Source organism: Phocoena sinus, chromosome X, assembly GCF_008692025.1.
Source record: "Phocoena sinus isolate mPhoSin1 chromosome X, mPhoSin1.pri, whole genome shotgun sequence".
In the NCBI taxonomy this organism is placed as follows: domain Eukaryota; kingdom Metazoa; phylum Chordata; class Mammalia; order Artiodactyla; family Phocoenidae; genus Phocoena; species Phocoena sinus.
This window is the reverse complement of record NC_045784.1, coordinates 45489943-45562031: the sequence shown is the minus strand read 5'-3', so window position 1 is coordinate 45562031 and position 72089 is coordinate 45489943.

Below are 72089 nucleotides of genomic sequence, written 5' to 3'. Positions count from 1 at the left end.
CTATACCCCTGGCCCACCTTTGTCATGAGTTCCTCTATTAAACTCTCCTCAAATTACTCAATTTGGGTGTCATCTGTTTTCTGGTGTGACCCAGACTGGTACATGCTCATAATGCTAACTATGATTTCCTCCTTCCTCCTAGCTCAGTCTAACTCTGGAGACTCAGTAACTTAGATGCACAAGATGGAAAATGTTTTGGGCTACCTTAAATTAACAGTTTGGGATATCTAAGAGGGAGCACATGGTGCGCAGTGAGATTTTGGTCTAAACCTTCCTTCTAAACCAAGACTGTAAGGCTATAAGTCTACCCAGGATAATTCTATTGTCTAAACTGTACAGGACACTCTGCCCAGGCTCCATCACTTCCTTTATCCACAGTCCCAACTCCATCTTCTCTAACAGACTTGAATGCACTCACAAGACTGGGTAAGATCCAGCTTTGCTTCCTTATGCTTGCTACATTGCAAAAAGCAAATACTCTTGCTTTATTGCCCCTCTCTCTCTCTTTAAAATTCCCTCACAAGTTTCACATTTCTATTGCAATTTTCCAAGTTTTATAGGTATAGGAGGAAATTTTCTTTTTCAAACTTGAATGCAAATTTGGTCTGTTGTGAAAAAAAATAACAGTTATCAGATATGGAATCTACTCCAAAAATTGTCACTGCCAGTCATTGTGAGTATATGACATTTATCCTCTTTTAGTCTCTGTTTCCTGATTTAGGAAATGGAATCTTTCTTCCCTGCACACTTTACAACATATGATAGTATATGGGAAATTTTAAAATAACATACAATTTGTGTGTGTGTGTGTGTGTGTGTGTGTGTGTGTGTGTGTGTAGGGTGGTGGCAGGGGCAGAATCCTGTATTTTAGCTTGCTTATCTGGTCCTTTACCATGATGGCAAATGGGCATTTCTTTAAATTAGGCAAACCCTTTCCCATGATTTCAGACCAGCTGTTGATCTGTTCTCAGTATAGGAAACAGTTGATATTTTGAATTTTATTTTTATCATTTCAGTTGACAACCCTCCAATGGACACTATAGAATCTCTTTTTAATCACAAAGTACTTGAACAGATTAAAGCAAACTGGATTTTGCTGAAAGGAATCCCACAAGCCCTTTGTCAGCACCCAGCCTTGATGAAGGCAGTTCAGAGACATCCCTGGGAAACTCAGCATGGGAAAGACAAAGACACATCCCTTGTAGAGATTGTAGTGATTGCCTATGCACTAATCCCCACAAAGGAGCTCTGATGTGAGGGCAAACTGGTATCATCAGAGGAAGATCCTATGTGTGATCAAGTCCCAGATTATGGTTCACATCATCCAAGTTTTAGCCCAATTCAGAGTATCTAAGATGCATAAGAGGTCTGAATATACAGAAACCTTAAGAATGCAATGAATGTGGTCAAACTTTCAGCAGACGTTCACATCTTACTAGGCATCACAGCATTCATACTAGGGAAACACCTCATAAATGTAATGACTATGGGAAAGCTTTCAGTCAGAAGGCATCTCTTATAGGGCATCAGAAAATCTGTAGTCGGGGAAAGCCTTATAAGTGCAATGGAGGTGGAAAAGTATTTATTAGGAGCTCGCATCTTATTCAGCATCAGAAAAGTGGAGAAATAACACCTGACTGTAATAAATGTGGAAAAGCTTTTGGTTGGAGTTCATCCTTTTCTGGACATCAGAGAATTCATAGTGGTGAGAAAACGTATTTGTGTAACCCATGCGGAAAAAAATGTCAGGTAGAGTTCTGCTCTTAATGACCATTAACATATGCATAATGGGAAAGGACCCTACGAGTGCAACACGTGTGGTAAAGGCTTTGTGAGGAGATCTCCTCTTCTTCGCCATCATCAGTGGAGGAAACCCCTGTGAATGCAGAGTGTGAAAGGGTCTTCAGCTGGAAATCTCATCTTGTTTGACATCAGAAAATCCATAATGGAAAAACCTCTTTGACATGGAATAGGTTCCAATCAGAACCCAGGTTTTGTGGGTTAAGCAATTCTTCCCTACACCTGAAATGATCTTCACTGCTCTCACTTTTATTTCTCTTTCCAGACAGTTCAGATGCCATCTGCTCAGGAAGCCTTCTCGAGTGTCCTGATGGGCTGGCAGGGTTACATGCTCCACAGCAGTGCTTTCCATGTTCTGTTGGAATAATCGATTTATTCAACCATCTCTTCCATTTTTCTGAGCTCCTTGAGGGGAGCACATTTTGAAGGTTATGAAATTCACAGTGCCTAGAACATACTAGGTACGGAACAAATGCTTAGTCATCATTTACTGTCAATACAAGTGAGACTGTTTTGTGAAGTGCAACCCTTTTAAAGAAACTTTTATCCTAAGAACGCATAATGTGAGCTCTATCTTCTTGACCAATTGTAAGTGTACTTTACTGTTGGCTCAGGTAGAATGTTGTATAGCAGATCTTTACATAACTGAAATTTTATTCTTGTTGATTGATAACTTCCTATTTCCCCCTTCCCCAGCCCCTGGTAACCATCATTCCAATTCGACTCTATGAATGTGACTATTTTAGATACCTCATAAAAGTGGAATCATGCGGTGCTTGTCCTTTTTGCTCTGGCTTATTTCATCCAGCATAACGCCCTCAAGGTTCAGGCATGTCACATATTGCAGAATCGCCTTCTTTTTTAAGGCTAAATAGTAATCCAGTGTATGCATACACAACATGGCTTACCTTCATTCCTTTGCATGTGGATTTCCAGTTTCAACAAAAGCATTTGTTGAAGGGATTGTCCTTTCCCCGTTGAATATCCTTGGCACCCTTGTTCAAAAACATCAATTGACTATATACATAAGGGCTTATTTCTGAATCTTTTTTCTATTCCATTAGTCTATATTTCTGTCTTTAGGCCAGAACCACACTGTTTTGATGACTGTACCTTCGTAGTAAATTTTGAAATCAGGAAGTGTGAATCCTCCAAATTTGCTCATCTTTTTCAGGACCGTTCTGGGTATTTGGGAGTCCTTGAAAGTCCATACGATTCTTACAATGTATTTGACTATATCTGCAAAAAAAAAAATGTCACTGGAGTTTTGACAGGTATTTGTTATATTTATAGAATGCTTTGGGCACTACTGACATCTTAACATGATTAAGTCTTCAAATCCATGAACATGGTATCTCTTTCCATTTATTTATGTCTTTTTAAACTCCTTTCAGCATTTTCTTTTGTAGGTTTCAGTGTATAAAACTTTCACCTCCTTGGTTAAGTTTATTTCTAAGTATTTTATTCTTTTCCATGTTATTTTTATTGTTGAGTTTAGAGAGTTTTTGTATATTCCACTACTAATTCTTTGTAAGATATGGGGTTTGAAAATATTTTCTCTGAGTACGTAGCTTGTCATTTTATCATTTTAACGTGGTGTTTCTTTCATTTCCAAGGTTACTTGTTCAACACTGTTTCCCTCACAACCTTCAGTGAATTTTTTCATACATTCGAAATATGGTTAGTTTCTTTTGTCACGTTCTGCATTCCATCCTGATATTCCCGACCTTGATGATGATCTCAAATTTTGGATACTTAAGCTTTACTCTGTAAGCTGTAAGTCTCCATGGATTTGGACAAATGCATAGAGTCATGTAACCACCATTAAAATATCACACAGTCTTAGTCTGCTCAGGCAGCTATAACAAAATACCATAGACTGGACGGCTTAAACAACAGACATTTATTTCTAACCATTCTGGAGGCTGGGAAAGCAAATATCAGGGTGCCACTGTGGTGGAGTTCTTGATGAATACCCTCTTTCCGGCGTGAAGGCAGCATCCTCCTAGCTATAATGTTCACTTGACAGAGTGAGAGAGAGGTCTGGACTCCTGTTCTTATAAGGACACTAATCCCATCATGAGAGCCACATATTCATCTGAAACTAATTGACTCCCAAGGGCCCCACCTCCAAATACCATCACACTGGAGGGTTAGAATTCAACATATGAATGGTGGGAGGACACAAACATTCAGTCCATAAGGCACACATAATAGTTTCAAAGCCTTAAAATATTACCTGTGTTTTTCAAGTCCTATTCAAGTCCCTATTCCCAAACTCCTGGAAGGCACTGTGATTGGTTTACTCATTTTTGTTTTTATCCTTTTGCACAGTATCTGATAATTGGATCACACAGTATACAGCCATTTTTGTCTGGATACTTTCACTTTGCAGTATGAATGTAAGATTTATCCATTTCTGTCTGTGGCTTGAAAAGCCATCCCTTTCTTTGCCAAATAATGTTCCACCGTACGGATGTACCAAGATCGTTTATTCATTCAGCTATTGATGCACATCTTTGTTGCTCCCCATTTTTGCAATTGTGAATAAAGGTGCTATAAACATTAGTGTGCAGGATTTTGTGTGGACTGACAATGTTGGAATTTACCCAAGCACTGTGATTCTGGAAAACAGTGAAAGTTAAGAGATCTGTCCAGACTTTGTGTTCCAGGAAACTGCTTACTACAAGGAGCCTTCCTGCCCCATATGACTCAGATAACATTCACTGCCCACCCCCACATCGTGTACCTGTGATAGCAACAGACAGGGTCTCTCCAAGTTTCCATTCCTCAACTCACAAATAATTAGCTGTACTTCTTATGTCCAAGTGACAACAGGACCAAAGTACTTGTTAATCAGACTGTGCTTAAGGTTCCGTCCTTCCTCTAGGCTTCTGCACTTTGACCCACCCTCAGCCTGAGCCAGCACACAACCCCTCCTGAGGGATGAAACGCTCTTTGATTCATTATCGGTTCACACCACCCCTTCATTCCATTCCCGGACACTGGTTCTTTGTATCCTCCATATAAAAGAAAGTACCTTTTTTGCCTAACTCTTGAGATGCTTGCTGATCCTGTGGTCTCAGTGTTCTCCCTGTTACATAGTCCCTTCTCCCCACCATTTACCTTAAAATAATCTTTGGAATAAAGTTTCTCCTTACCAATTCTGAATTTGTATTTTATTTGACAGGGTATAAGTTTTTTAATCCGTTAGGCAAATACTTAATATCACAATTACTGTACCATATTACTGTAAAACTCTGTAAAGTTGGTAAGAACCTGTCAGACTGTCTTCTGAAGTCTGTGTGCGACTTAGAATTCCAGCCTTAAATGAATGGCTGTTGGTGTTGCTCTGCATGCGCCCCAGCAGTTGGTTTTGTCAGCTTTTCAGATATTAGCCATTCTAATAATGTGTAGTGTTATCTCATTATGATTTTAATTTGCAATTCCCAAGTGCCAAATTATATTGAGCATCCTGTCGTATGCTCATTTGCCATTAGTATATCTTAATTGGTGAGGTGTCTGTTCAGACCTTTTGCCCATTTATAATTGAGTTATCTATTAATTGTTGAGTTGTATCAGTTCTTCGTATATTTAGATACAATCCTATTATCAGACATGTGTTTTGCAAAAATTTTCTTCCAGTCTCTGGTTTGTCTTTCATTTCTTAACATTCTCTTTTGTAGAACACACATTTTATTTTTAATAAAGTCCAACTAATCCTTTTTTTCTGATATGGATTCCTCTTTTGGTGTTCTGTCTAAAAGCTCATCAGAAAACACAAAGACATGTTGATTTCCTCCTATGTTTTTTTCCAGACGTTTTATATTTTGAATTTTACATGTAGGACTTTGGTTCGTTTTGAGTTAAGTTTTTGTAAACGTGTAAGGTCTGTGTGTAGGTTAATTTTTTTTAATTGAACTATGGTTGATTTACAAGATTGTGTTAGTTTCAGGTGTACAGCCAAGTGATTCGGTTATATATATACATGTGTGTATATACATATAGGTTAACATTTTTTTTTAGGTTAAATTTTTTGACCTTGGTCTTTGAATTGTTCCAGCACCATTCATTGAAAAGAATGTTCTTTCTCTATCAAATTGTGCTTGTGCCTTTCTCAAGTTCAATTGAGTAATATCTGTGCAATCTATGACTAAGGCTGTTATTCTGTTGCACGGAACTCTGGGTCTCTTCTTTGCCAACAGCACCCTGTCTTGATTGCTATATCTTTATAGTAAGTCTTGAAATCAGATAATAAGAGTCCTGTAACTTTGCTTTTCTTCTCGGAATTGCTTTGTCTATTCTAAAGTCTTTGGTCTTCAATATAAATTTGAGAGTCAGTATGTCTATATCTACAAAGAGCTTGATGCAATTTTGATTGGTATTCTGTTGTTTCTATAGATAAGTCTGGGAAGAATTGAAATCTTAACAACTACGAACCTTCCAGTCCATGTATGCAAAAGAGAAATATCACTCTTTTTAGTAAGGTCTTCTTTGATTTCTTTCATCACTCTTTGTGGTTTTCCACAAACAATTCCTGGACATATTTGTTATATTTATACTTAAGTGCTTCGTATGTAGATTGCTCTTTTAAAAGGTAATTTGAAAAAATATCAAATTCTAGTTGTTCAGTGCTCATATATAGGTAAGCAATCTTTTTGTGTATGTTGACCTTGGATCCTGTGGGCCTGCTAAACTCCCTTGTTAATTCAACAGTAATTTTGTAGATTTTTTGGAGTTCTCTACATAACTAATCATGTCCTTGGCAAACAAAGATCTTTTTATTACAATATTTCCTATCTCTATTTCTTTAATTTCTTTTTCTTTTCTTATTAATCAAAGTGAGATTCCATTACGTGTTGAATAGGAGTGATGACCACAGACATATTGTAGGGGGAAAGCGTCCAGTCTCTCACCCTTAAGTATTATGTTACCTGTAGGTTTTTCATAGATCTTCTTTATCAGGTTGAAGAAGTTCCCCTCTCTTGCTAGTTTACTGAGTTTTTAACCTGAATGCTGTTGAATGATATCAAATGCTCTCTGCATCAGTTGATATGATCATATGATGTTTCTACTTTAGCCTGCTGACGTGGCAAACTGCACTGATTAATTTTCTAATGTTGAAGGGGTCTTGTATGCCTGAAAGATTTCACATTTGATGGTTTTTGATAATTCTTTTTATACATTGTCGGATTCAATTTGCTAATATGTTGCTGAGGAATTTTGTGTCAATGTTCATGAGAGATACTGGTCTGTAGTTTTCCTTCCTTGCAATGTCTTTGCCTGCCTTGCTAGTAGAGGAATGCAGACCTCAAAGAATGAGTTAGGAAGCATTCTTCTACTTCTATTTTCTTGAAGAGAAGGTGGCAAATTGGTAATATTTCTTCTTTAAATGTTTGTTTAGAATTCGCCAGGGAAAAAAGTCTGGGCCCAGTGCATAAATATACAACTATTCAGGTTATCTATTTTTCTCTGTGAGTTTTGGTAGTTCGTGTCTTCCAAGGAGTCTGGTCATTTCATCTAATGTATCAAATTTGCAGGCATAGAGTTATTAGTGGCATTCCTTTATTATATTTTTAGTGCCCATGAGATCAGTAGTGATATCCCTTCTTTCAATTCAGATATCGGTTAGTTGTGTCTTCTCTCTCTTTTTTTTTTTCCTCTCTCTTTGCTAGATAGAGGTTTACCTTTCTTAATTGATCCTTTCAAAGAACCAACTTTTGATGTCATTACTTTTTGCTATGGTTTTCCAGATTACACTTTCCTTGATTTTTGCTCTAATTTTTATTATTTATTTTCTCCTGTTTACTTTAGGTCTAAATTGGTCTCCTTTCCTGCTTTCCTATGGTGAATGCTCAAGTTACTGATTTTAGTTGTTTCTTCTTCTCCAATACATGAATTTATGCTCTATGTTTCATTTTCCTCCTCTAACAATGCTATTGCTGCATCAAAATATTTTTGATAAGTTTTGTTTTCATTTTAATTTAGTTCAAAATGTCTCTAAGTTTCTCTGGCGCCTTCTGATTTCATCCATGTGTTAATTAGAAGTGCTTTGTTTAATTTCCAAACATACATGGATTATCCATCTATTTTTCTGTTATGGATTTCCAGCTTAATGCCATTGTGGTGTGAGAACATACTTTGCGTGACTCTTTTTCCTTTATATTGGTAAAGGTGTGTTTTCTGTCCACAGATATGGCCTATGTTTGTGAATATCCCCTGTGAGTTTGAGAGGCTATGGATTCTGCTGTTGTTGCGTGGAGTATCCTATAAAAAAAAAAAAAGTCAAGTAGATCGATGATTGTGCCTTTCACACACACAGGCCTAATGATTGAATGAGTGCCTTTGGGATTGCCTTTCATTCCCTCTAAATTAGCTTTTTCTTTAAATTTAACCTTCAGTTTTGAGTCACTTAGTTGGCTGTTGCATCAAATGATTCTTCTTTGGTTTTACAGATTACCTCCCAGTGATGCCAGATGGGATTAGCACAGCCCCAGGTGCTCGTTGCTAACGCCTATAAATGAATCTCCCCAAAGGAGAATCATTTAAGAGTTCTTTGGACTTCATCTTCAAAAGTAGCCAAAGAATCCAAGTGACAGTTTATCCCAGAAAATCTCTGGCAGTTAGTGAAATTAGGATATGACATTCAGAGCACCACAGTTTAGGTGATCTTGGTATAACTCGTAGTGGTGGGAAAGCAGTGATTGTAAAATGAAAGTAATTAACATGTACATGTTCTGTTGGGGAAGACTAGGGCAAAACAGGTGTTCAGCCTAGAAAAACGTTTCTCAGTGGATTTCCTATGAAGTCAATGTGTCTTGGATTTAACTTTGAAACAGGAATAAAATTTTTTTTAATTGCAAAAGCAAGTCATGTAGACTGAATCAGTGGAGAATGCTGTTCAAGTTATCAAGTATTTTTTCTGATTGCCTGCCTGCTTGATTTACCAATTACTGAGAGAAGGGTGTTGAAATCTCCCACTACAATCGGGGATTTATGTATTTCTTCTTGAACTTCTATCAGGGTTTTCCTGATATATTTTGATGCTGTGCTGTTAGGAGCTGACATATTTAGGATCGTTACATCCTCTTGGAGAACTGACCCCTTAATTATTATGTAGCGCCCCTCTTTACCTCTGGAAAGTTTCCTGTTTCTGATGTGCGCTTTGTCTAAAATTTATCCACCTACTGCATCTTTCTTTGGGTTGGTGTTAGCATGGTAAACCTTTCTCCAAGTCTTTACTTCCAAGCTGAGCCTTTATGTTGAATGTGAGGTTCTTGTACATAGCATATAGTTGGATTTTCCTTTTGTCCACACTGAAAATTGGTGTCTTTCATGGGTATGCTTAGATCACTTTCTTTAAAGTGATTATTAATATAATTGAATTACTATCAACCATATTTGCAACTTTTATTTTCTGTTCACTCCATTTTTTCTTTGTCTCCTTTTGGTCCCTCTTTTTCTGCTTTCTCTGGATTTAATTGTGCTTTTTGCATGATTCCATTATCCCCTCTCTTAGCATATTGCTTATACTGCTTCTTAAGCTGTTTTTATGCTTGCCCTAGTGTTCCAGTATGCACTTTTACTGATCTAAGCCCACCTTCAAATAACACCATAGGGCTTCATGTGTATGTGTATTTCAGGTACCTTGTAACAAGAGTATTCCCAATTCCTCCCAAACATTCTGTCCATCATTTCACTTACCCATATGCTATAATCCCCCAATACATTGTTACAATCATGTTTTAGAAAACAGTGATCTTTTAGATGACACAAGAATAAGAAACATAAAAGGTCTTATTTTTAATACCTCCATTTTGCTTCACTGACTCTCTTCCTTTCTTTAGGTAGATCCAAGTTTCTGACCTATATTATTTCCCTTCTGCCTGAAGAACATCTCTCAACATTTTTGCAAGGCAGGTTTCCTGGAGATTAATTTGCTCAACGTTTTTTTGTTTGTTTTGTCTGAGAAAGTCTTTATTTCTTCTTCACTTTTGAATGATAAGTTTGCTGGAAATAGAATTCTGGGTAGGTGGTTTTCCTTTTCAATCAACACTTGAAATAATTCACTCTACTCTTCTTTGCATGGGTTCTGATGAGAAGCTGGCTGTTGTTCTCATCCAGATTCCTCCATGGGTATGGTGTTTTTATCCTTTAGCTTATTCTTTCAATATTTTGCTTAGTCTTAGTTTGATACAGTTTGAATGTAACATGTCTAGGAGTGTGTGTGTGTGTGTGTGTGTGTGTGTGTGTTTAGTATACCTACTGCTCGGTGTTCACTGAGAGTCTTCAATCTGTGGTTTGGTGTCTGTCATTTATTTTGGCATTTCTTGGCCCTTACTGCTTCCAATATTCCTTCTTCTCTGTTATCTTTATCTTCTTTCTCTTTTTGGTATTCGAAGTAATGTGTCAAACTTTTTCTAATTTCACATGGCAGTATGTTCAGTTACTTTTTTCTTTTTTCTGTTTTTCTCCTCTTTGCAATTCCATTTGGAAAGTTTTATTGACATATGACCCATTTTCAAGCTCATGGATTCTTTCCTTGGTTGTGCTGAGTCTACTGATGAGCCCCTCATTACTGTTAGTGTGTTTTTACTTTCTAGTATTTCCTCTTAATTCGATCTTAGAATTTCCATCTCTCTGCTTACATTACCCATCTGCTTTTGCATGTTGTCTATTTTTCCATCGGAGCCCTTAATATATTAACCATACTTATTTTAAATCCCCTGTTTGACAATTCCAACATGTGTGTCATATCAGAGTTTGGTTCTACTGTTACCTCTGTCTCTTAATTCTCTTGATTTTTGTCATGCTTTGTAATTTTTTGGTTGAAAGCCAGACAGTTTCTTTTGGGTAATAGGACCTGATGTAAATAGGCATTTGGAGTGAACATTTCTGTTAATCTGGCTCGGGGCTGGATTGTGTTTTATGCTTGCTCTAATATAAGTGCTGGAGGCTTCCAGTTCCTGTAGTGTCCTTATTTCGGTCCCCCTGCTTGAAGTTAGGCTTCCCAAAACAGTCCTGCTCAGAGAGAATCAGTGTTTTCGCAGTGGTTGCATCTAAAATCCGCAGTTATTTCTCTGCAGCCCCAACAGTGTGGTGGCAAGGGGTGGAGGAGGGAGGCAATTCTATAGCTTCATCATTAAATGTCAGTCTTTTAGAGGGACTGTGTCTTTGGGCTGCAACCTTCACAGGTGTTTCTCCAGTGGCATTACCTTCTCCTCATGCCTTCTATCCTTACCCTGGCTGTATGCAGTATTCCCAAATAATTTCCTGGAAGCCTTGACCTCTATTGACTGCTCTATTTCCCTTAGGTGAGACAAGAATGCTAGAGGGTACTAGAGGGGAAGGAATACCCTTCCTCCACTTAGGATCAGGCTCTAGCAAAATATTTTCCATGGAAAGTAGGCCTTGTCAAGGAAAAGGCTCTGGGGGTACTCTGACAGTGATTACCCTTTCTCTCACCCAGCCACAGAAACCAGGGCATCTTTCTCAGATCTTCACCATGAAAACCTGTTTCATGGTTGTAAGCATGATTTCAAGAAGATTGAATAAATGCTCTCAAATACATACAGTTCTTAAAGCATATATTATCTCTTGCTTGTTGATATCAATTGTCATTATTTGTTAATTAACATGTGTGTGTCACTCACGATCACAGCAGGTTTGCACACTAATTGGCTGAGGTAACAATGTGAAATTTGCCCTCTTGCCCTCTGCTAAGCGTTGGGGAAACAATGAAAGAGAGGGGCTATGTTCTCATTTTGTGAACGAAGAAACACGCTAAAAGAGATTAAGTAACTTGCTGAAAGTCGTGCACTAATTAATGGTGGCTCTGGGACAATCTCTCAAGTCTGTCTGATTGTCAGCATCCATGTTCTTGCCTGTATACTTCTCTGCCTGCACTCCCCAGCATGCACATTCTTGAAGAGTCACAGCTTCATCAGAAAATGGTGGGTTTTTTCCCCAACTAGGTTTGTGAACCAAATTTACTGAGGAAAGTACAAGGAGAGATGAATATAATCATCCAATTCTTTTCAGAAATCACAAATTCCTAAGCCTTGTTGAGTTGCTTTAGATGCTAGAAACAAAGACAGAAATCTTCCAAATTTATTTAATGAAGATAGGCTAAATTGATGAAATAAAATTCATATTTTAAGGCAGCACAAAAGTTTAAACATAAAATTCTCTATGTCCCTTTGGGCCTCCTCCCTCTCTCCCTAATGTGCAGTGTGCACTCTGATGTAACTTCTTAAAGGAATAGAGTTCCTTCCCAACTCTGTAGGGAGTCATTGTGACTTGCTGCTCCCTTCATCCGTGTCTATGGGACTGTGAATCTTTGGTGAACTTTCTGTAAAAGTCTTTCTGTGTCAGTATGTCATTTTCATGTATGATCCTTTGTCTCGAAAATGTATATGACTGTGCCTTCGACTTCTAATGGGCAGAACAGTTCTCAGAGTTTTTGGAGCATCCGTCTGCCATGTTATGTTCCTCAGTTTGGCTCAGAGAAGCATCCCCTTTTCTTCTTAACTTGATTGCTAATTGAATTTTCATTCACACTTTCTTGGCGTAGTCGGCAGGATATGAGAGACACCCAGCAGAGGACACCTGTAGTCGACCCTGAACCGGCACTTGGTACCAGCTTGGGCCCTTTGAGCCCCACCAGTTTCTCAGGATTCCTCAGGTGTTTTGGTGAGTTCTCCTGATATCTGAACATCATTGCTTTTAAAATGACATCCTGAAGTATCCTCAAGCTGTTTTTCATGGGACTTGGAGTCCTGAGGGGGTACCAGTACCTTTCCTAGGCAAGGATCTAGGGGGAAGGTCCTAGGCAGGGAGCTAAGGGGAACTTTGGAGTGACTTGGGTTAGCTGGCCTTTTTTAAAAAATTGTCTTAAACTAGAAAGATTATGTGTATATGGTCTGAACAAACTGTTTGTTTGCTAGTGAAATGGGAGACTTAGCCTGCTCAGCTCTGAAGAAAAGGGACATTGGCTCCTTCTGGTCACATGGTATTCTCAGGTGACTGAGAACCTAGCAGAAGTGTCTGAGGATCAATCCTTGTAAAGTGCTGCAGTCCCACAGGGGATCCCACTACAACCAATAAGTAAATTCTGCTGGCCAGGGGTGCACAATGGGCTGATCACCTAGAGCCTCAGCACCCAGGGCTGTTTTAAACTATTAGGTGGAAAAACCTAGACACATGAGAGAGTCAAACCAACCCAAGGGCAGGTAACTCCTTAGGGAGCTAGACTCAGAAGCAGCACACATTCGATCCATAACAGTGCCCTCAGACAATTGTGCAGATCATATCTGAATTAGGCTACCAAATTAGTAATGGGAAATCATGCCTCAAAGGCCAAACAGCTCCATGATGGACAGCCACCCACTGGAACTTGGCTGGCTTTGTGTACAATTGGAATGAAGCCAATATTTGCAAGTACTTATCTTAACTCTTAAATGGCCAGGATGGAGCTCTTTTGACACTCCCAAACTGTAGAGAAAGCTGACTTGAGAAAACATCCTTTCAAAATTCTGCCACTGAGAGAACCAAAAGTATTTCTAGGGAAACTTTGAAGTTATAAAGCACAGCTCACATTGCCCGACACTACAGCCTTGGCTTAATTAGTAGAACTTAAAACTGAAAAAGAAAAGAAAGGAGGGAAAAGGCCTTTTTCAACTCAAGCAGGAAAACTATGAGATCTCTGTCTTTGCCTACCTAGATCTATGTATGTCTGTTGTGTATGTTATAAATATGATATGTCTCTATTTCCGGATGCTATTATCAAAATTAATTTGTAAATGAGCTCTATTTATTTGACTTAGAAGTAAGGACTTACAAATCAAATATTTCTAGATGGAACTTAAAGTAGCCTCAATTTTAAAATATCACGTGATCTAGGATTAATTTTTAACAAATGAAACAAGTTCAAGTTGATGGTTTGATTAATACAAACATGTCTTTAGAGTCATCAGCATTAAGTATGATACTTTTATTGTACCTAGGTTTACTGCAAGTCAAGAAAGTTATGTTCTCTCTGTTATAAAATGTGTCAAAAAGAAAATTAGCTTGGCACTGTTGGCGGGAATGTAAATTGATACAGCCACTATGGAGAACAGTATGGAGGTTCCTTAAAAAACTAAAAATAGAACTACCATATGACCCAGCAGTCCCACTCCTGGGCATATACCCAGAGAAAGCCATAGTTCAAAAAGACACATACACCCCAGTGTTCATTGTAGCACTATTTACAATAGCCAGGACATGGAAGCAACCTAAATGTCCACGAATGGAAGAATGTATAAAGAAGTTGTGGTACATATATGCAATGGAATATTCCTCAGCCATAAAAAGGAACGAAATTGGGTTATTTGTAGAGACGTGGATGGACCTAGAGACTGTCATACAGAGTGAAGTTAAGCCAGAAAGAGAAAAACAAATATCATATATTAACGCATACATGTGGAATCTAGAAAAATGGTATAGATGATCTTATTTGCAAAACAGAAATAGAGACACAGACGTAGAGAACAGCCATATGGACACCAAGGGGAGAAAGGGGGCGGTGGGATGAATTGGGAGATTGGGATTGACATACGTACAGTATTGATACTATGTACAAAATAGATGACTAATGAGAACCTACTGTATAGCTCAGGGAACTCTACTCCATGCTCTGTGGTGACCTAAATGGGAAGGAAATCCAGGAAAGAGGGGATATGTGTATATGTATAGCTGATTCACTTTGCTGTACAGCAGACACTGACACAACATTGTAAAGCAACTAAACTCCAATAAAAAATAATTATCAAAAAAAAAAGAAAATTAACTTGGTCTGATGATATTTTCATAAGTAATGAAAAAGAGATAAATGGGATAAAATTTTGGGGTGAACTCTTTAAGAATAATTAGTTTTATGGTATGTCTACCTAAAGACAGTTTCTCCAGTTTTTTGGTAACTTGAAGCTTCAGAGTTCTGCTACATTAAGTTAAATGATGGAAATTCATTGAATGTCTATGTCATTCTTAATAAGATAAATTCTGAAACATTAATTGCTAAAGAAGTCTATGTTTACCTGTTTTGACCGCTTATTACAGAGAGACTAAATACATTTGAGACTGTTAATAAATATATTTGATGCTTATTGGAAGACTGAACTATGAAGTGGTGTATAGTTTTAGAAATTAGTGTTTAAAAAGGAACCCTGAGTAAAGAGTTCTATGAATGGCCAAGACTGACTAAGATTAGATTTAATTTAATTAAATGAATGAATTCTAATATGAAAGGTCAAATGGTGCAAAACTAGAATTTGGCGTTTTCTCTGTTAAGGGGACAAAGTTTTCTTGAAACATTGATCTGTTTTTGTTTTTTTTTTTGCGGTACGCGCGCATCTCACCGCCGCGGTCTCTCCCCTTGCGGAGCACAGGCTCCGGACGCGCAGGCCCAGCGGCCATGGCCCACGGGCGCAGCCGCTCCGCGGCATGTGGGGGCACGAACCCGCGTACCCCGCATCGGCAGGCGGACTCTCAACCACTGCGCCACCAGGGAAGCCGCATTGATTTGTTTTTGACAACAGCTTGTAAAGGTTCTTTATCTCTTAAGTAAGCTGTTGTAACTTTCTGTAATTGCCTTGGAAATCTTTTGCTGTCATTTTGGTTAAATGAATAAGTATTGTTTCATGGTAACTTATGATCCTACTTGGACAGATGTTTAAAACCTTCTGATGTCTTTGACAAACTTCCTCAAATCAAATGCCAAATGAAGTTCTTTTGACCTCTAGCTAACTTTGTGATGCTTCAGAGGTCCCCTGAACACGTCAAAGGCAGATATTAAATTAATTAGGCTAATTTGGTATGTTAAATTCTAAACATGGGAAACATTGTCAAATGAGTAATGATAATCATTCTTAGGTTATGTTGCATGGGTAAGTATTCTTAACATAAATGTTCGAGAAATTACATGAAGTTCTTAAAATTTGAAATGTCCTGGTGTGTTGTCAGTCATAATTCTAGTCGTTATTTTAAGATGTTGTATGTCACAGAAATAGCCAAATTTCCTTGACAGTTGCATTGTAATCAGGTCTTTAACCATGATTTTAAGTCTTTTGTTATTTATAGACAGTTATTGTCCTACTCTGATGCTTTTGCAGAAATGCTTGTAGATGACTAGCCTTTATGCTCCAAAACTAAATTAGACTCGGGAGCAAATGGACTTCCACCTTGTATGAGGTCTATTTCAGCAACAGCTCTCTTATGTAAGGTTACTGAAGAGGGTCTCCTTTAAAAAAAAAAAAAAGTTTTTCTTTTTGGGCTGCGCCGGGTCTTAGTTGCGGCACGTCAGGATCTAGTTTCCTGACCAGGGATCGAACCTGGGCCCCCTGCATTGGGTACACGGAGTTTTAACCGCTGGACCACCAGGGAAGTCCCTACTTTAGCTAATTGTGTCCCACACTCAGCTGAGTCTCTTCTAAACTCTCACCACACTCAGCACCATTCTGTAAGCCAACTAACTCCTTCTGAAGTAGTTTTGCTTTCTGCACCTAATAGTAAGTTGGTTTGATATAATAACCTTAACCCTGCAACTTTGCTTCCAGCACCACAGGAAGAAAACAACCGGGACTGCACTTTGTTAACTGATTATCTTCTTGCACCCAGGAATGATTTCCAAGAAGCTCCTATGGATAATGTTGATCTAATTTAATTTACAGATGGGTCCTAAGTAAAGGATGAGCAGGGACATTACCGAGGTGGATATGCAATAATGCCCACAGTGGACATAATTGAAAGCTCTTATTTACCAGAAACAACCTCAGCACAACAAGCCCAATTAATTGCCTTTACCTGAGCTTATCAACTAGCTAAAGCAGAGGTAACACATATTTTTACTGACAATCGCTATGCTTTTGGAGTGGCACACAACTTTGGAATGCTCTAGGGAAAAACATGAGGTTTTTGACCTCTCCAGGACAACTTATTTTAAAAAATGGAAAACAGGTTGAAGAGTTATTCATTGTTATACAGCTGCCAAAACATTCAGCAATTATTTAAACACCAAGGCATTCCAAATCTGACACTATGGAAGCTAAAGGAAATCAGCTTGCTGATGCTGCAACCAAACAGGCAGCTTTAAATACTCACCCTGTCCAGCCTCGAGGATGTCCACTGCCCTCCATAAACCCTGCTAACCCAGTGAAAGATGTCCTTCTACAGTCTCAAGAAACCGCCACTAAAGAAGAGAAACTGATATGGCAACAAAAAGGGAGAATTTTAACCCCACCACACAAATATGGTTTGGACGTGATTTAAAGAAAAAAATCCTACAGTGTCTGTTGGAGCATAATTGTGGTTGCTCCAACATGTATATTCTTTAACTCATTGGGAACCTGAGGAAATGGTCTTATGGGGAGAGCGATATTTTTGGAAACTTTCACCCATGATGGTTCAAGGGAAATTGTATTACATTATTATCAGGGTCTTATTGAGGCACTTTTTAAAAATTGGCAGTTAATTCCTTTTATATTGAGCTCTCAGGAGATGCAAACCCTAAGGCTCATGGATTACAATCTAGAAATTTTCTGAATTGGATAGGACGTCAAATAAAAGGTTCTTTGCAACCATGATGCAAAGGACCTTATCAGGCATTATTAACAAATCCATGCACATAAATTCATGGATTCACATCTCTCATTTTATTTTATTTTATTTTTTCCAACATCTCTCATTTTAAAAAGGCCCCTCCACCTGAATGGACTTCGATCCCTGCTTTTCACACCTGGCTTCAACTAACAAGCATCATCAAGATGGGTGGAGAAGAAGACAGCAACAGTAGCAGATAGCTAACCCAAGAGTCCAGACCAGGCCTGTAAGACCCATCCTACAAGTTCAATTGTACTGTTTGCCAAATGTCTGTCTCTCTATCAAAATTGAAAGTCATTGTTTTACTTCTAGCTGTACTTTTGCCTCAGTGTTTGAGATGGAAGGAAAATTCGTTAGCAAAATGTTCCCAAAGTATAGCTACTAGCCTCAATTTAACCTGTTGTTGGATCTGTCATCAAATTCCTCCACCAATACAAAACCGATAAGGCCCCTCATAATTCCTGTACTCAGATCGACCAGCCTCTGGCTTAAGGTTTCAGATTCAAATTCTTCAACATATTAAGGTGTTGATTCCTTGTCTGGCACTATCCTCGGTCCTTAGAGCCCAGACGCAATTTACCCTAGGACTCCCCATCTGCTCCAACCCTTCCTTAATTAACAAATGTCTTGCAGAGGAAAACACGAGTAACTTGTGCCAGTAACTCCCCTATGTCAAGTACCATAGAGCTGGCTTTTGGAAAGCCTGCAAGAGGAAAGATCCAGGGTTTAATACATTGTTAACAAAACTTCCAAATGATGAGTCTATCAGTGAGATCACTCTGGGAGGCATCACTTGCACTCCCCCAGGGTTTTTCTTCATCTGTGGTGTTGGACTTGACCCGCCTATGCAAGGATCGACACATAAATATCTTAAGAGCTGGCAGGTAGAAGGTTTATGTTTGTTGGGACATTATGTTACCCCGTTGTCTATACAAAGAGACAGATGAACCTCCTTTCTCTCTCCATTTCAGAGTCAAGAGATCCATGTTAGCATGATACCAAGATACCTGGTGGCAAAGTCTTTGAGGGGTCTTGATTCCTAATGCAAGAGTATGTATAAACAGGATATGCTCAGAAAACTATCAGCCATCACTGGTCAAATAGCCAAAGAGAGTGCAAAAAGCATTGCAGCACAACAGACACCCCTAAATTTACTAGCCCAAGTAGTATTCAATAACAGTGCTGCCTTAGAGGATGCATAATCTATAAAATGTTTCCCCATCAGCATATACCTCCATGTTTGTTTACTGCACTTGATTACTTTACTCAATTCCAAAGTTTATAGGATGGGAAAGAGGTGTCGCAAAACTGAACGGCTCTTGATTTTTTTTTTTTTTGCGGTACGCGGGCCTCTCACTGTTGTGGTCTCTCCCGTTGCGGAGCACGGGCTCCGGACGCGCAGGCTCAGCGGCCATGGCTCACGGGCCCAGCCGCTCCGCGGCATGTGGGATCTTCCCGGACCGAGGCACGAACCCGCATCCCCTGCATCAGCAGGCGGACTCTCAACCACTGCACCACCAGGGAAACCCGGCTCTTGATTTTTAAAACCACTTTGCAAGGAGAAACTGGTGGTATAATCCAGACTGAATGCTCTGCTTTCATACCAGATGAGTCCTCTAATATAACTCATCTAATGACTCACATATAAGATCAAATTTCTGCATTGAAGGATCCCCTTCCTAATCTAGGTGAAATCTTGTGTAAATGGTTCAGCTCTGGGGATTCATGGCTTAAATGTCTGCTTATGACTGTGTTATTTTTGTTGGCCTCTGTATCATTTATAGAGTAACAATCTCTTGTGCCTCTCAATGTATATTCAGAAATACAACTAAAATAATGTCTAAATGACTTGAAACTATTGATCATATCTGTAGTTCTACATAAGATAATGGGCATGCACAAGGCACATAAAGGGTAAAACTGTCATAAGTCCTATTGGACAACCTAGAATTGACTATCAGTGCTTGGCAAGCATTCTACTAGTATAACCCCCTAAAAAGGAGGGAAAGAACTTGGCTATTAAGACCTGGCATTGAAGGACATGATAGATCCAAGGGCAGGTAAGCAACCGCCCTAGCATGGGAAACCAAATATTTGATCATCTAATGCTTCCTATCAAAAGATTAATGCTCCAAACTGGGAAATCGATGAAACAAAATTTATATTTTAAGTCAGGACAAGAAAATGTAAGCATAAAATTCTCTCTGTGTCCTTTTGGTCATTCTCCCTTCTTCCCTAATGTGCGGTGTGCATCTGCATTACACATTACCCAGACCTCCTCAAAAATGGGAATGCCTGCTCAACCATAGTGATCAGTAATTTCCCCTTTCTTCTAACGTTAGCAATGTAACATTAAAGAATTGCTTTCTTTCCCAACTTATAGGGGGTCAAGGTGACTTGCTGCTCACTTTGTACATGCTTACCTGGACTATGTATCTTTGGTGAATGTTCTGTGAAATACCAGTATGTCATTTTGGTGTGTGATCCTTTGTCTCAAAAATGTATATGACTGTGCCTTTGACTTCTAACGGACGGAAGTATTCTCAGAGCTTTATGAAAGCCTGTCACCTGGGTTATAATCCTGAGTTTGCCTCAAATAAAATTCCCCTTTTCTTCTTAACTTGATTGTTAATTGACTTTTCATTTATAAAACACTCATTCCAAAACCTGGAAAAGGTAGTACATTCACACAAGCCCAGAAATACAGGTACACACACAAACATGTGCTCATATACTCAGTCGTGTGCACATACACACAGAAATATGGATTTAGCTTACATAGATGCATAAGTTTAATTTTTTATCCATGAAGACTGAGTTTAAAGTTCAATATAGAAAATCCCACATCCTGGGAGCTTTTCTAGTCACAAGAGGATGGTGTAATAATGAGACATATTTTAGTGTTTTAATAATAGGTCAAAGGAGAAATACCAGAAAACTCAGAAATGATGAAAAAAAAACACCTCAAGAAATTCTGTCCATCTCTGATAAACTCGCTGTGGTCTTTCTTAGTTCTTGTCTACTTGATCTGTCTTCAGCTGATAGAACTGTGTTGAAATCCTTTAGTACTACCCATCCAGAAACACTTATCTGAAATTCTTGGGACCAGATGTTTCAGAATTCGTATTCTGTTCTTTACATAAAGAGCCATAGCAGGGTCTGGAAGAGCACTGCAGAATCTAATAAAACAATATTTCTGCAGCAGAACATAAATTTTCATGCCAAGAAGGATAAATAAAGACTAAAAACAGCCTTATGTCAGTTCAGGTCATGTTTTGCTGGCAAATGAGTCAGGAAAAGTAACTTTGGTTTTCATAGCCTTTGACGTTTTAAACTTACGATAAAGGATTTTGACTCCGAAGCATGTTTCTGTCCATTCTTCTTGCGTTTTTTTAACATCTTTATTGGGGTATAATTGCTTTACAATGGTGTGTTAGTTTCTGCTTTATAACAAAGTGAATCAGTTATACATATACATATGTTCCCATATGTCTTCCCTCTTGCGTCTCCCTCCCTCCCACCCTCCCTATCCCACCCCTCCAGGCTGTCACAAAGCACCGAGCCAATATCCCTGTGCCATGCGGCTGCTTCCCACTAGCTATCTACCTTACTACGTTTGTTAGTGTGTATATGTCCATGACTCTCTCTCGCCCTGTCACAGCTCACCCTTCCCCCTCCCCATATCCTCAAGTCCGTTCTCCAGTAGGTCTGCGTCTTTATTCCTGTCTTACCCCTAGGTTCTTCATGATATCTTTTTTTCTTAAATTCCATATATATGTGTTAGCATACGGTATTTGTCTTTTTCTTTCTGACTTACTTCACTCTGTATGACAGACTCTAGGTCTATCCACCTCATTACAAATAGCTCAATTTCGTTTCTTTTTATGGCTGAGTAATATTCCATTGTATATGTGTGCCACATCTTCATTATCCATCCATCTGTCGATGGACACTTAGGTTGCTTCCAGGTCCTGGCTATTGTAAATAGTGCTGCAATGAACACTGTGGTACATGACTCTTTTTGAGCTATGGTTTTCTCAGGGTATATGCCCAGTAGTAGGATTGCTGGGTCATAAGGTAATTCTATTTTTAGTTTTTTAAGGAACCTCCATATTGTTCTCCATAGTGGCTGTATCAATTTACATTCCCACCAACAGTGCAAGAGGGTTCCCTTTTCTCCACACCCTCTCCAGCATTTATTGTTTGTAGAGGTTTTGGTGATGGCCATTCTGACCGGTGTGAGGTGATACCTCATTGTAGCTTTGATTTGCATTTCTCTAATGATTAGTGATGTTGAGCATCTTTTCCTGTGTTTGTTGGCAATCTGTATATCTCCTTTGAAGAAATGTCTATTTAGGTCTTCTGCCCATTTTTGGATTGGGTTGTTTGTTTTTTTGACGTTGAGCTGCATGAGCTGCTTGTATATTTTGGAGATTAATCCTTTGTCAGTTGCTTCGTTTCCAAATATTTTCTCCCATTCTGAGGGTTGTCTGTTCGTTTTGTTTATGGATTCCTTTGCCGTGCAAAAGCTTTTAAGTTTCATTAGGTCCCATTTGTTTACTTTTGTTTTTATTTCCATTTCTCTAGGAGGTGGATAGAATTCGCCTGTGAAGACGTCTAGTACTGGTGTTTTGTTTGATGGAAGATTTTTATCAGATATTTTATCAAACATTCAAACATAAATGATTGAATTCTATCAAACATTTAGAGAAGAGCTAACACCTATCCTTCTCAAACTCTTCCAAAATATAACATAGGGGGGAACACTCCCAAACCCATTCTATGAGGCCACCATCAGTCTGATACTAAAACCAGACAAAGATGTCACAGAGAAAGAAAACCCTAGGCCAATGTCACTGATGAACATAGGTGCAAAAATCCTCAACAAAATACTAGCAAACAGAATCCAGCAGCACATTACAAGGATCATACTCAATGATTAAGTGGGGATTATACCAAGAATGCAAGGATTCTTCAATATACAAAAATCAATCAATGTGAGACAACATATTAACAAATTGAAGGTTAAAAACCATTTGATCATCTCAATAGATGCAGAAAAAGCTTTTGACAAAATTCAACACCCATTTATGATAAAAACTCTCCAGAAAGTAGGCATAGAGGGAACTTACCTCAACATAATAAAGGCCATATATGACAAAGGCACAGCCAACATCATCCTCAATGGTGAAAAACTGAAAGCATTTCCTCTAAGGTCATGAACAAGACAAGGTTGCCCAGTATCACGACTATTATTCAACATAGTTTTGGAAGTTTTAGCCACAGCAGTCAGAGAAGAAAAAGAAATAAAAAGGAATCCAAATCGGAAAAGAAGAGTAAAGCTGTCAGCGTTTGCAGATGACATGATACTATACATAGAGAACCCCTAAAGATGCTACCAGAAAACTGCTAGAGCTAATCAATGAACTTGGTAAAGTAGCAGGATACAAAATTAATGCACAGAAATCTCTGGCATTCCTATACACTAATGATGAAAAATATGAAAGTGAAATCAAGAAAACACTTGATTTGCATTTGTAGTTTTGATTTGCATTTCTCTAATGATTAATGATGTTGAGCATTCTTTCATGTGTTTGTTGGCAGTCTGTATATCTTCTTTCGAGAAATGTCTGTTTAGGTCTTCTGCCCATTTTTGGATTGGGTTGTTTGTTTTTTTGTTATTGAGCTGCATGTGCTGCTTGTAAATTTTGGAGATTAATCCTTTGTCAGTTACTTCATTTGCAAATATTTTCTCCCATTTTGAGGGTTGTCGTTTGGTCTTGTTTATGGTTTCCTTTGTCGTGCAAAAGCTTTGAGGTTTCATTAGGTCCCATTTGTTTATTTTTGTTTCTACTTCCATTTCTCTAGGAGGTGGGTCAAAAAGAATGTTGCTGTGATTTACATCATAGAGTGATCTGCCTATGTTTTCCTCGAAGAGTTTGATAGTTTCTGGCCTTACATTCAGGTCTTCAATCCATTTTGTGCTTATTTTTGTGTATGGTGTTAGGGAGTGATCTAATCTCATAGTTTTACATGTACCTGTCCAGTTTTCCCAGCACCACTTATTGAAGAGGCTGTCCTTTCTCCACTGTACATTCCTGCCTCCTTTATCAAAGATAAGTTGACCATATGTGCGTGGGTTTATCTCTAGGCTTTCTATCCTGTTCCATTGATTTATCTTTCTGATTTTGTGCCAGTACCATAATGTTTTGATTACTGTAGCTTCGTAGTATAGTCTGAAGTCAGGGACCTTGATTCCTCCAGCTCCGTTTTTCGTTTTCAAGATTGCTTTGGCTATTCAGGGTCTTTTGTGTTTCCATACAAATTGTGAAATTTTTTGTTCTAGTTCTGTGAAAAATGCCAATGGTAGTTTGGTAGGGATTGCATTGAATCTGTAGATTGCTTTGGGTAGTAGAGTCATTTTCACAATGTTGATTCTTCCAATCTAAGAACATGGTATTTCTCTCCATCTATTTGTATCATCTGCAATTTGTTTCATCAGTGTCTTATAATTTTCTGCATTCAGTTTTTTTGTCTCCTTAGGTAGGTTTATTCCTAGATATTTTATTCTTTTTCTTGCAGTGGTAAATGGGAATATTTTCTTAATTTCAGTTTCATATTTTTCATCATTAGTGTATAGGAATGCCAGAGATTTCCGTGCATTAATTTTTTATCCTGCTACTTTACCAAATTCATTGATTAGCTCTAGTAGTTTTCTGGTAGCATCTTTAGGATTCTCTATGTATAGTATCATGTCATCTGCAAAGAGTCACAGCTTTACTTCTTTTCCAATTTGGATTCCTTTTATTTCCTTTTCTTCTCTGATTGCTGTGGTGAAAACTTCCAAACTGTGTTGAATTACAGTGGTGAGAGTGGGCCAACTTGTCCTGTTCCTGATCTTAGTGGAAATGCTTTCAGTTTTTCACCATTGAGGATGATGTTGGCTGTGGGTTTGTCATATATGGCCTTTATTATGTTGAGGAAAGTTCCCTCTATGCCTACTTTCTGCAGGGTTTTTATCATAAATGGGTGTTGAATTTTGTTGAAAGCTTTCTCTGCATCTATTGAGATGATCATATGGTTTTTCTCCTTCAATTTGTTAATATGGTGTATCACGTTGTTTGATTTGTGTATATTGAAGAATCCTTGCATTCCTGGAATAAACCCCACTTGATCATGGTGTATGATCCGGTTTATGTGCTGTTGGATTCTGTTTGCTAATGTTTTCTTGAGGATTTTTGCATCTATGTCCACCAGTGATATTGGCCTGTAGTTTTCTTTCTTTGTGACATCCTTGTCTGGTTCTGGTATCAGGGTGATCGTAGCCTCGTAGAATGAGTTTGGGAGTGTTCCTCCCTCTGCTATATTTTGGAAGAGTTTGAGAAGGATAGGTGTTAGCTCTTCTCTAAATGTTTGATAGAATTCACCTGTGAAGCCATCTGTTCCTGAACTTTTGTTTGTTGGAAGATTTTTAAACACAGTTTCAATTTCAGTGCTTGTGATTGGTCTGTTCATATTTTCTATTTCTTCCTGATTCAGTCTTAGCAAGTTGTGCATTTCTAAGAATTTGTCCATTTCTTCCAGGTTGTCCATTTTATTGGCATAGCGTTGCTTGTAGTAATCTCTCATGATCTTTTGCATTTCTGCAGTGTCAGTTGTTACTTCTCCTTTTTCAATTCTATTGATTTGAATCTTCTCCCTTTTTTTCTTCATCAGTCGGGCTAATGTTTTATCAATGTTTTATATCTTCTCAGGGAACCAGCTCTTAGTTTTATTGATCTTTGCTATCATTTCCTTCATTTCTTTTTCATTTATTTCTGATCTGATCTTTATGATTGCATTCCTTCTGCTAACTTTGGAATATTTTGTTCTTCTTTCTCTAATTGCTTTAGGTGCAAGGTTAGGTTGTTTCTTCAGGATGTTTCCTCTTTCTTAAGGTACGATTTTATTGCTATAAACTTCCCTCTTATAACTGCTTTTGCTGCATCCCATAGGTTTTGGGTCATCGTGTCACCATTGTCATTTGTTTATAGGTATTTTTTTATTTCCTCTTTGATTTCTTCAGTGATCACTTCGTTACTAAGTAGTGTATTGTTTAGCCTCCTTGTGTTCGTATTTGTTACAGATCTTTTTCTGTAATTGATATCTAGTCTCATACCATTGTGGTCGGAAAAAATACTTGATACGATTTCAATTTTCTTAAATTTACCAAGGCTTGATTTGTGACCCAAGATATGATCTATCCTGGAGAATGTTCCATGAGCACTTGAGAAAAATCTGTATTCTGTTGTTTTTGGATGAAATGTCCTATAAATATCAGTTAAGTCCATCTCGTTTATTGTATCATTCAAAGCTTGTGTTTCCTTATTTATTTTCATTTTGTATGATCTTTCCATGGGTGAAAGTGGGGTGTTAAAGTCCCCTACTATGAATGTGTTACTGTCGATTTCCCCTTTTATGCCTGTTAGTATTTGCTGTATGTGTTGAAGTGCTCCTATCTTGGCTGCATAAATATTTACAATTATTCTATTTTCTTCTTGGATCAATCCCTTGATCGTTATGTAGTGTCCTTCCTTGTCTCTTCTAATAGTCTTTATTTTAAAGTCTATTTTGTCTGATAAGAGAATTGCTACTCCCGGTTTCTTTTGGTTTCATTTGCATGGAATGTATTTCTCCATCCCCTTACTTTCAGTCTGTATTTGTCTCTAGGTCTGAAGTGGGTCTCTTGTAGACAGCATATATATGGGTCTTGTTTTTGTATCCATTCAGGTGGTCTGTGTCTTTCGGTTGGAGCATTTAATCCATTTACATTTAAGGCAGTTATTGATATGTATGTTCCTATTACCATTTTCTTAAATGTTTGGTGTTTGTTATTGTAGGTCTTTTCCTTCTCTTGTGTTTCCTTCCTAGAGACATTCATTTAGCATTTGTTGTAAAGCTGGTTTGGTGGTGCTGAACTCTTTCAGCTTTGGCTTGTCTGTAAGGTTTTTTAATTTCTCTATCAAACCTGAATTAGTTCCTTGCTGAGTAGAGTAATCTTGGTTGTAAGTTTCTCTCCATCACTTTAATATGTCCTGCCAGTCCCTTCTGGCTTGCAGAGTTTCTGCTGAAAGATCAGCTCTTAACCTTATGGGGATTCCCTTGTGTGTTTTTTGTTGTTTTTCCCTTGCTGCTTTTAATATGTTTTCTTTGTATCTAATTTTTGACAGTTTGATTATTATGTGTCTTGGCGTGTTTCTCCTTGGATTTAACCTGTATGGGACTCTCTGTGCTTCCTGGACTTGATTAACGATTTCCTTTCCCATATTAGGGAAGTTTTCAACTATAATCTCTTCAAATATTTTCTCAGGCCCTTTCTTTTTCTCTTCTTCTTCTGGAACCCCTATACTTCGAATGTTGGTGTGTTTAATGTTGTCCCAGAGGTCTCTGAGACTGTCCTCAGTTCTTTTCATTCTTTTTTCTTTATTCTGCTCTGCAGTAGTTATTTCCACTATTTTATCTTCCAGGTCACTTATCTGTTCTTCCGCCTCTGTTATTGTGCTATTGATCCCATCTAGAGTATATTTCATTTTATTTATTGTGTTGTTCATCATTGCTTGTTTCATCTTTAGTTCTTCTAGGTCCTTGTTAAATATTTCTTGCATTTTCTCTATTCTATTTCCAAGATTTTGGATCATCTTTACTATCATTATTCTGAATTCTTTTTCAGGTAGACTGCCTATTTCCTCTTCATTTGTTAGGTCTGGTGGGTTTTTATCTTGCTCCTTCATCTGCTGTGTGTTTTTCTGTCTTCTCATTTTGCTTATCTTACTGTTTTTGGGGTCTCCTTTTTGCAGGCTGCTGGTTCATAGTTCCCATTGTTTTTGGTGTATGTCCCCAGTGGCTAAAGTTGGTTCAGTGGGTTGTGTAGGCTTCCTGGTTGAGGGGACTAGTGCCTGTGTTATTGTGGTTGAGGCTGGATCTTGTCTTTCTGGTGGGAAGTTCGACGTCTGGTGGTGTGTTTTGGGGTGTCTGTGGACTTATTAAGATTTTAGGCAGCCTCTCTGCTAATGGGTGGGGTTGTGTTCCTGTCTTGCTAGTTGTTTGGCATATGGTTTCCAGCACTGTACCTTGCTGGACGTTGAGTGAAGCTAGGTGCTGGTATTGAGATGGAGATCTCTGGGAGGTTTTCGCCATTTGATATTAAGTGGAGCTGGGAGGTCTCTTGTGGACCAGTGTTCTGAAGTTGGCTCTCCCACCTCAGAGGCACAGCACTGACTCCTGGCTGCAGCACCACGAGCCTTTCATCCACATGGCTCAGAATAAAAGGGAGAAAAAGTAGAAAGAAAGAAAGAAAGAAAGAAAGAAAGAAAGAAAGAAAGAAAGAAAGAAAGAAAGAAAGAAAGAAAGAAAAGAGGATAAAATAAAATGAAGTAAGATAAAATAAAGTTATTTAAATAAAAATTAATTATTAAGAAAAAAATTTTTAAGGAAAAAAAAAAGAAAAGACGGATGGAACCCTAGGACGAATGGTGAAAGCAAAGCTATACAGACAAAATCTCACACAGAAGCATACACATACACACTCACAAAAAGAGGAAAGGGGGAAAAAAATCATAAATCTTGGTCTCAAAGTCCACTTTCTCAATTTGGGATAATTGGTAGTCTATTTAGGTATTCCAGAGATGCAGGGTACATCAAATTGATTGTGGAGATTTAATCCGCTGTTTCTGAGGCTGCTGGGAGAATTTTCCTTTTCTCTTCTTTGTTCTCACAGCTCCCAGAGGCTCAGCTTTGGATTTGGCCCCGCCTCTGCGTGTATGTCGCAGGAGGGCATCTTATCTTTGCGCAGACAGGACAGGGTTAAAGGAGCCGCTGGTTCGGGGGCTGTGGCTCACTCAGGCACGGGGGAGGGAGCGGCACGGAGTGCGGGGCGAGCCTGCGGCAGCAGAGGCCAGCGTGACGTTGCACCAGCCTGAGGCGCGCCGTGCGTTCTCCTGGGAAAGTTGTCCTTGGATCCAGGGACCCTGGCAGTGGCAGGCTGCGCATTCTCCCCGGAAAGGAGGTGTGGATAGTGATCTGTGCTCGCACACAGGCTTCTTGGTGGCGACAGCAGCAGCCTTAGTGTCTCATTCCCGTCTCTGGGGGCCACGCTGTTAGCTGCGGCTCCCTCTGGTCTCTGGAATTCCTTTAAGCAGTGCTCTTAATCCCCTCTCCTCATGCACCTGGAAACAAAGAGGGAAGAAAAAGTCTCTTGCCTCTTAGGCAGGTCCAGACTTTTCCTGGGACTCCCTCCCAGCTAGTCGTGGTGCCCTAACCCCCCAACCTTCAGCTCCTAGTCCCCGCTCTCTCCGGCGGGTGAGCAGACAAGCCTCTCATGGTGGTGAGTGCCCTTCTGCACCAATCCTCTGTGCAGGAATCTCTCCGCTTTGCCCTCCGCACCCCTGTTGCTGCGCTCTATTCCGTGGCTCCAAAGCTTCCCCCCTTCGCCACCCACAGTCTCCGCCCGCGAAGGGGCTTCCTAGTGTGTGGAAACTTTTCCTCCTTCACAGCTCCCTCCTGCTGGTGCAGGTCCTGTCCCTATTCTTTTGTCTCTGTTTATTCTTTTTTCTTTTGCCCTACGCAGGTACATGGGGAGCTTCTTGCTTTGGGGGAGGTCTGAGGTCTCCTGCCAGCGTTCAGTAGGTTTTCTTTTGGAGTTGTTCCATGTGTAGATGTATTTCTGGTGTATCTGTGGGGAGGAAGGTTGATCTCCGCATCTTACTCTTCTGCCATCTTCCCTCTCTCTCCTCGTTTCTATGTATTTTTTTATTTCATCTTTGATTTCTTCAGTGATTTCTTGCTTATTTAGTTGTGCACTGTTTAGCCTCCATGCATTTGTGTTTTTTACTGTTTTTTTCCTGTAATTGTTTTCTAATCTCATAGTGTTTTGGTCAGAAAAGTTTCTTGATACAATTGCAATTTTCTTAAATTTTCCAAGGCTTGATTTGTGACCAAAGATGTGATCTATCCTGGAGAATGTTCCATGTGCACTTGCGATGAAAGTGTGTTCTGCCACTTTTGGGTGGAATGTTCTATAAATATCAATTTGATCTAACTGGTCTATTGTGTCATTTAAAGCTTGTGTTTCCTTATTTATTTTCTGTTTGGATAATATGTCCATTGGTGTAATTGGGGTGTTAAATCCCCTGCTATTATTGTGTTACTGTCGATTTCTTCTTTTATAGCTGTTAACATTTGTCTTATGTATTGAGGTGCTCCTATCTTGAGTGCATAAATATTTATAATTGTTATATCTTCTTCTTGGATTGATCCTTTCCTCATTATGTAGTGTCTCTTGTAACAGTCTTTATTTTAAAGCCTGTTTTATCTGATAAGAGTATTGCTACTCCAGCTTTCTTGTGATTTCCATTTGCATGGACTATACTTTTCCATCCCTTCACTTTCAGTCTGTATGTGTCCCTAGGTCTGAGGTGGGTCTCTTGTAGACAGCATATATACAGGCCTTGTTTTTGTATCCATTCAGCCAGACTGTGTCTTTTGGTTGGGGCATTTAATCCATTTACATTCAAGGTTATTATAAGTATGTATGTTCCTACTACCATTTTCTTAATTGCTTTGGGTTTGTTTTTGTGGGTCTTTTTCTTCTCTTGTTTTTCCTGCTTAGAGAAATTTCTTTAGCATTTGTTGTAAAGCCGTTTTTTGGTGCTGAATTCTCTTAACTTTTGTCTGAAGAGCTTTTGATTTCTCCATCAAATCTGAATGAGATCCTTGCTGGGTAGAGTAATCTTGGTTGTGCGTTTTTCTCTTTCATCACTTTAAGTATATCCTGCCACTCCCTTCTGGCCTGCAGTGTTTTCACTGAAAAATAAGCTGATAACCTTATGGGGATTCCTTTGTATGTTATTTTTTGTTTTTCCCTTGCTGCTTTTAATATTTTTTCTTTGAATTTAATTTTTGTTAGTTTGATTAATATGTGTCTTGGTATGTTCTTCCTAGGGTTTATCCTGTATGGGACTCTCTGTTCTTCCTGGATTTGGGTGACTATTTCCTTTCCCATGTTAGGGACGTTTTCCACTATAATCTTTTCAAATATTTTCTCAGACCCTTTCTTTTTCTCTTCTTCTTCTGGGACCCCTATAATTTTAATGTTGGTGCATTTAGTGTTGTCCCAGAGGTCTCTGAGATTGTCTTCAATTCTTTTCATTCTTTATTCTGCTCCTCGGAAGTTATTTCCAACATTTTGTCTTACAGCTCACTTATTCGTTCTTCTGCCTCCGTTATTCTGTTATTGATTCTGTCTAGTGTATTTTTCGTTTTAGTTATTGTGTTGTTCATCTCTGTTTGTTTGTTCTTTAGTTCTTCTAGATCTTTGTTAAACGTTTCTTGTATTTTCTCAATCCGTGCTTCCATTCTATTTCCGAGATTCTGGATCATCTTTACTATCATTACTCAGAATTCTTTTCAGGTAGATTGCCTATTTCCTCTTCCTTTATTTTGTCTTATAGGTTTTTACCTTGCTCTTCCTCTGTGACATTTTTTTTGCCATTTCTCTTTTTTTTTTCTTTTTAGCTGGATTCTATTCCTGTTTTGCTGGTTGTTTGGCCTGAGGCTTCCAACACTGGAGTTTGTAGGCTATTGGGTAGAGCTGGGTCTTGGTGCTGAGATGAGTGACTCTGTGAGACCTCACTCCAGTGAATATTCCCTGAGCTCTGAGGTTCTCTGTTAGTCCAGTGTTTCAGACTCAGAGCTTCCACTGCAGGAGATTCTTCCAGACCCCGGGTGGTTCACTCTGGGGTTCCTCTCATCTCCTTGGGGGTCAGAGTTCCCCACAGCGGCCGGCATGCACCCTAGTTGTGGGGAGACACTAACTCCACATCTTCCCACACCGCCATCTTTATTCTAAACCTGTGTGTAGTTTTAATACATGATTTCACCAGTTTTGCCTTCTTAAGTCCAAAACTCTTAACACTTTGTAATATTACCACTAGTATATATGAATAAAGTTTTCCTCATATCCTTGCCAATAATTGAAATTATAACTCTTATTGTTTGCAAATTTCATGAATGTAAAGTAGTAGTCTCATTATTTTTTTAATTTACATTTATCTGACTAGTATAGAATTTTAGCTTCCCCCCTCCCGATATTTATTGATTTATTGGTCATTTAGATCTGTGACTTTGTGAATTCCTGATTCTTATCCTCCTCCCATTTAAAAAAAATTAGGTTGCTTGCCCTTTCTCTAGTCAATTTGTAAGAGTACTTTCTATATAGTTTAGATATTAACCCTTTGTCATCTGTATTAAATTATATTTCCTGATATATTTTTTAAATATTTATTTATTTATTTGGTTGCGGCAGGTCTTTTTTGCGGCAGGTGGCTCCTTATTTGTGGCTCCAGGGCTCCTTAGTTGTGGCTTACTGGTTCCCCGGCTCCTTAGTTGTGGCACATGAACTCTTAGTTGTGGCATGCATGTGGGATCCAGTTCCCCGACCAGGGATTGAACCTGGGCCCTCTGCATTGGGAGCATGGATTCTTATCCACTGTGCCACCAGAGAAGTCTCCCTAATTTGTTTTTGTTTGTATATTAATGATATTATTTGTCATTCAAAGGTTTAAAATTGCATAGAGTCAAATGTGTCCGTTTTTATTTATTTTTTTTAACTTTCAGAGTTTCCAGTGTAGATTTCTCTGGCTCCTATATTATTCATACAAAGCTTCCTAGATCTTCTTGCAATATTCATTTTGTTTATTTAAAACTTTTGTTTATTTAAAACTTTTCTATATTTAAACTTTAGTTCATCTCAATCCTGTGATGTATGGTATTGTACATGCTGTAAGATGACAATTCAATTTTATTAATAGTCAGTTATACCATGAATTCAAGTACCACCTTTAGTTTATGTTATTACATATATACATATAATGATATTAGCATTATAATATAATGATATCCACTAAGGCAAGTCCTCTCACTATTCTTTTTCATAATGTCCCTGCCTATTCTTGTTAACTTATTTTTACAAATGAACTTTTGATTATTTTATAAAATTCCAACATAGTATATCCCGTGTATTATAGTTACTATCGAATGTTATATTTTAATTTTGGAGGATTTGATTCTTTGTGATATTAATTAAATCTTCTCATCAAAGAACATGGCTTATCTTTTTAATACCTCAGATTTTGTTTTCTGTCTTTCAATCAGACTTTATAGTTTTCTTCCTCTCATTCTGATTTTCTTGTTAAATTGATGTCTGAATATTTTATATTGTTTCACTATAATAAATGGAATGCTATTTTCCCCTTCTGACTTCCTTTCTCCTTAACTTAACTGTTTGTATTTAAGCCTTGCTCTGAGACTCTTGTTTTAACTGTTGTCAAAGTTTCACAGAAGCAGATTATTGATCACTTTTGAAGGTGGTAAAAAAAAGCTAGAATCACAAGGTCATATAGTCCAATCCCTACCTGGACAAAACTAGGTAAATTTCTGCAAACTACCTAAACATGCTCTGCTGTTATGTCTTTATTCCCCATGCATTTGCACCCTGCTCTGTGCCCCAGGAGGGGACTTTGCCCTCTGGATTCATTTTTTGGTAATTTTAAAATTGAAGTATAGTTGATTTACAATGTTGTGTTTCAGGTTTACAGCAACGTGATTCATATATATATTTTTTTCTTTTTCATATTCTTTTCCATTATATGTTATTACCAAATATTGACTATAGTTCCCTGTGCCATACAGTAGGTCTTTGTTGTTTACCTATTTTATATATATAGTATCGTGTATCTGTTAATCCCTAACTCCTAATTTATCCCTCACTGCCCCTTTCCTCTTTGGTAACCATAAGTTTGTTTTCTATATCTGTGAGTTTATTTCTGGTTTGTAGCTAAGTTCATCTGTATCATTTTTTTAGATTCCACATATAAGTGATATCACATGATATTTGTCTTTGTCTGGCTTACTTCACTCAGTATGATAATCAGACTGGTGCTCTGTAAGAATGAGGCTCTATAACCAAGCCTACTCTTTATGCTTTCCCTAGGAAAGAATACGTGGAGATCCAAACAGACCTGCTGCAGTTCAGCAGAATGTTTAATGCTGTCCTTTGTATAAGCCATCACCAATATGGAGAAGTAGCAAGCCAAAACCCCTTGGGAGAGGAAGCAAGCTTGCCATTTTTATCGTTTTCTTTTTGTCCTCTCATCCAAGGCACAAATATGCTTTCGTTCTTAGGTGGTCTCTGCTAGGAAAGCTTATAAAAATAAGCTATAAATTATTCAAATTAGCCCTAACAATTCTTTTTGTAGTACCTAGTAACAGCGGTGACTTTGCACCCTCTGGTGGATTTTGTAGGAACAGACACAGCTCTGTGCAGTTACGGATCTTTGGTAGACATCAAAACGCACAGAAGAGAATTCTGGGAGCATCATCAGAAGTCAGCAGGCAGCTGATTCTTGTTTTCAAGGAAGACAGGAAGAAGGTCCTTGGCATCTGGTTAATACTTCAGTTATGTTAGTTTCATCTATAGTTACAGTTTCAGGCATCACATCCAGGCAAATCAGAGTCCAACAGAAAAAAGAGGAGCTTTTTCCCCTTGGGTATAGTTTTTGAAGAATGAGAAAATGTGTTCTATATCATTTGCCCCCAAATTCAGATTCTGCTTACCTTTCCCTAATTCTGATTGTGATCTTGATTCATTCAGGATAATAAATCTTATCCTCTATCATTTTCCATTCCAGGAAATCCTTTCACTATACCTTTACATACATGTTTGCACTAGACCTAGGTGAATAGGAAAAGGATGTTGGCGAATTTCTCCTATATTGCCCTAGTACTCCCATCATAACTACCTGATCTCACCTCTTGGATCTCTGGACCTCACACTTCTGTGCAGTGGATATTTGGGACTTCATGGTTGAGAAAGGCAGACATGGACCCTACTTTTAAGGAATTCACAGTCAGCTGGGAAGGCAGGCAATAAATAAATAAATAATCTTCAACTGTGATGAGTGTACTGTGTAATGGGCAGAATTCTCCTTCACCCTGGAAGGAGAATGGCACTGGCAGCATATGGCAGGGGACTATAAACCTTGTTTAGGGTGTGTCATCTCCCTGAGTGAACAATAAATTCAGATATAAAGGATGAGTAGGAGTTAGTCCAAGGAGAAGTGGGTAGAGTTGCCAAAGCAAAGGAACAGCATGCATGTGGTCCCAGGGGCCAGAAATAGCGTGGCGTATTCAAGGGACAGATTTCATCCCTGACCCCAGTAGTAGATCGTAGAAAATACTGGTTTACCCAGCTCTTAAAAACTATGAAGTTCCTGTCGAATTAATGTGAATAAGTTAAAGAACGTGAGCACAGGGTTTGAACCACCTGGGTTCAAATCCCCTCCCCACCCCTTACTAGCAGTGTAACCTTCAGCATATAACCTGAGATGTCTCAGCATGTGCTTCTTCTTCCGCTACTGTGGAATTAGGAAAACTGTATCATCTATCTCATGTCAGAGAATAATTCATAATGCTGCTATGAGAATTAAATTAGTCAATTTAAGTGCTTAAAACAGTGCCTAGTACACTGTAAGGACTCAAAATAGTGGTGTTATTATTAATATTTATGTGTAACTAGGTTGGGAGCTAATTGATTTGAAAGCTGTATTCAAAAGCTTCAGACATCATTGTTTATTTGACATACACCTCCAAGGTGGAACAGATAGTTCCAACATTAACAGTATGTAAAACTCTTTTTCTAGAGTGTGTGTGTATGGGGGTGGCTGTAAACATATGCTCCCATTTAGGCAGCCTGTGATGTAGGATTAGGAGTACATCTGATTTTTGGAACGTTTTTATGTTAGTTAATTTCAAACTTATACAAATGTTGCAAGAATAGTACAAGGAATTCTCCAGTTGTTAATATTTTACCACCTTTGGTTTATCATTCACTCTTTCTCCCTCTCTCTCTCTCTCTGTCAATAGTTACACACATACGTAACTATATTTCTTCCTGAATCATTTGAGAGTAAGTTTCAGACTTCATGCCCTTTTATGCCTATATATTTATCATGGTTCCTAAGGACAAGTATAATTATCAAAATAAGGAAATGTGCATAAATGAAAATAATATTATTAATAAATAATGAAATAAATAACGAAATAAAATATTTCATTATTGTACTTAGTCTACAGATTTTATACAAACTTTACCAATTTTCCCAATAACACCTTTTATAGAATTTTTTCCTGATCAATGATTCATTTCATGGTCATGCATTGTATTTAACTGACATGTTACTTTAGACTACTTCACTCTGGAACAGTTCATCTTCCACACCTTGACAATTTTCAAAACTTTGGGCTAATTATTTTTCACAGTGTCCATCATTTGGGGATTATCTAATTGTTTTCTCATGATTCAAATAAGGTTAGGCAAATTTGACAGGAACATCACAAAAATGATAGCATGTCTTTCTCATTATATCATAAAGGCAGGTGTGTCCCAATATAGATACCGATCACTTTGTTAAAGTGGTGTCCAATAGGTTAATCAAATATAAATGTACTACTTTCCCTTGTAACTGTTGAGTTTTATTTGGGGAGCTAATTTTAGAATATGTACATATTCCTTTGATCATAAAACTTCCATGTAGCAATTTTAGTGTTCAATGATGATTCTTGTCTTTGACAATTATTATATAATAGATACAAAATGGGGCTTTTCTAACTCCAACATTTCTTCTATATTTATTAGATGGCACTCGTCTGTAAGGAAGAGCTTTTCTTTTATTTATGTATTTATTTATATATAGTACAGATTCATAGATTCTTATTTTATTCAATTAGATATAAAACATCATTATTATTATTTATTCCCATTTTGGTTTTTGATTTCCTCCTTATTTTATTTTATTTTTTCCAGTTTTATTCAGATATAATCGACATACAACATTGTATAAGTTTAAGGTATACAATGTGATAATTTGCCACATATGTATATATTTATTTAACATCTTTATTGGAGTATAATTGTTTTACAATGGTGTGTTAGTTTCTGCTTTATAACAAAGTGAATCAGCTATACATAAACATATATCCCCATATCTCCTCCCTCTAGCATTTTGCTCCCACGCTACCTATCCCACCTTTGTCTAGGTGGTCACAAAGCTCCAAGCTGATCTCCCTATGCTATGTGGCTGATTCCCACTAGCTATCTATTTTACATTTGGTAGTGTATATATGTCCATGCCACTCTCTCACTTCATCCCCGCTGACCCTTCCCCCTCTGCATGTCCTCAAGTCCATTCTCTATGTCTGCAGCTTTATTCCTGTCCTACCCTAGGTTCTTCAGAATACTTTTTTTTTAAGATTCCATATATATGTGCTAGCATACGGTATTTGTTTTTCTCTTTCTGACTTACTTCACTCTGTATGACAGACTCTAGGTCCATCCACCTCACTACAAATAACTCAGTTTTGTTTCTTTTTATGGCTGAGTAATATTCCACTGTATATATGTGTCACATCTTCTTTATGCATTCATCTGTCGGTGGACACTTAGGTTGCATCCATGTCCTGGCTATTGTAAATACAGCTGCAATGAACATTGGGGTACATGACTCCTTTTGCATTATGGTTTTCTCAGGGTATATGCCCAGTAATGGGATTGCTGGGTCGTATGGTAGTCCTATTTTTAATTTTTTAAGGAACCTGCATACTGTTCTCGAGAGTGACTGTATCAATTTACATTCCCACAGACAGTGTAAGAGTGTTCCCTTTTCTCCACACCCTCTCCAGCATTTATTGTTTCTAGATTTCTTGATGATGGCCATTCTGACTCGTATGAGGTGATACCTCAATGTACTTTTGATTTGCATTTCTCTAATGATTAGTGATGCTGAGCATCCTTTCATGTGTTTGTTGGCAATCTGTACATCTTCTTTGGAGAAATGTCTATTTATGTCTTCTGCCCATTTTTGGATTGGGCTTTTTGGTTTTCTGATATTGAGCTTCATGTGCTGCTTGTAAATTTTGGAGATTAATCCTCTGTCAGTTTCTTGATTTGAAAATATTTTCTCCCATTCTGAGGGTTGTCTATTCATCCTGTTTATGGTTTCCTTTGCTGTGCAAAAGCTTTTAAGTTTCATTAGGTCCCATTTGTTTATTTGTTTTCATTTCTATTTCTCTAGGAGGTGGGTCAAAAAAGATCTTGCTGTGATTATGTCATAGAGTGTTCCGCCTATGTATTCCTCTAAGAGTTTTATCATGTCTGGCCTTAAATTTAGGACTTTAAAAATTTTTGAGTTTATTTTTGTGTATGGTGTTAGGGAGTGTTGTAATTTCATTCTTTTACAGGTAGCTGTCCAGTTTTCCCTCTTGCTGAAGAGGCTGCCTATTCTCCATTGTATATTCTTGCCTCCTTTATCAAACTAAGGTGACCATATGTGTGTGGCTTTATCTCTGGGCTTTCTAACCTGTTCCATTGACCTATATTTCTGGTTTTGTGCCAGTAAAATACTGTCTTGATTACTGTAGCTTTGTAGTATAGTCTGAAGTCTGGGAGCCTGATTCCTACAGCTCCGTTTTTCTCTCTCAAGATTTGTTTGGCTATTCAGGGTCTACTGTGTTTCCATACAAATTGTGAAATTTTTTGTTCTAGTTCTGTGAAAAATGACATTGGTAGTTTGATAGGAATTGCATTGAATTTGTAGATTCCTTTCGGTAGTATAGTCATTTTCACAATGTTGATTCTTCCAAGCCAAGAACATGGTATATCTCTCCATTTGTTTGTATCATCTGTAATTTCTTTCATCAGTGTCTTACAGTTTTCTGCATACAGGTCTTTTGTCTCCTTAGGTAGGTTTATTCCTAGGTATTTTATTCGTTTTATTGCAATGGTAAATGGGAGTCTTTCCTTAATTTCTCTTTCAGATTTTTCATCATTAGTGTATAGGAATGCAAGAGATTTCTGCACATTAATTTTGTATCTTGCTACTTTACCACATTGATTCATTAGCTCTAGCAGTTTTCTGGTAGAGTCTTTAGGATTCTCTATGTGTAGTATCATGTCATCTGCAAACAGTGACAGCTTTACTTCTTCTTTTCTGATTTGTTTTCCTTTTATTGCTTTTTCTACTCTGATGGTGGCTGTGGCTAAAACTTCCAAAATTATGTTAAATAATAGTGGCGAGAGTGGGCAACCTTGTCTTGTTACTGATCTTAGTGGAAATAGTTTCAGTTTTTCACCATTGAGGACTATGTTGGCTGTGGGTTTGTCATACATGGCCTTTATTATGTTGAGGTAAGTTCCCTCTATGCCTACTTTCTGGAGAGTTTTTATAATAAATGGGTCTTGAATATTGTCAAAAGCTTTTTCGGCATCTATTGAGATGATCATATGGTTTTTCTCCTTCAATTTGTTAATATGGTGTATCACATTGCTTGATTTGCCGATATTGAAGAATTCTGCATTCCTGGGATAAACCCCACTTGGTCATGGTGTATGATCCTTTTAATGCGCTGTTGGATTTTGTTTCGTTGTATTTTATTGAGGATTTTTGCATCTATATTCGTCATTGATATTGGCCTGCAGTTTTCTTTCTTTGTGACACGTGTTTCTGGCTTTCGTATCAGGGTGATGGTGGCCTTGTAGAATGAATTTAGGAGTGTTTCCCCCTCTGCTATATTTTGGAAGAGTTTGAGAAGGATAGGTGTTAGCTCCTCTCTAAATGTTTGATAGAATTCACCTGTGAAGCCATCTGATCCTGGGCTTTTGTTTGCTGGAAGATTTTTTTTTTTTTTTTTGCGGTACACGGGCCTTTCACTGTTGTGGCCTCTCCCGTTGCGGAGCACAGGCTCATGACGCGCAGGCTCAGCAGCAATGGCTCACGGGCCCAGCCACTCCATGGCATGTGGGATCCTCCCGGACCAGGGCACGAACCCATGTCCCCTGCATCGGCAGGAGGACTCTCAACCACTGCGCCACCAGGGAAGCCCTGCTAGAAGATTTTTAATCACAGTCTCAATTTCAGTGCGTCTGAATGGTCTGTCTATATTTTTTATTTCTTCCTGGTTCAGTCTCGGAAGGTTGTGCTGTTCTAGGAATTTGTCCATTTCTTCCAGGTTGTCCATTTTATTGGCATATAGTTGCTTGTAGTAATCTCTCATGATCCTTTGTATTTCTCCAGTGTCTGTTTTACTTCCCCTTTTTCATTTCTAATTCTATTGATTTGAGTCTTCTCCCTTTTTTTCTTGATTAGTCTGGCCAATAGTTTATCAATTTTGTTTATCTTCTCAAAGACCCAACTTGTAGTTTTATTGATTTTTGCTATTGTTTCCATCATTTAAAAAAAATTTTTTTTCTGATCTGAACATATGATTTCTTTCCTTCTGCTAACTTTGGGGGTATTGATTCTTCTCTCTCTAATTGCTTTAGGTGTAAGGTTAGGTTATGTATTTGACATGTTTCTTGTTTCTTGTGGTTGGATTGTATTGCTATAAACTTCCCTCTTAGAACTGCTTTTGTTGCATCCCATAGGTTAGGGGTCATCGTGTTTTCATTGTCATTTGTTTTTAGGTATTTTTTAATTTCCTCTCTGATTTCTTCAGTGATCTCTTGGTTATTTAGTAGTGTATTGTTTAGCCTCCATGTGGATTTTTTCCTGTAATTGATAGGATTGTGGTCGGAAAAGACACTTGATATGATTTCAATTTTCTTAAATTTACCAAGGCTTGATTTGTGACCCAAGATGTGATGTCTCCTGGAGAATGTTCCATGAGTGCTTGAGAAGAAAGTGTATTCTGGTTTTTTTTGAATGGAATGTCCTATAAATATCAAATAAGTCCATCTTGTCTAATGTATCATTTAAAGCTTGTGTTTCCTTATTTATTTTCATTTTTTATGATCTGTCCATTGGTGAAAGTGGGGTGTTAAAGTCCCCTACTATGATTGTGTTACTGTCGATTTCCCCTTTTCTTGCTGTTAGCATTTGTCTTATGTATTGAGGTGCTTGTATGTTGGGTGCATAAATATTTACATTTGTTATATCTTCTTCTTGGATTGGCCCTTTGATCATTATGTAGTGCCCTTCTTTGTTTCTTGTAATAGTCTTTATTTTAAAGCCTATTTTGTCTGATATGAGACTTGCTACTCCAGCTTTCTTTTGATTTCCATTTGCATGAAATATCTTTTTCCATCCCCTCACTTTCATTCTGTATGTGTCCCTAGGTCTGAAGTGGGTCTCTTGTAGACAGCATATATATGGGTCTTGTTTTTGTATCCATTCAGCCAATCTATATTTTTTGGTTGCATCATTTAATCCATTTACATTTAAGGTAGTCATCGATATGTGTGTTCCTGTTACCATTTTCTTAATTGTTTTGGGTTTGTTATTGTAGGTCTTTTCATTCTCTTATGTTTCCTGTCTAGAGAAGTTCCTTTAGCATTTGTTTTAAAGCTGGTTTGGTGGTGCTGAATTCTCTTAGCTTTTGCTTGTCTGTCAAGGTTTTAATTTCTCTAATTTTTTTTTTTTTGTTCCTGTATGCAGGCCTCTCACAGTTGTGGCCTCTCCCGTTGTGGAGCACAGGCTCCGGACGTGCAGTCTCAGCAGCCATGGCTCACGGACCTAGCTGTTCCATGGCATGTGGGATCTTCCTGGACTGGGGCATGAACCTGTGTCCCCTGCATCAGCAGGCGGACTCTCAACTACTGCACCACCAAGGAAGCCCTCTCTGTCTAATTTGAATGAGATCCTTGCTGGGTAGCATCATCTTGGTTGTAGGTTTTCCTCTTTCATCACTTTAAGTACGTCCTGCCACTCCCTTCTGGCTTGCAGAGTTTCTGCTGAAAGATCAGCTGTTAACCTTATGGGGATTCCCTTGTGTGTTATTTGTTGTTTTTCCCTTTCTGCTTTTAATATTTTTTCTTTGTATTTAATTTTTGATAATTTGATTAATATGTGTCTTGGCATGTTTCTCCTTGGATTTATCACATATGGTACTCTCTGTGTTTCCTGGACTTGATTGACTATTTCCTTTCCCATATTAGGGAAGTTTTCAACTATAATCTCTTCAAATATTTTCTCAGTCCCTTTCTTTTCTTCTTCTGGGACCCCTATAATTCGAATCTTTGTGCCTTTAATGTTGTCCCAGAGGTCTCTGAGACTGTCTTCAATTCTTTTCATTCTGTTTTCTTTATTCTGCTCTGCAGTAGCTATATCCACTATTTTATCATCCAGGTCACTTATCCATTCTTCTGCCTCAGTTATTCTGCTATTGATTCCTTCTTGTGAATTTTTAATTTCATTTATTATTATTTCATTCATTGTTTGTTTGCTGTTTAGTTCTTCTAGGTCCTTGTTAAAGGTTTCTTGTATTTTCTCTATTCTATTTCCAAGATTTTGTATCATCTTTACTATCATTACTCTGAATTCTTTTTCAGGTAGACTGCCTATTTCCTCTTCATTTGTTAGGTCTGGTGGGTTTTTACCTTGCTCCTTCATCTGCTGTGTGTTTTTCTGTCTTCTCATTTTGCTTATCTTACTGTGTTTGGGGTCTCCATTTTGCAGGCAGCTGGTTTGTAGATCCCGTTGTTTTTGGTGTCTGTCCCCAGTTGCTAAAGTTGGTTCAGTGGGTTGTGTAGCCTTCCTGGTGGAGGGGACTAGTGCCTGTGTTCTGGTGGATGAGGCTGGATCTTGTCTTTCTGGTGGGCAGGTGTACATCTGGTGGTGTGTTTTGGGGTGTCTGTGGCCTAATTATGATTTTAGGCAGCCTCTCTGCTAACGGGTGGGGTTGTGTTCCTGTTTTGCTAGTTGTTTGGCGTAGGTTGTCCAGCACTGTAGCTTGCTGGTCGTTGAGTGGAGCTGGGTTTTAGCATTGAGGTGGAGATTTCTGGGAGAAGTTTTGCTGATTCGTATTACATAGAGCTGGGAATTCTGTGGTGGACCATTGTCCTGAACTCAGCTCTCCCACCTTAGTGGCACAGGTCTTACACCAGGCCCCAGCAACAAGACCTGTCAGCCACATGGCTCAGAAGAAAAGGGAGAAAAAAAGAAAGAAAGAAAGAAAAATAAATTAAAATAAAGTTATTAAAATAAAAAATTATTAGAAATTTTTAAAATTAATAAAAAAACAAAAGAAAGAAGAGAGCAACCAAACCAAAAAACAAATCTACCAGTGATAACAAGCACTAAAAACTCTACAAAAAAAGACAGACAGAACCCTAGGAGAAATGGTAAACGCAAAGTTATATAGACAAAATCACACACAGAAGCATACACGTACATACTCACAAAAAGAGAAAAAGGATATATATATATATATATATATATATATATATATATATATATAAGGGAGAGAGTAACCAAATCAATAAACAAATCTACCAATGATAATAAACTCTAAATACTAAACTAAGATAAACATAAAACCAGAAACAAATTATATGCAGAAAGCAAACCCCAAGTATGCAGTTGCTCCCAAAGTCCACCGCCTCAATTTTGGGATGATTCATTGTCTAGTCAGGTATTCCAGAGATGCAGGGTACATCAAGTTGATTGTGGAGATTTAATCTGCTGCTCCTCAGGCTGCTGGGAGTGATTTCCCTTTCTCTTCTTTGTTCCAAAAGCTCCTGGGGTTCAGCTTCAGATTTGGCCCCGCCTCTGCATGTAGGTCGCCTGAGGGCGTCTGTTCTTCACTCAGACAAGTCGGGGTTAAAGTAGCAGCTGATTAGGGGACTCTGGCTCACTCAGGTCAGGCAGAGGGAGGGGTAGGGATTGCAGGGCAAGCCTGCAGCGGCAGAGGCTGGTGTGACATTACACCAGCCTGAGGTGAGCCATGTGTTCTCCCAGGGAAGTTGTCCCTGGATCACGGAACCCTCGCAGTGGTGGGCTGCACAGGCTCCCTGGAGGGGAGGTGTGGATAGTGACCTGTGCTTGCACACAGGCTTCTTGATGGCTGCAGCAGCAGCCTCAGCGTTTCATTCCCGTCTCTTGTGTCCGGGCTGATAGCCGCGGCTCGCACCCTTCTCTTGAGCTTGTTTAGGCAGTGCTCTGAACTCCCCCTCCTCACCCACCCTGAAACAGTGGTCTCTTGCCTCTTAGACAGGTACAGCCTTTATCCCGGACTCCCTCCTGGCTAGCTGTGGCACACTAGCCCCCTTCAGGCTGTGTTCACACAGCCAACCCCAGTTCTCTCCCTGGGATCTGACCTCCGAAGCCAGAGCCTCAGCTCCCAGCCACCACCCGCTCTGGCGGGTGAGTAGAAATGCCTCTCAGGCTGGTGAGTGCTGGTTGGCAGTGGTCCTCTGTGCAGGAATCTCTCTGCTTTGCTCTCTGCACCCCTATTTCTGTGATCTCCTCCTTGGATCCAAAGTTTCACCCCTGCCATCCCCCGTCTCTGCCAGTGAAGGGGCTTCTTAGTGTGTGGGAACTTTTCCTACTTCACAGCTCCCTCGCAGTGGTGCAGTTCCCGTCCCTAATATTTTGTCTTTTTTTTTTTCTTTCTTCTTTTGCCCTACCCAGGTATGTGGGGAGTTTCTTGCCTTTTGGGAAGTCTGAGGTCTTCTGCTAGTGTTCAGTAGGTGTTCTGTAGGAGTTGTTCCACATGTAGATGTATTTCTGATGTATTGGTGGGGAGGAAGGTGGTCTCCACGTCTTACTCCTCCACCATCTTGAAGGTCTCTTCCACATATGTATATTTTAAAATGATTACAAGGTACGGTTAATTAACACATCTATCACCTCACACAATTACATTTTGTGTGTGTGGTGAGAAAATTTCAGATCTAGTCTCTTAGCAACTTTCAAATATTTAGTACAATATTGTTAACTATAGTCACCATCATGAATATTAGATCCACAGACTTATTCATCTTATAATTGGAAGTTTGTAACCTTTGACTAACATCTACCCATTTCCCCCATCCCCTAACCCCTGGCAACCTCCATTATATACTTCATTTCTGTGAGTTTGGCTTTTTTGTAAGATTCCATATATGAATGAGATCATATGTATTTGTCTTTCTCTGTATGGCTTATTTCACTTAGCATAATGTCCTCATAGTCTTTCTATGTTAATGCAGATGACAGGAATTCCTTATTTTGTATGGTTGAGTAATATTCCATTGTGTGTGTGGGCATGTGACACATTTTCTTTATCCATTCATCTGAGGATGGACACTTAGATTGTTTCCAAATCTTGGCTATTGTGTCTAATGCTGAAATGAACAGGTGGGGGCAGATCTCTTTGAGACCTTGATTTCTTTTCTTTTAATATATACCCAGAAGTGGGATTGCTGGATCATGTGGTAGTTCTCTTTTTAATTTCTTGAGGAACCTCCATTCTGTTTTGCATAGTGGTTGTACAACTTTACATTCCCAGCAACAGTGCACTTGTGTTCCCTTTTCCCCACACCCTTGACAATGCTTCTTATCTATTGCCTTTTTTTATAATAGCCATTCTAACAGATGTGAAGTGATATCTCATTGTGGTTTTGATTTGCATTTCCTTTATGATTAGTGATATCAAGCCTCTTTTTATGTACCTGTTTGCCATTTGTTTGCCTTTGAAAAATTGCCTACTCAGTTCCTCTGCCCATTATAAATTTGATTCTTTGTTGGGTTTTTTTAATGTTTATTTATTTATTATTAGTCACCCATTTTATACACATCAGTGTATACTTGTAAGTTCCAATCTCCCAATTCATCACACCACGACCCCACCCACTGCCGCTTTCCCCCCTTGGTGTCCATACGTTTTTTTCTTTACTTCTGTGTCTCAATTTCTCCTCTGCAAACCAGTTCATCTGTACCATTTTCTAGGTTCCACATATATGCATTAATATACGATATTTGTTTTTCTCTTTGACTTACTTCACTCTGTATGACAGTCTCTAGATGCATCCACGTCTCTACAAATGACCCAATTTCATTCCTTTTTATGGCTGAGAAATATTCCATTGTATATATGTACCACATGTTCTTTATCCATTCATCTGTCAATGGGCATTTAGGTTGCTTCTATAACCTGGCTATTGTAAATAGTGCTGCAATGAACATTGGAGTGCATGTGTCTTTTTGAAATGTGGTTTTCTCTTGGTATATGCCCAGGAGTGGGATTGCTGGGTCATATGGTAATTCTATTTTTAGTTCTTTAAGGAACTTCCATACTGTTCTCCATAGTGACTGTATCCATTTACATTCCCACCAACAGTGCAAGAGGGTTCCCTTTTCTCCACACCCTCTCCAGCATTTGTTGTTTGTAGATTTTCTGATGAGGCCCATTCTAACTGGTGTGAGGTGATACCTCATTGTAGTTTTGATTTGCATTTCTCTAATAATTAGTGATGTTGAGCAGCTTTTCATGTGCTCCTTGGACATCTGTATGTCTTCTTTGGAGAAATGTCTATTTAGGCTTTCTGCCCTTTTTTGGATTGGGTTGTTTGTTTTTTTAATATTGAGCTGCATGAGCTGTTTATATATTTTGGAGATTAATCCTTTGTCTGATGATGCATTTGCAAATATTTTCTCCCATTTTGAGGGTTGTCTTTTTGTCTTGTTTATGGTTTCCTTTGCTGTGCAAAAGCTCTTAAGTTTCTTTAGGTCCCATTTGTTTATTTTTGTTTTTATTTCCATTTCTCGAGGACATGGATTAAAAAATATCTCGCTGTGATTTATGTCAAAGTGTGTTCTTCCTATGTTTTCCTCTAAGAGTTTTATAGTGCCTGGACTTACATTTAGGTCTCTAATCCATTTTGAGTTTATTTTTTTGTAGGTGTTATGGAGTGTTCTAATTTCATTCTTTTACATGTAGCTGTCCAGTTTTCCCAGCACCACTTATTGAAAAGACTGTCTTTTCTCCACTGTATAGCCTTGCATCCTTTGTCATAGATTAGTTGACCATAGGTGCGTGGGTTTATCTCTGGGCTTTCTATCCTGTTCCATTGATCTATATTTCTGTTTTTGTGCCAGTACCATATTGTCTTGATTACTGTGGCTTTGTAGTATAGGCTGAAGTCAGGGAGTCTGATTCCTCCAGCTCCATTTTTTTCTCTCAAGACTGCTTTGGCTATTCGGGGTCTTTTGTGTCTCCATACAAATTTTAAGATTTTTTGTTCTAGTTCTGTAAAAAATGCTATTGGTAATTTGATAGGGATTGCATTGAATCTGTAGATTGCTTTGGGTAGTATAGTTTTTCACAATATTGATTTTTTCATAATATTGATCCTTCCAATCCAAGAACATGGTATATCTCTCCATCTGTTTGATTAATCTTTAATATCTTTCATCAGTGTCTTATAGTTTTCTGCATACAGGTATTTTGTCTCCTTAGGTAGGTTTATTCCTAGGCATTTTATTCTTTTTGTTGCAATGGTAAATGGGAGTGTTTCCTTAATTTCTTTCACATTTTTCATCATTAGTAGGAATGCAAGAGATTTGTGGACATTAATTTTGTATCCTGCAACTTTACCAATTCATTAATTAGTTCTAGTAGTTTTCTGATGGCATCGTTAGGATTCTCTATGTATAGTAGCATGTCATCTGCAAACAGTGAGTTTTACTTCTTCCCAATTTGGATTCCTTTTATTTCTTTTTCTTCTATGATTGCTGTGGCTAGGACTTCCAAAACTATGTTGAATAATAGTGGTGATTGTGGACCTCCTTGTCTTGTTCCTGATCTTAAAGGAAATGCTTCCAGTTTTTCACCATTGAGAATGATGTTTGCTGTGGGTTTGTCATATATGGCCTTTATTATGCTGAAGTAGGTTTCCTCTGTGCCCACTTTCTGGAGAGTTTTTAGTATAAATGGGTGTTGGATTTTGTCAAAAGCTTTTTCTGCATCTATTGAGATGATCATATGGGTTTTCTTCTTCAATTTGTTAATATGGTGTATCACATGGATTGATTTGCATATATTGAAGAATCCTTGTATCTCTGGGATAAATCACACTCGATCATGGTGTATGATCCTTTTAATGTGTTGCTGGATTCTGTTTGCTAGTATTTTGTTGAGGATTTTTGCATCAATATTCATCAGTGATATTGGTCTGTTATTTTCTTTCTTTGTGATATCTTTGTCTGGTTTTGGTATCAGGGTGAGGTGACCTCATAGAATGACTTTGAGAGTGTTCCTCCCTCTGCTATATTTTGCAAGAGTTTGAGAAAGATGGGTGTTAGCTCTTCTCTAAATGTTTGATGGAATTCACCTGTGAAGCCTTCTGGTCCTGGACTTCTGTTTGTTGGAAGATTTTTCATCACAGTTTCAGTTTCATTGCTTGTGATTGGTCTGTTCATATTTTCTATTTCTTCCTGGTTCAGTCTTGGAAGGTTATACCTTTCTAAGAAGTTGTCCATTTCTTTCAGGTTGTCCTCTTTATTGGCATAGAGTTGCTTGTAATATTCTCTTAGAATGCTTTGTATTTCTGCCGTGTCAGTTGTAACTTCTCCCTTTTCATTTCTAATTTTATTGATTTGAGTCCTCTCCCTCTTTTCCTTGATGAGTCTGGCTAATTGTTTATCTTTTTGTTTAACTTCTCAAGGAACCAGCTTTTAGTATTACTGATCTATTGTTTTGTTTCTATTTCATTTATTTCTGCTCTGTTCTTTATGATTTCTTTCCTTCTGCTAACTTTGGGTTTTGTTTGTTCTTCTTTCTCTAGTTCCTTTAGGTGTAATGTTAGATTCTTTATTTGAGATCTTTCTTGTTTCCTGAAGTAGACTTGTATAGCTATAAACTTCCCTTCTAGAACTGCTTTTGCTACATCCCATAGGTTTTGGATCATCATGTTTTCATTGTCATTTGTCTCTAGGTATTTTTTGATGTCCTCTTTGATCTCTTCAGTGATCTCTTGGTTATTTAGTAACATATTGTTTAGCCTCCATATGTTTGTGTTTTTTACATTTTTTTCCCTGTAATTGATTTCTAATTTCATAGCGTTGTGGTCAGAAAAGAGGCTTGATATGATTTCAATCTTCTTAAATTTATTGAGGCTTGATTTGTGACCCAAGATGTGATCTATGTTGGAGAATGTTCTGTGTGCACTTGAGAAGAAAGTGTAATCTGCTGTTTTTGGATGGAATGTCCTATAAATATCAGTGAAATCTATCTGGTCTATTGTGTCATTTAAAGCTTGTGTTTCCTTATTAATTTTCTGTTTGGATGATCTGCTCATTGGTGTAAGTGAGGTGTTAAAGTCTCACACTATTTTTGTGTTTCTGTCAATTTTCTCTTTTAGAGATGTTAGCAGTTGCCTTATGTATTGAGGTGCTCCTATGTTGGGTGCATATATATTTATAATTGTTATATCTTCTTCTTGGGTTGGTCCTTTTTTATTTTTTTTTAAAGATGTTGGGGGTAGGAGTTTATTAATTAATTAATTAATTTTTTGCTGTGTTGGGTCTTTGTTTCTGTGCGAGGGCTTTCTCTAGTTGTGGCAAGTGGGGGCCACTCTTCATCACGGTGTGCGAGCCTCTCACTATAGCGGCCTCTCGCTGCGGAGCACAGGCTCCATACGTGCAGGCTCAGTAGTTGTGGCTCACGGGCCTAGTTGCTCCACGGCATGTGGGATCCTTCCAGACCAGGGCTCGAACCCGTGTCCCCTGCATTAGCAGGCAGATTCTCAACCACTGCACCACCAGGGAAGCCCTTGGGTTGGTCCTTTGATCATTATGTAGTGTCCTTCCTTGTCTCTTGTAACATTCTTTATTTTAAAGTCTATTTTGTCTGATATGAGTATTGTTACTCCAGCTTTCGTTTGATTTCCATTTGCATGGAATATCTTTTACCGTTCCCTCACTTTCAGTCTGTATGTGTCCCAGGTCTGAAGCAGGTCTCTTGTAGACAGCATATATGTGGGTGTTCTTTTTGTATCCATTCAGCAAGCCTGTGTCTTTTGGTTGGAGCATTTAATGCATTCACATTTAAGGTAATTATCAATATGTATGTTCTTATGACCATTCTCTTAATTGTTTGGGGTTTGTTTTTGTAGGTCCTTTTCTTCTCTTGTGTTTCCCACTTAAAGAAGTTCTTTTTAGCGTTTGCTGTAGAGCTGGTTTTGTGGTGCTGAATTCTCTTAGCTTTTGCTTTTCTGTAAAGCTTTTGATTTTTCCATCGAGTCTGAATGAGATCCTTGTTGGGTATAGTAATCTTGGTTGTATGTTCTTCCCTTTTATCATTTTAAGTAAGTCATGCCACTCCCTTCTGGCTTGTAGAGTTTCTACTGAGAAATCAGCTGTTAACCTTATGGGAGTTCCCTTGTATGTTATTTTATTTGTCATTTTTCCCTTGCTGCTTTCAGTAATTTTCCTTTGCCTTTAATTTTTGCCAATTTGATTACTATGTGTGTCAGTGTGTTTCTCCTTGGGATTATCCTGTATGGGACTCTGCACTTCCTGGACTTGGGTGGTTATTTCCTTTCTGATGTTAGGGATGTTTTTGACTATAATCTCTTCAAATATTTTCTTGGGTCCCTTCTCTCTCTCTTCTCCTTCTGGGACCCCTATAATGCGAATGTTGTTGTGTTCAATGTTGTCCCAGAGGTCTCTTAGGCTCTCTTCATTTCTTTTCATTCTTTTTTCTTTATTCTATCCCGCAGCAGTGAATTCCACCATTCTGTCTTCCAGGTCACTTAACCGTTCTTCTGCCTCAGTTATTCTGCTATTGATTCCTTCTAGTGTATTTTCATTTCATTTATTGTATTGTTCATCTCTGTTTGTTTGTCCTTTAATTATTCTAGATCTTTGTTAAACATTTCTTGCATCTTCTCGATCTTTGCCTCCATTCTTTCTCCAGGGTCCTGGATGATCTTCACTGTAATTATTCTGAATTCTTTTTCTGGAAGGTTGCCTATCTCCATTTCATTTAGTTGTTTTTCTGGGGTTTTATCTTGTTCCTTCATCTGGTGCATAGCCCTCTGCCTTTTCATCTTGTCTATCTTTCTGTGAATGTGGTTTTTGTTTTGCAGGCTGCAGGATTGTAGTTCTTCTTGCTTCTGCTGTCTGCCCTCTGGTGGATGAGGGTATCTAAGAGGCTTGTGGAAGTTTCTTGATGGCAGGGACTCCTGGTAGGTGAGCTGGCTGTTGCTCTGGTGGGTAGAGCTCAGTAAAACTTTAATCTGCTTGTCTGCTGTTGGGTGGGGCTGGGTAGGGCTGGGTGGGGCTGGGTTCCCTCCCTGTTGTTTGTTTTGGCCTGAGGCAACCCAACACTGGAACATACCCGGTGTCTTTGTTGGGGCTAATGATGGACTCTGGGAGGGCTCACGCCAAGGAATACTTCCCAGAACTTCTGCTGCCAGTGTCCTTGTCCCTTGGTGAGACACAGCTGTCCCTGCCTCTGCAGGGGACCCTCCAACACTAGCAGGTAGGTCTGGTTCAGTCTTCTATGGGGTCACTGATCCTTCTGCTAGGTCCCAATGTGCACACTACTTTGTGTGTTCCCTCCAAGAGTGGAGTCTCTTTTTCCCCCAGCCCTGCCGAAGTCCTGCAATCAAATCCCACTAACCTTCAAAGTCTGATTCTCTAGGAATTCCTCCTCTGGTTGCCAGACCCCCAGTTTGGGGAGCCTGATGTGGGGCTCATAACCTTCACTCCAGTGGGTGGACTTCTGTGGTATGTGTTCAGTTTGTGAGTCACACACCCAGCAGTTATGGGATTTGATTTTATTGTGATAGTGCCCCTCCTACCATCTCATTGTGGCTTCTCCTTTGTCTTTGGATGTGGGATATCTTTTTTGGTGAGTTCCAGTGTCTTCCTGTCCATGATTGTTCAGCAGTTAGTTGTGATTCCCATGTTCTCGAAAGAGGGAATGAGAGCATGTCCTTCTACTCTGCCGTCTTGAACCAAATCTGGCTTTTTTGTTGTTGTTTTGTTTGTTTGTTTTGCTATTGAGTTATAAGAATTCCTTATATTTTTTGGATATAAACCTCTTATCTGATATATGGTTTCCAAAAATTTCCTCCCATTTTGTTTGACTTTTCATTTTGTTGATTGTTTCTTTTGCTGTGCAAATGCTTTTTAGTTTGATGTAGTCCCAAATTTTAATTTTTGCTTTTGTTGCTTGTGCTTTTGGTGTCGTTTCCAAAATCTTATTGACAAGACCAATGTCAAAGAGCTTTCTTCCCTATGATTTCTTCCAGGAAATTTATGGTTTTGCATTTTACATTTAAGTCTTTAATCCATTCTGAGTTAATTTTTGTGAGTGGTGTAAGATAGGGGTGCAATTTCATTCTTTTGAATGTGAATATCCATTTTCCCTACACCATTTATTGATTGCCTTTTCCCCATTGTATATTTCTATATTCCATGTAAAATACTAGTTGAACATATATGCATGTGTTTATTTCTGGGGTCTAAATTCTATTCCATTGGTCTATATGTATGTTTTTTATGCCAATACTATACTGTTTTGATTATTAGACCTTTTTAGTATATTTTGAAATTAGGAAGTGTGATGCTACTAATTTTGCTCTTCTTTCTCAAGATTGCTTTGGTTACTCAGGATCATTTATGGTTCTATGCAACTTTAGGATTGTTTTTCGTATTTCTGTGAAAGATGTCACTGGAATTTTAATAGAAAATCTATAGAAGGCTTTGGGTAATATGTACATTTTAAAAATATTAATTCTTCTGATTCACTAATGTGGGATATATTTCTATTTATTTGTGTCCTCTTCAATTTCTTTCATTAATGCCTTACAGTTTTCAGTGTAGAGGTCTTTTACCTCTTTGGTTAAATTTATTCCTAAGTATTTTATTGGTTTTGATGCTATTGTAGATGGGATTGTTTTCTTTATTTCTCTTTCAGATATATTATTGTCAGTGTATGGAAATGCAACTGACTTTTGTAAGGTTGATTTTGTATCCTGCAACATTACTGAATTCATTTGTTCATTCTAACAGTTGTTGGTGATGTTACAAATCATGCCATCTGTAAAAAAAAGACAATTTTTCTTCTCTTCTGATTTGAATACCTTTTTTTTTCTTGCCCAATTTCTCTAGCTAGGACTTCCAGTACTACTTTGAATAGAAATGGTGAGAGTGGGCACCCTTGTCTTGTTCTTAATTTTAGAGGATAAGCTTTCAGCTTTTCACCATTGAGTATGATGTTAGCTGTGGGCTTGTCATATATGGCCTTTATTATGTAGAGGCATGTTCCTTCTATACCAAATTTGTTGAGAGCTTTTATCATTAAAAGATGTTGAATTTTGTCAAATGCTATTTCTGCATCTGTTGAGAGGATCATATGATTTTTGTCCTTCATTCTATTAATGTGGTGTATCACATTTATTCATTTGCATATGTTGAACCATCCTTCCATCCCAGGGATAAATGCCACTTGGTCATGGTGTATGATCCTTTTAATGTGCTGTTGAATTTGGTTTGCTAGAGTTTGTTGAGAATTTTTTTCATTTAAAAGACTTTATTTTTTATTGACATATAGCCGATGTACAATATTATATGTTATAGGTGTACAACATAGTGATTCACAGTTTTTAATGGTTATACTCCATTTATAGTTATTATAAAATATCCCTGCATTGTACAATATATCCTTGTATTTTGCATCTGTATTCATCAGGGATATTGGCCCACTGTTTTCTTTTCTTGTAATGTCCTTATCTGGCTTTGGTATCAAGGTAATGCTGGCCTCACAAAATAAGTTTGGGAATGTTCTCCCCTCTTCAATTTTTTGGAAGAATTTAGTAGGATTGGCATTAATTCTTCTTTACATTTTGGTAGAATTCACCAGTGAAACCATCTGGTTGAGGGCTTTTATTTTTGGGGAGGGTTTTGATTTTTGCTTCAGTATCCTTAGTCATTATTGGTTCAAGTTTTCTATATCTTCATGATTCAGTCTTGGTAATTTGTGTGTTTCTAGGAATTATGTCTTGTAGGTTATCCAAATTTTTGGTATATAACTGTTCATAGTAGCCTCTTATCCTTTGTAATTCTGTAGTGCCAGTTGTAATGTCTCCTCTTTCATTTATAATTTTATTTATTTGAATCCTCTCTCTCTTTTTTCTTCGTTAGTGTAGATAAAGGCTTCTTAATTTTGTTTCTTTCCAAAAAAAATAACAACTCAGTTTCATTGATTTTTTTCTATTGTTTTTCTAGTCTCTATTTCATTTATTTATGCTCTGTTCTTTATTTCCTTCCTTCTGCTAACATTGGACTTACTGTGTTCTTTTCCTAATTCCTTGAGGTATAAAGTTAGGCTGTTTATTTGATATCTCTATATTTTTTCTTATGTAGGCACTTATTGTTATAAATGTCCCTCTTAGAACTGCTTTTGCTGTATCCATTATGCTTTGGTATGTTGTATTTTCATTTGTCTCAAGATACTTTCTAATTTCCCTTTTGATTCCTTCTTTGACACATTGGCTGTTCAGCAGCATATTGTTTAGTTGCCATGTATATGTGGATTTTTCAATTTTCTTCCTGTTTCTAGTTTCATACCATTTTGGATAGTAGACATGATTTCAATCTTAAGTTTGTTAAGGCTTGCTTTGTGGTGCAACATATGATTTATCCTAGGGAATGTTCTAAATCATTATCTATTCTAATCCTCATATTGTGCATATTTAGGCAGTGTGAGCCCCATTCAAGCTGCCTCCTGTGTTCTTTTGACAACCCCACATAAGTTTTTTGAGCACTCCTTTATTTTCTGTCCTACACTAATCTTAGACTTTCCATATGCCTTCACAGGAATCAATGATTTGTCCAAGGAGCTGTGATTCCTTTCATTAGGAAATAGCATTCAGAAACAATGATCTGGGTGCTAGATGTTCTCATGGCAACTGGGATACAGCCATCTTTATTACATTCCATATTTCCTGCCTTACTGTGTCCTGGAGCTGCAAGTGTTTATAATAAAAATGAACTAGCTCCAGTATAATACCTAGAGAACTAGTTGAATCTCAGTTTTCCTTTATTGCTGGAGTAGAGCAGACCCTGGAGAATTAAACCAAAATGTTTTTAGATACTTGTTGTATGACTTACCACTGATTTCCACTTGCATTCCAGGAATAATTTCCCTCTGGGACTGAGAGTTTCATTTTGTCTAAAATGCAAAACCTTTCTTGGCTGGAGCCAAGAGAGTAGAAAACAATGATACTTAGATCATAGTATGTCAAAATTAGTCATTATAGTCTGTTTCTGGGACAATGGCATGGGCTCACTTTTCTCTGATCCTCCTCTCTAAATACAACTAAAGATCCTGAAAATAATTCAATAGACTCTAAAAGATAGAAGATGGACTGAATAGTGAACTCAGAACTTGAAGAATGACAGCACAGAGAGTTCCCTGGGTTTTCTTTATATCATTCCCATAACCCAGACTGGGTCTGCAACCCCCAAACTGCTAACAGGTACAGACCAAAAAATCTCCAAAAAAAAAAAATGGAAAAGGAAAAAAAGCTTTTTCTCTCTGAACAAAGATCTGGGAAAGGGAAAGCTTAGCAGGGAGATCCATACCCAGTGGCAGCAGCTGGCTTATCTGTCTGTGGTAGCTTCACCAGCTGAGTTGGGAGAGAGAGGACAATCTATTTCCCATGCTTCACACTAGCCAGCAGCAGCAGCAGAATCTGATCTACTCTAAGCAGTAACAGCAGAACTAGGGAGAGCTGACACACTCCCAGCTCCACATCATGAGGCAACAGATGAGTCCTTCCACCTGCAGTGGTAATGCCAGTTGCCCTAGTGTCTCCCAGTCCTCTACTGAAATGCAGAAGGCAGCCCAAGGTAATGTTTCCTGAACTTATACTCACTGGCAGCCAGCCGCCTAGGTCCAGGGGTCCTGGCCTTCCATCCAACGGCTGAAGGCATCCTAGGCCTGGTGCCTCCTGGGTCTATACTCAGTGGCAGAAAATGAACAGAGCCAGGGTCTCCTGACCCACCACCCAGACTCATGGCTCTGGCCTTCCACACAATGGCAAAAGGCAGCCCATCCCTGGCTGCACTATCAGAGATAGAGTGGGAAGCTCCTGGCAGTGAGTGGCTAGAAAACAGGTCAGGAGAAATGCTTTCTGTCCTATGGGTCTGGATTTCCCCACAACTCACTTTAACTACACTGGGAGATGAGGAAGCACCTTCTTTCCCTGCATGTGGTAACAATGGAAGCTCAAGCAGAGTCAGAAGAATAAAGCAGATCAAATGGCATTGAAAAATCTCAGGAGACTAAATTGTCATTGGAATTACAGGCCAGAACCTATACACTAAACCTAACAGCGTGGTTGCCTGATAAAATAGAAGATATAGAAAGGGCAAAGAGTCTCTTAACCTAATGTTTAAAGTGTTCAGAAAACAATTGAAAATCACTTATTATACCAAGAATCAGGAAGATAAAAACTTGAACAAGAAAAGACAATCAAATGACACCAAATACTGAGATGAATTAGATGTTGGAACTATCTCATAAAGATTTTAAAGCAGTCACTATAAAACTGCTTCAAAAAGTAATTACAGGTAACCTACAGAATGGGAGAAAATATTTGCAAATCATATATCTAATAAGAGGTTAATATCTAAAATATATAAAGAACTCACCCAACTCAATAGCAAAGAAACAAGCAATCTTATTAAAAAGCAGGCAGAAGATCTGAATAGACAATTTTCCAAAGAAGACATACAGGTGGCTAACAGGTACATGAAAACATGCTCAACATCACTAATCATAAGGGAAATGCAAATCAAAACCACAATGAAATACCATCTCACTCCTGGTAGAATGGCTATTATCAAAAAGACAAGAAATAACAAGTGTTGGTGAGGATGTGGTGAAAAGAGAACATTAGTGCACTGTTGGTAGGAATGTAAATATGTGCCACTACTGTGGAAAACACTATGGAAATACTTTAGAAGTTAAAAATAGAGCTACAATATGATCCAGCCATTTCACTTCTGAGTATTTAGTCATAAAAGAAAAACAAAAACCCACGAACTTAAAAAGATACCTGCACTCCCATGTTCATTGCAGCATTATTTAAAATAGCCAAAATGTTAAAACAACCTAAATGTACATTAACAGATGAATGGATAAAGAAGATGTGGTACACATATACAATGGAATACTACTCAGCTATAAAAAAGAATGAAATAATTCCATTTGCAGCAACATGGATGGACCTAGAGATTATCATATTAAGTGAAGTAAGTCAGAAAGAGAAAGATGAATACCATATGATATCATTTATATGTGGAATCTAAAAAAAACAAAACAAAACAATAAGTTCATAAATGTAGAGAACAGGAAAACAGATTGGTGGTCGCCAGAGGTGGGGGGAGGAGAGAGTGGGGAGGTGAGAGAATTGAGTGAAGGGAATCAAAATGTACACATTTCCAGTTATAAAATTAGTTAATAATAATGTTCTGTATATTTGAAAGTTACTAAGAGAGTAATCTTTTTTTTTAAAGATCTTTATTGGAGTATAATTGCTTTACAATGGTGTGTTAGTTTCTGCTCTATAACAAAGTGAATCAGTTATACGTATACATATGTCCCCATATCTCTTCCCTCTTGCATCTCCCTCCCTCCCACCCTCCCTATCCCACCCCTCTAGGTGGTCACAAAGCACCGAGCTGATCTCCCTGTGCTATGCGGCTGCTTCCCACTAGCTATCTATTTTACGTTTGGTAGTGTATATATGTCCATGCCACTCTCGCTTTGTCCCAGCTTACCCTTCCCCCTCCCCGTATCCTCAAGTCCATTCACTAGTAGGTCTGTGTCTTTATTCTCGTCTTGCCCCTAGGCTCTTCATGACCTTCTTTTCAAGATTCCATATATATGTGTTAGCATATGGTATTTGTTTTTCTCTTTCTGACTTACTTCACTCTGGAGAGTAAATCTTAAAAGTTCTCAATACAAGAAAAAAAATTATGTAACTATATGAGGTGATGGATGTTAACTAGAATTATTGTGGTGATCATTTCTCAATATATACAAATATATCATTTTGTTGTACACCTGAAACTAATAGAAAGTTACATGTCAATTATACCTCAATAAAAACTTAATTAATTTTTAAAGTAATCAAAAATTTGCTTGAAAAAAGGAAAAAAAACTAAGAAAAGAAGTACAAGTATATAAAAGAGGCAAATAGAAATTGTAGAACCAAAAAACATAATAGAACAAAAAGTTCACTGGATGGGCTCAATAGTAGTGTAGAGATGACAGAAAATAGAATCAGTGAGCTTGTGGAGAGATCAATAAATTTTACTGAATCTAATGAACAGAAAGTATATGCCTGAAAAAATGAAATGAGCAGAGTATCAGGGAATTGTTGAAGTCTAGCAAAAAATCTAATATTCATATCATTGATGCCCCAGAAGGAGATGAGAAAGAATGTGGGGCTGAAAAAGTATTTCTATTAGTCAGGGTTCTCCAGAGAAACAGAAACAATAGGGTGTGTGTGTGTGTGTGTGTGTGTGTGTGTGTGTGTGTGTGTGTGGCCTTATTATAAATAATTGCCTCACACAATTATGGAGGCTGACAAATTCAAAAAATGCAATGTTGGCTGGCAGGCTGGAAACACAGGAGAGCTGATGGCGCAGTTCCTGTCTGAAAGCCAGCAGGTGGAGACCTAGGAAAGCCAATGGTGCTTAAGAGGTCCAAAGACAATCTGCTGCAGAATTCCCTCTTGCTGTGGAAGGCCAGTTTTTTGTTTATTCAGGCTTTCAACTGATTAGGTGAGTCTTACCCACATTATGGACGACAATTTGCTTACTCAGAGTTCATTGATTTAAATGTTAATCTCATCCAAAAACACCCTCCAGGTTGACACATAAAATTAAGCATTACAAGTTGACCCCATGTCAACTTGGCACCTGTATGCATCTCCTTAAACCATACTTAATCTCCAAATAAAGAAAATAACAAGGTCACCCTTCTACCTAACATGATATAGCTATCCTGCCTACAACTGAAAATGCACTAACCTTTTCCTCAAAAAAGATACAAACTTCTTGGGTGATGGTTACTCGTCTCCTTGATCAACCATACTTAAATACCATGATGTATTAGTTTCTGCTTTATAACAAAGTGAATCAGTTATACATATACATATGTTCCAATAACTCTTCCCTCTTGCATCTCCCTCCCTCCCACCCTACCTATCCCACCCCTCTAGGTGGTCACAAAGCACAGAGCTGATCTCCCTGTGCTATGCAGCTGCTTCCCACTAGCTAATCTATTTTACATTTGGTAGTGTATATATATCCATGCCACTCTCTCACTTTGGCACAGCTTACCCTTCCCCCTCGTCATATCCTCAAGTCCATTCTCTAGTAGGTCTGTGTCTTTATTCCCGTCTTGCCCCTAGGTTCTTCATGATCTTTTTTTCTTCCTTAGATTCCATATATATGTGTTAGCATATGGTATTTGTTTTCCTCTTTCTGACTTACTTCACTCTGTATGACAGATTCTAGGTACATCCACCTCACTACAAATAACTCAATTTCATTTATTTTTATGACTGAGTAATATTCCATTGTATATATGTGCCACATCTTCTTTATACAGTCATCTGTTGATGGACACTTAGGTTGCATCCATGTCCTGGCTATTGTAAATAGAGATGCAATGAACATTTTGGTACATGACTCTTTTTAAATTATGGTTTTCTCAGGGTATATGCCCAGTAGTGGGATTGCTGGGTCGTATGGTAGTTCTATTTGTAGTTTTTTAAGGAACCTCCATACTGTTCTCCATAGTGGCTGTATCAATTTACATTCCCACCAACAGTGCAAGAGTGTTCCCTTTTCTCCACACCCTTTCCAGCATTTATTGTTTCTAGATTTTTTGATGATGGCCATTCTGACCTGTGTGAGATGATATCTCATTGTAGTTTTGATTTGCATTTCTCTAATGATTAATGATGTTGAGCATTCTTTCATGTGTTTGTTGGCAATCTGTATATCTTCTTTGGAGAAATGTCTATTTAGGTCTTCTGCCCATTTTTAGATTGGGTTGTTTGTTTTTCTGATATTGAGCTGCATGAGCTGCTTGTAAATTTTGGAGATTAATCCTTTGTCAGTTGCTTCATTTGCAAATATTTTCTCCCATTCTGAGGGTTGTCTTGTAAAGCAATTATACTCCAATAAAGATGTTTTAAAAAAAAAGATTCACACACACACACACAATAAATAAATAAATAAAATATTATTCAACCATGAAAAAAACAAAAGAATAATGCGACTGCATTAGGAGGTTATGGGTTGAATTATGCCCACCCCCCAAAAAAAGATCTGTCAAAGTCCTAACCCCCAGTATCTCAGAATGTGACCTTATTTGGAAATAAGGTCTTTGCAGATGTAATCAAGTTAAAATAAGGTCAGGATGGGCCTTAATCCAATATGACTGATATCGTCATAAGGAGAAATTTGGACACATAGACAGACACAGAGGGAAGACAATGAGAAGACACCCAGAGAGAAGGCCATGTGAAGACAGATAATTTTAGTGATATATCTACAAGCCAAGGGATGCCAAAGACTTCTGGCAAATCACCAAAAGCTAAGAAGAATCGAAGCCTCCCCTATAGGTTTTAGAGGGAGCATGGTCCTGCTAACACCTTCATTTTAGACTTCTAGTCTCCAGAATGGTGGGACAATGGAATTCTATTGTTCCAAGTCATCCAGTTTGTGACAATTTGTTATAGCAGCCCTAGGAAACTAATATAGGCATCTTACGCTTGCTACTGGTTACATTTTTCTGTTGTTATCTTGTCTCCACTCCTAGGCACTTAGTTGTAAGGCCAGAAGTCTTGTTTAGGGCCAGGTTGTTGAATCTGTGGTTGAAAACCAAACTCTCATTTTCCTATATTTCTCTGTCCTGTGAATTTTTACCACACCCCTAAGGATATTTTCTAAGAATAACTGTGAATTCATAAAGAACATATGGCAGTAACCAGACATAATCAGAAGGGGCAACAAAATATACATTTTATAGCAGCTTTTGGTATTCCAGCCAGATTCCCTAGAGCCAGCAGATGTCCCATGTAGAGGGAAGGACGGTTTGGAATACAGTTATATAAAAGCTCTCCCCTGTAGGCAAATTCAAACTTAGTAACTGTCCTGATTTGTTGCTCAAAACCCATGGAGTTTAGGTAGCCATGACGATCTTGGTCTTCCAAATAAAACGAGACTGGTTTCTGCTCAAAAAAAAAAAAAATTACCATGATGTAAAATTAAAAACATTTAAATATTATCATATGAAGTTAATACATCTTACATCATATGATAAGGAGGTAAGAAAGGAAAGAAAAAAGATATATGCTTATTTTATGTATATATACACAAAAAGAAATTCATAACAAAATAAGGAGAAAATACTCATGACAATTACAGCCCCCATTTCTGTAACTGGTCACATGGTTGTAGTTGGTATTTGCAACTTCCTTCTTCTACTACCCATTCCATATTCCCTATGCCTTCAGCAGACACCTCAGCTGGTCATGGTTATTTATATGGTGGGGTGACCCAAACTTTTGTTCCTGAAGGGTCTGGGCCATTAGCAATCCTGTCTGAATTGGGTTTTTGTAATTCTTCATTGCCCTTAATCACAGGGTGTGGAAATACTAAGGGATCTCCTGTGTTGCAGACATGCTCTTTCTTTTTCTTTTTTTTTTTGGCTATTTTTTTAACATCTTTATTGGAGTATAATTGCTTTACAATGGTGTGTTAGTTTCTGCTGTATAACAAAGTGAATCAGTTATACATATACATATGTTCCCATGTCTCTTCCCTCTTGCGTCTCCCTCCCTCCCACCCTCCCTATCCCACCCCTCTAGGTGGTCGCAAAGCACCGAGCTGATCTCCCTGTGCTATGCGGCTGCTTCCCATTAGCTAAAGATGCAGATGTAGAGAATGGACTTGAGGACACGGGGAAGGGGAAGGGGAAGCTGAGATGAAGTGAGAGAGTGGCATGGACATATATATACTACCAAATGTAAAATAGACATGCTCTTTCTTACCTCCATTATAGAGTAGTGGTCCAATGTCCCCTTGGTAGTCAGGATCAGCCACCCAGCCAGCACAGTAACTCCCTTCTTTACATTGATTCAGAGGCACAAAAAGATCAAAGTGGTGTGGCAGCAGTCTTAACTTACAGGTCAGAGGAGTCATTGTTGTGTCTCCTGGTGGAAGCATTCTTCCCTTTGGAACTAAGGCCTTTAGGCCAGCTGAGCATAAGGTCACAGGAACAGGAAGCAAAAATTTTACTAGTGGGTCACTAGGGGTAACAGTGTGTGTTGCCACTCCCATTTCCACCCCCTGATTCCTGAACCCATGAATCTTGGCTATGGAAGAAACAGCACCACATATTGGACTCTTATTCAGAGTATATACAGCCTTCTTGAGAAACTTGCCTTAGCTCTGCAATGTATTGCCACTTAGCTGGAGTTGTAACTGAGTCATTCCACTGTTCTATCAAAATAGAACAGCACGGTTTAAAACATGGTAAGACCAGTGAATTCCATGAGCATGGGCCCATTGCTGCACTTCATTTGCTATAAAGTTAGTAACTTAATCAGAAGCACAAGCACTGTTATGTAGAACACCATGACAGTGGATAAGTAATTCTGTAAGCCCACATATGATAGTTTTGGGAGAAGCACCGCATGCAGTGAATGTAAATCCATATCCAGAGTAAGTGCCTCTTCTGGTAAGAACAAAACACAGCTCCTCCCATGATAGAAGGGGTCCCGTTTAATCAACTTGCCACCAGGTAGCTGACTGGTCACCCTAGGGAATGGTGCCATATTGGGGACCATTGGTCTCTGCTTCTGACAGATTGAGCACTCAGCACTGGCTGCAGCCTGGTCAACCTTGGTGAGTGGAAGTGCATGTGGCTGGGACCATGCATAACGTCCTTCCCTCACAACATGGTCACTTTGTTCATGAGCCCAATAAACAATGACAGGGATTGTGGTGTGGCTGGTGAAGGACGCTGACTGGTATTTAGAGAATGTGTCAGTGGATTATTAAAATCATCCTTTGCTGAGGTCACCCTTAAGAGGACATCAACAAGGGACACAAATAATTTTGTATTTTTTGCCCATTCAGAGGGGTCTATTCACATACCTCTTCCCCAAATTTCCTTGTCAACAATTTTCTATGTTCTTTCTAAATCCCTGACCATCCAGCCAAACCTCTGGCCATAGCCCTTGAATTGGGATATAATCACATATCTGACCATCTCTCCTTCAAGTCAAATGAACAACGAGATGCACTGCTCTAAGTTCTGTCTACTGGAGGATCCTCAAAAAACGTAAAACATAGAACTACCATATGATCCAGCAATTCCATTTCTGACTGTATACCCAAAGGAAATGAAAACAGAATATCAAAGAGATATATGTACTCCCATCTTTATTGTAGCATTATTCACAATAGCCAATATATGGAAACAACCTAGGTATCCATCAATGGATGAATGGATAAAGAAGATGTAAGATGTGTGTCTGTTATGGACAGATAATAATGTGGAATATTATTCAGCAATGAGAAAGAAGAAAATTCTGCCATTTGTGACAACATGGATGGACTTTGAGGACATTATGCTAAGTGAGATAAATCAGACAATGACAAATGCTGTATGCTGTCACTTACATGTGAAATCTAAAAAGGCCAAACTCATAAAAACATAGGGCAAAATGTTGGTTATCAGGGGTTGGGTATTGGGGAGAATGAGAGAGATGTTGTTTAAGGGTACAAACTTGCAACTAGTAGATAAGTCTTGGAGATTTAATCTACAGTGTAGTGAATATAGACAAAAATATTGTGTTATAATCATCTAAATTGCTAAGAGACTAGATCTTATTTATTCCCACCACAGAAAAGAAATGATAATTAGGTGATGGTGTAGAGGTGTTAACTATTGCTACAATGGCAGTCATATTATACTATATAAATGTATCAAATCACCATGTTGTATACTTGAAATGTACAGTTATATGTCAAATAAATTTCAATTTTTTTAAAAATTGAGGGAAAACCAAACCTCTAAGCAAGTTAAGAATAGAGGGGATGTGACAGCCTGGAGGGGTGGGATAGGGAGAGTGGGAGGGAGGGAGACGCAAGAGGGAAGACATATGGGAACATATGTATATGTATAACTGATTCACTTTGTTATAAAGCAGAAACTAACACACCATTGTAAAGCAATTATACCCCAATAAAGATGTTAAAAAAAATCCTAGGAAAAAAAAGGTAATCTACATGACTTTGGGTCTGGTGACCTTATTCAGAAAACCGGAAGACAAACCACAAACTGCAAGAAACTATTTCCAAAACACATATCTGATAAAGGATTTGTACTCAGATTATGCCAACAACGCCGTTAAAATTTGGTAAAGATTGAAACACACACCTGGCCCAAGAAGATAAACAGGTAGTAAATAAGCATACAAGAATAAACTCAAGATGCTGGTGGAATGCATGTACAACCAACTTTGGAAGACACTTTGGCAGTTTTCTCCAAGTCTAAAAAGTCTCACCTTAGGATCCAAGAAGTGTACCTCTTGTATTTAGACAACTGCTTTGAAAAACTGTGTTCAAACCAAAACTAGCATCAAGTAATGCATAGCAGCTCTATTCATAATGGCTAAAAACTTAAAGATATAAAGATGTCCTTCTGTAGATGAATTCATAAGCAAATTAGGGCACATACACGTCAAGGGGAGCAGAATACACCACCCCAAAATATGCCCATTTGACAAAAGGATTATTTTGGACTGATTAATTTAAGAAACAGCAGACCCAGGAGAATCTTTCAAAACCAAGTAGAAAATGCTCTTTTAGGAGGTAAATTTACATTTATTAAGGATATCTCCATTTGTAAGGGTATGTCCCTCTCTGGACCAGGAACTGAATGATGACTAAATATCAAGAAAAGCTTGTTGGGACTTCCCTGCTGGTCCAGTGGTTAAGACTCCATGCTCCCAATGCAGGGGGCCAGGGTTCAATCCCTGGTCAGGGAACTAGATCCCGCATGCTGCAATTAAGAGCCCACATGCCACAACTAAAGATTCCACAGGCTGCAACTAAGACCAGGCACGGCCAAATAAATAAATTTTTTTTTTTTAAAAAAAAAAGCTTGTCAATAAAATAGGCCTGGATGTAAATCTGTGTAACAACCATACCCTTGTTTACTGGCCTTTGACTAATAACATCCCTTAAATGGCTGCCTCCATTCCCTAACATCTTTCTCTTGTTCTCAGCAGAAGATAGCATTTAAGGTAACAGCTTGGGCCATTTCAGGGAGTGACTCAGTTTTCCTGGGTATCTTTCAAGTATACAGGAGGTACGCATGGTATATATTAAACTTCTGATTGTTTTCTCCAAAAAAAAAAAAAAAGAATAGAGGGGATGATTACCTGAACTTGGTAAAGAGCATCTACAAAAAAACTACTTCCAACAAAATAGTTAATGAAGAAAGACTGAATGCTTTCCCTCTAAGATTGAAAAGGAGGCAAAGATTTATGCCCTCACCACTTTTATTCAACGTAATACTGGAATTCTACATAGTGCAATAAGGCAAGATAAAGAAAAAATTATAAAAATTTGAAGGAAAAATAAAACTGTCTCTATTTGCAGATGACATGATGGTCTACATGTAACATTCCAAGGAATCTACCAAAAACGTCCTACTATTTAGTATAAGTGAGGTCAGCCATGTCACAGTATAAAAGATCAATGCATTAAAATCTATCCCATTTCTTTATACTGACAATGAATCTGTGGGAACCAAATTAAAAATACAATACCATTTACAATTATGCCAAAGAAAATGAATTACTTAGTTCTATGGCCTGAATTGTGTCCCCACCCAAATTCATATGTTGAAGCCCTAAGCCCCAATGTGACTGTATTTGGTGATAAGGCTTTTAGGAAGTAATTAAGGTTAAATGAGTTCAAAAATTCAGAGTCCTAATCCAGTAAGATTCATGGCCTTAAAAGAAGAGGAAGAGATCTCCCCCTGCCCCTTCACATGCATGCACTGAGGAGATGCAATGTAAGCACTTGAAGAGAACTCTAACCAGAACCTAACCATGCTGACATCCTGATCTTGGACTTCCAGCATTCAGAAGGGGATGTGGGGATATATGTATGCATATGGCTGATTCACTTTGTTGTACAACAGAAACTAGCACAGCATTATGAAGCAATTATACTCTAATAAAGATGTATAAAAAAGATAAAAGCCATCTCCCTCCAGGTTCTAAAAAAATAACAATAAGAAAATAAATCATCTAATTCTCAGGCTTTTTTTTTTGGAAAAGAAAATAATTTGTATGGAAGAGTTGCCTGGTGGTCCAGTGGTTAAGACTCTGTGCTCCTACTGCAGGGGGCACAGGTTCAACCCCTGGTTGAGGAACTAAGATCCTACATGCTGTGCGGTGTGGCAAAAAAAAAAATTGTATGGAAAGGCACAGGCCTTAGAATAGCATAAATCATCTTGAAAAAGAAGAATAAAGTGCAAGGAATTAGTCTATCTGATATGAAGCCACACTATATAGCTACAATACTTAATACTGTGTGGTATTAGTGTGAGTATAGATACACAGATCAATAGAACAGGATAGAGATCCCAGAAATAGACCCACACAAATATGTTCATCTGGTTTTTGACAGTGGTGCAAGAACAATTCAATAGAGGAAGAACAGTTTTTTCATGACCTTTTCAAGAAATGGTGCTAAAAAATAAAAAAAAAATTTAATAAAATAAAATAAAATAGTTCTAAAAAAAGAAATGGTGCTGAAGTCATTGGACATCCATAGACGAAAAAAAGAAACCTTAATCTAAACCTAACACTTTATATAAAAATTAAAGCGAATCACAGACTTAAATATAAAACTTTGAGGACAAAACTTAAGAAAATCTTTGGGGTTTAGGGTCAAAGAGTTCTGAGGCCTGACAGCAAGTCATGATCAATAAAAGAGAAATTGATAAATTGGATGTCATGAAAATCCAAAACTTTTGCTCTGCAAAGCACATTGTAAACAGGATGAAAAAATTAGAACAGACTAGAAGAAAATATTTGTAAACCACATATCCAACAAAAAACTATCCAGAATATATAAATAAATCTTAAAACTCAACAGTAAAAATGCAAAACAAAAGTATCCCAACCAAACCCAATTAGAAAATGGACAAAGACATGAGGATACACAGATGGCATATAAGCACATGAAAAGATGTCCTATATCATTAACCATGAGGAAGATGCAAGTGAAAACCACAATGAGATATCACTACACACCTATCAGAATGGCTAAAATAAAAATTAATGACAACACTAAACACCGGGGAGAATATGGAGACATCATTGGATCACATGCATTGCTGGTAAAATTGTAAAATTGTACAGCCACTCTGGAAAGTAGTTTGGCCGTTTCTTATAAAACTAAATATACAACTACCATATACCCCAGCAAATGAACTCTTTATCTTAAAGAAAACTTATGTTCATACAGAAACCTGTACATAGTGTCCATAGAAGATTTATTTGTGATAACTAAAAAATGGAAACATCACAGATGTCTTTCAACAGGTAAATTTTTAAACAAACTGTATAAAACAGACACCATGAAATACTGCTCAGCAATAAAAAGAATGAACTATTGATACTCCCAACAACTTGGACGTTACCCAGAGTATTATGCTGAGTGAATAAAAGCCAATCTCAAATAGCTACATATTGTTTGATTTCATTTATATCAAATTTTGGAAATGACAAAATTTAGAAATATTAAACAGATTTATCATACCAGTGGTTAATAATTGTGATGATGGGATACTTACCTATATATGTGATATAATTGCATAGAACTTGTTTTGTGCTGGTCTCAACCTATCAATAATCAATGTTGTGGCTGGACTGGCCCTTGTGGTTCTTATTATAATCACAAGACACACTCAGCAATAACCATCAAGAAACTTTTAAAAAAAGATTTATTACTTACAGGTCCTGGAAATGACATAGCACACCTGGGGCCACACAGCAAGGTCACAGGTAGAGAGAGAGGTCAAGATCTGGGGTTCTGCTTTTAGAGGTCTAGAGTGGGGGGCCTTGTGTTTTATGGGCTCCCTCTTGTCTTTGGAAGAAAAACACACAACCTAAAAGTTATGAGTTATGTTTTACTCAGGGAAATTACTGAGGACTATTGCCTGGGAGACAGCCTCTCAACTCTGAGGAAGTGTTCTGAAGAGGTAAAGGAGGAGCCGGGATATATAGGAGTTTTTGCTGAAAAAAAAATATATAGTCGATCATCAGAAGATTACTGCTAATCACAAAAACAGACATCTCAAGTTGATTTTAGTGTTTTTCTATGTAGGGGAAGATGCAAGAAACTGGGGTCACTGAAATTTTTCCTTAGATATATATGCATCTTAACTATCTAGGGCCAGTATCCTGTTTTTCTCCATCCTGAATTCCCCTCAGCGTGCACCATTGCGGAGGAGGGGGGGTTGGCTGCAGTGGCTGATGGCTTGGTCGTGGGCAACATTTGTTGTTTACTGAAATGGCAAGAAACATTTTTTTGTCCGCACTTTATATTGGTGAATTTAAAACATAGGAATGGGAATTTAAAGGTCGGGAAGAAAAAAGACAAGCGGCCCAAACAGTCCGTTATAAAAATCATCCAAGATCTCTAAAAGGAGTTTGGGGTGACTATGGGGTTCAGCCAGGTTCTTTATGTAGTCACATAGGTGGCAATTGTGTTTATTGAGATAGCCACCTTTGAAGTGAATGCTTCTTTGAAGTGGATGCCTAGACAATCAAAGCTTAAGTCAGGTACTTGCATTACAAAAAGAAAAGCCAACTGTCAGGCTTATACTATAGGACTATCAATAAATACACACACACACACACACACACACACACACACACACACACACGAGAGAGTATACATAAAACTGGGGAAATCTGATGGATTTTATCAATAAAAATATCCTAGTTGTCATACTATAGTTTTGCAAAATGCTATCATTGGGGGAAATTGGGTAAGGGGTACAAGGAATCTTTCCATGTTATATATTACAACTGTATGCATATCTACAATTACCACAATAAAAAGTTCAGTAGTAAAAAGTGTGCCATGATGTACCCAGGCATTGTTCTGAATATAATGCTTCACTAAAAGAAACCAGAGCTCTTTGTAGAAATGTGTAATTCCAGGGCCAGGATAGTAAAAGTCCAAGGAGAGCCTGGGGCATCTAGTTGATTTGGAAAACAAGGAAGTGCTCAAAGATTAATGGGTAAATGCAAAAGGATACAGGAAGGAGCTGGTTTGAAAGGGTTCCCATGGGCCAAAGTTGGGACAATTTAAACTTTAAAAAATTGACTGTAAATTACTGAGTAAATAAAAATCCATGAGTCCAAAATAATACCCAGAGGAAAAGAGAGAAAGAGACAGAGAGAGGGAATAATTTTCAGTAATTGGAGATAACTATTACTGCTACTCTTTTTAAGTTTTTATTTATTTTTATTTTATTGAAGAATAGTTGATTTACAATATTGTGTTAGCTTCAGCGTACAACAAAGTGATTCATTTATACATATTTTCTGGTTCTTTTCCATTATAGATTATTATAAGATATTGAATATAGTTCCCTGTGCTATACACTAAATCCTTGTTGTTTATCTATTTTATGTATAGTGGTGTGTATCTGTTAATCCCGAACTCTTAATTTATCCCTCCTCCCCCTTCCCTTTTGGTAACCATAATATTGTTTTCTGTGTCTGTGACTCTGTTTCTGTTTTGTAAATAAGTTCATTTGTATCATTTTTAGAAATTAGATTCCACATATGAGTGATATTATGTGATATTTGTCTTTGTCTGACTTACTTCACTTAGTATGATAATCTCTAGGTCCATCCATGTTGCTGCAAATGGTATTATTTCATTCTTTTTTATGGCCAAATAAAATTCTATTGTATATATATATATACCACATCTTCTTTACCCATTCATCTGTTGATGGACATTCAGGTTGCTTCCATGTCTTGGCTACCGTTAATAGTGCTCCTATGACATTGGGGTGCATGTATCTTTTTGAATTAGAACATTACTCCTACTCTTTACCTATAATTATCAGTTTGCAGAGTAAAGAATAAAGTACATACCCTGCCTTTAAAGGAGAAATAGTCCATCTGCAGCTGATGAGAGAAAGCTCATCTTTATGGATGAATGAAAGCTAATAAAATTAGAAGGAAATCTAGAATCAGAAAATCACTATTTTGTAATTTAACAATAAAATAATTGGATCAATCAAAGGTTATCAATGGATTCTTAAACCATTAGGCAAAGGGTTGGAAAGGAACAAGATAGTTACACAGTGTCAAAATAACACCTCTCATATTACTTGTTTATTGCAAAGTAAAAACTGTACCTTCACAATGGTGTAACCTGGAAATCATCATTTTAATGAAGAATAACATTTAGTATCATTACTACTGGGATAACTTGACATCATGAACCTCTGATATGATGCAGTATGATGTATGCAACAACATCTGCCAAAACAACATACTTGCCAAAATGTGTAACTTGAATCTAATCAAACCTTTAGCCCTGAGTTTTAGCTGTATAGGAAATATATTGGGTAGAAGAACAATCTAAATGACACCACAAGGAAGCAATCAGGTAAAATCAGCAGGTAACTGACCTGGTCTGTTAAAAAAAAAAAAATCAGTATCATGGAGAAAAAAAGGGTGGTGAGATTGTTCTAGATTAAACAGACTAATAAGACATAACCAAATTTAATGTGTGGTTTTTAATAGATCCCGTGTTGAGGGGGGAAATTTTAAAAACACATTTAGGAAACAATTTGGAAATTGAAAATATATACTGGTGTTACTGAGGCCAAGCTTGTGCTGCTCACCGCATGACAGGCCAATAAATTGAGAGATGAGTTGTTGGGTGGGGCAAAGAATAGCAGCTTTATTCGGAAAGCCAGCAGGCCAAGAAGATAGTGGACTAGTGTCCCAAAGAAACACCTTCCCTGAGTTAAAATTCAGGCTTCTTTTATACTAAAAGGGGAGGGGGTAAAGCCCTGGTTCCAGCCAGACTCCGGAGGGGAAGTGTTAATTTGTTCCTTTGCACAGCCATTCACAGGTGGGCCTGGTCAGGACATTTCCTATGAGCTAAACAAAGGTATTTTAGCTTAACACTCATTACCTGGGAGGCAGGGTTCCCAGAGATGGGCCATTAGGTATAATTTAAGCTTTATAGGCAACATCCCTTTAGTGATTAACTTGTAATAGAATACAAAAGGTCTTCCCTATTACACTGGAAGTTAGATGAAATTAGAAAATTATCATTGACTTATAGGTGTGATAATGATATTGTGGCTATAAATTATGTCTTTATTCTTAGGCCAGGAGTGCTGAAGTACTGAGAGACGAAATGGCACTGATCTGTGTATCTTACTTAAAAATGTTTTTGAAAAACTACATACATATATGCATGCATATAGATATGTGTATATGACAAAATGTTAAGAATGACTGATTTGTGCATCTCTGCTTGCAGCCAATATGTGTAGGTGTCACTACTTAATTCAGGAAGTAATTTTTTGAAGACTCCTCACTGTTTAACTGTTACACCACAGGGAAGAGGATCTATGTTCATTTTGTGGGGTCTCTCCTCTGGCCATGCCCAATGATCACATCAATCTCCAGAGAACGGTTCAGCTTCCTATCTATGCTTCCCAGAGCTGTTAATTTGTTCTTGGTACAGATGGACAAATTAATGTATTGTTTCTTCTTTTACTTCCTGTTCTTAGAGAATGAACTTAAATAAGTGACTTTTTGTCCTATATTGAGGTTAACATCCAGTTTCTCTATGGATCCACTGGTGTGTTGTAACACAGTATTGTGGGTCATCATCTTTACTACTCCCAACTTTAGCACAACTACTCACACACTAAAGTCTTTTTGTATGCCTCAGTTTGACTCTACTAGGTGAACAATGCTTATTTTGAACTGTTCTGCCTGCTGCTGCATGCTAGCTAAAAGGTCTGCAGTATTTTCAGTGTTTCAATATTTTAAGGTTAGGCTGCTGATTGGCATCGACAATAGAAAACAGTAGTTAGGAGAAGAAGCAGCTGATGGGCTCAGCCAGAATTTCAGGCCAGTAAAGGCTGTTTCATAGGGGCAAGGGAAGGGTCTCTTCACAGCACAAGTGGTCAATCAGGCTGATGCAATGAGGCTGCTCAGCAATTTATTGGGAAACCAGGGGCCGTGGGCACACACTTGAAGGCTGCAGGCACTTTGGGCAGAGTGAGGAGCAGCGCGAACGTTCAGCCGCGGGTCCAAAAGGAAACCGGGGATCCTGCCGCCGCCTGTGCAGCCATCCGGTCAGGGACACGCGGTGCCCACCTATCCAAATCCGGGTGGGGAGCCACGCGCGGGGAGGAGGCCAGCGGCGGCCAGGTGGGATCTGGTAAGGATTCAGCAGAAGCGCTGGTGGCGGCGGGCCCGGGACACGGGCTCCAAAGGTGTGCCACAAGCCCCGAAGCTGCCGGCACCCTCCGTGTCCCCCTCAACAAGATACACCTGGGCACGCAGCCAGAGTGCTGGAGACATTGGGGAAGCTGTGAGGCCTCAGCTGCATGCATACGGCCAAGTTTGTTGGACACCTTTGAGTCCCCAGGCCTGGTGAACTACACTGTGGGTGGACCACTGC